The sequence below is a fragment of the Diplotaxodon limnothrissa genome, linkage group LG3 (assembly GCF_057381915.1).
Source record: "Diplotaxodon limnothrissa isolate DT_005_m linkage group LG3, D_limnothrissa_male_GT1.1, whole genome shotgun sequence".
NCBI lineage: Eukaryota > Metazoa > Chordata > Actinopteri > Cichliformes > Cichlidae > Diplotaxodon > Diplotaxodon limnothrissa.
Window position 1 is genome coordinate 47,888,507 of NC_140598.1, and position 72,089 is coordinate 47,960,595.

Sequence of the window (72,089 nt, forward strand, 5' to 3'; positions counted from 1 at the left end):
TCTCCCTTCTGTTTGCACTCCCTGCATCACCTACACCACATGCCAGGACTTCAAGTATGACAAATGTCTGTGATTATGATCCACAACCTTTCAGGTATAAGAAACGTATACAGTGCGCGTGTGTGTATGTGTGTGTGGGTGGGGGGATATATGTGTATTGAGAGTGTGGGGAGTGAGTTGGAGGGTGGGGTGGGCTGCTTTTAACTATGTAAAGCACTTTGTGCTACACTTTCTCTGTATGAAAAGTGCTTTATAAATAAAGATTGATTGATTGATTGATTGATTTGTGTGCAACATTTGAGGGTTCACACATGTGTGAGTCAATTGTAGATTCAAACCTAAATAAATAGTGATTATTAGGCTTACACACAAATTTTGAAGTTTAGCTTCACAAATCTGATCAGTTTCTTTTTCAAAAAGCCTCATTTGCATACAGATGTCTTAAAATAGACATAACATCCCTCTCACTCAATCCCCACGTGGGGATCTGACACAAATTTCATGTTAACAAATTTCATTTTTTGAACGGATCAAAATGTAAGATGGGTTCAAGTGCTCGTGGAAAGCTAAGATATTTGGGCTTCCTCTGTATTTCTGCATTTTTTGTTTGTTTGTTCTTGTTTATTTGTTTCTTTAAAATAAAGTGGAATAAAGTCTTCTTCCAAATAAACAGAACATATTATCAAACTTCTACTAGAATCAGATTTACCAGATGCTACGCAGTACCATGTGAAGGTTACTACATGGTTTAGACAAGCTGCAGCTACATGCTGGACGTTCCTCTGATAGTAAAAGCCAGTCAGTGCTCAGCTGCAGATGGTTGACACCGTAGTTGCACGTCCCCGTGGATCATCCTGAGCAGGTAATGTGTAATAATACATTGATGTCAATCTTATTATTCTCCAAAACAGCAGGCTTACATGTTGTATGTTGTAAATTTATATATATATATATAAGTATATCTCACAAATATAATCACTGAATTGTGTTGAGAGCTGGCAGACAGCAGGGGCCGCAGTTTAGTCATTTATTATTCAATTATTCAATTCAATTCTTTCAATTTTTCCCAGAGATGTGATGATAAAGGTCAAAGACTTTGACTTCAGAGTTTATTGTTTACATCATGGTGTGTTGCAGAAACTAAATAAATCTCTGTTATAAATGTAGCTCTAACTGTTTCTAAAGAACAAGTTCAGATACAAATCAAAGTGTGATGAGTGTATTAAGTGAAGGAGGAGGAAGTATTATTTTGGCGGAGTATAACTGAATCCTTACAGAATGGTTATGATTGTACTATGTGAGCACCAACATCACTGTGCAGAGTTTGTTTGTACCTCTTCACAGCAGTTTGATTCATCAAGAGAAATGATCAACCCCTCTGTGACATTAAAAGGTGGCCACGAGTATAAAATGATGGCTTGTGTATTAGAGGAGGTGAAACATGTTTTTAATGTCTGTGGGAAACTGAGGGCTCACAACTGAATGTAAATGTAGAAACAAGCTTGTGTGCAATGTTGCATTAATGTGGTGATATTTTTATTTTATGTATTTTATGTATTTATGAAGACACACACTTTGTGTCAGTTTTAACAGTAAAATATTTTGGTCGGTTAAAATTGCCCAAAATATTTGTTTTATTCTTTCATTATAGACTTGTTATACTGGTGTAATGCAAAGAACTGTTTGACTCTGGTCTGTCTGCTGGACTCTGCAGTATCACAGTAACCAGCTTCATCCAGGAGACAGGAGTCTGTCTGTGATGAAATCATTCAGTCAGATCAGTATCACTACCGTCCGTGACAACAAGTATTGTCTGTGGTGACAGGAATCATGTAATTTCTCACTTACTCTTTGTGCATAAAAAAACAGGTTTTACTGTCTCCTTCAGCACTGGTTTGCTTTAGCATTAACACGATCTGAGTCCAGGATGGGTAGAGCAGGTATTCTCCACCCCTTTGGGTGTTTCTCATCAACCTCATCAGACAAAGTATGAAAGCACCAGCTCCAGCACTCAGTCTGCCTCCAACATGTGGTAAACAGGCTCTCTTATAACACCGCTGTGAAACTTACCAGATATTGTGCTAACATCCTTTTCTCCTTGTTTCCAGTGTGTTCCTACTGGCTGAAGGAGTGGATCACTTACCTCCATGACCTACCTGTTTCCTTCTCTGGAACACTCTCCTCATTTCCTCACCCTCTGATGGCCTCCACCTCTCCAGGAACACAAACCAATGGACTCATGTGTTTCCAGGATTCATTCAATCTAATCCTGAGCAAAAACACTCATCACAACCATTCTCTGCGATAGTCAGAGTTACTGCTTTTGTCATTGTGGCAAAGAGTCATTGTTCAAAGGACCATGTTCTCCATCAGGTGAGCTTTAAAGATTTAAACCTTGTCAACACAAACATTAAGGTCTGTTGTTTTGGAGTTCGTTATATTTTTGTTTGTTTGCTGTTTGCTGTTTGCATTTTCACTTTTTCACTTTGTATCAATGAAATTATTGAAAAATATATTAATAATTATTATGTTTATTTCTTATTTGCCTCAGTTTAAACATCCAGTTGATCATTTCCTGTTTAGTGTCACAAGAAGTCTTGAAAAACCAGCAAAAGTGAGACGTGCATCACCCAGTGTTGTTAAGCAGTACTGCATTCATACTGTGAGAGTGTTGCGACACACATCTGTTTTTGACCATATAAAGCAAACTCCTGCAGGAGCTGACGTCACTGCAACAAGTGTAAAAACTGTTGTTTAGTACTCAGATCTGTTTACATCATTGTACTATTACATATGTGAAAGAAAATAAGATAACACAACCTTTCTAGGAGCATTTTACTCAGGCTCAGAATGTGTAAAAATTATTTCAGCTCTCATTCTAACAACTAGACAGTTCAGTTAAAAGTAGAAGGAAGAAGCTCAAAAGCAGACGGCCTCACACAGTTAATATTCAGTGATGTGTTGCTGTTCTGGGAACACTTGACCACACGCATACATGGAAAGCTTGGGGCAGGGAGTAGAAGCAACACAACGGACATCAGTGACAACAGCTGTGACTCTCACTGAGTCAAAAACAGCATATAAACATGGAGCAACAGAAGTTTTTATTTGTTTCCGCAGTTATTCAGTTCATTAAAGTGTTTGAAATAAACTCAATGATTGAATGGTTGCTGAATTTTTCAATGCATGTGTGTAAAAGACTGTTTTAGTCACAGCACTAAGGCCTCGTGGTTTCTGTCTGGTCCAGCACAAAAACAGGAAACGCAGCCTGTGGTTTCAGCATGAAGTTGTCCATTTAACTGTTGTCTATTTTATGTTATCAGCACATTAGCAGAGAGTTAATAAGAAATTACGATAAAGATCACAGTGGGAATTTGACTTTGTTCTCTGTGTGCATGATACATGTTTATATCACCAGCCCTCACTGGAATTTTAGCAATAATTATCATTGTGACAATTAAGTATGCACGACACTGTGTCAAAACAGATAAAATAAGAGTCACTGTGGTGATGATGCATGCTGGACTAAAAAAAAACTGTGAAGCTGTGAAAATCTTGTTTTTCACTCTGAAAAGCAACTGCCTTCAGTGTTTGCACTTTAAGACAGGTTTTCTTTAAATACTGTGTCTGTATTTCTGTGTAGTATAATTCTGCAGGCTTATCTGTATCATCTCTTTACTTTAAATAGAGGCCAAGGCAGTGCAGACAGCGGTTAACGAACTATCGGAGCTGCACAAAAGTATGATGAATAAAGGAATGCATTAGAAGTACAGCAATCTGCCCATACCTGAGGCTTTGGAATAGAAAGGAATACAAGAGGAGCAGAATAATAATAATGGATTGCATTTATATAGCGCTTTTCGAGAACCTCAAAGCACTTTACAATGCCACTATTCATTCACTCTCACATTCACACACTGGTGGAGGCAGCTACAGTTGTAGCCACAGCTGTCCTGGGGCAGACTGACAGAAGCGAGGCTGCCGTATCACGCTATCGGCCCCTCTGGCCAACACCAGTAGGCAGTGGGTGAAGTGTCTTGCCCAAGGACACAATGACCGAGACTGTCCGAGCTGGGGCTCGAACCGGCAACCTTCCGATTACAAGACGAACTGCCAACTCTTGAGCCATGATTACTCCCACTACCAAATACCACCTCCTGGTATATAAAGCAGTCGCCCGAGACTGCAAGACCAGGCTCACCAACCTGTGCACTGCTTGAATGAACTACAATAAAGCTTATGACTCAATCTCCCACACATCCTGGAATGCTTAGAACTATACATACAGGACTCTTAGAGCCTTCATCAGGATTTCAATGGGGATGTGGCGAACAAACATAGAACCAACTTCAAGTCAATTGCACAAATCACCATGAAGTGCAGGATCTATCCAGCACGTTTTCTGCATATGCCTGAACACCCTCGGCGAGATCATCAACAAGACCAGCTATGGACACCGACCATGGAATGGTGGAATCGCCAGCAACCTCCTCCACACGGATGACATTAAGCTGTATGCCAGGAGTTAACAAAACATCAACTCATGGATCCACACCACCAGGATCTATGGAATGCATTTGGAATGGAGAGGTGTAGTTAGATGGTAATGAAGAGAAAGAAAGTAGTCAGAACTGAGGGGATCAAAATACCAGAAGGCAACCCTGAAGACCTCAAGGACAGCTACAAGTACCTGCAAGTCCCACAGGAACCACGTGTGAACCACAAAGAGGCTAATAGGAAAGCTGCAACCACCAAATACCTGCAGAGAGATAGAAGCCACTGACATCAACACAATGAAGCTTGTGCACCATGCATGGAGGGTTTCCCCCCAAATTTGGCACCCTGAGACTCCCTTCTTAATTATGTCCTTCAGTCTTTTTTCTTACTACGTGAATTTCATCTTCCTCATCTTTTCCACAGCTGATGCTACCAGCAGCAGCCACTTGGTACTGTGAGGCCTGGATACTAGTTGTTGCTGGTACTAGTGTTCACAGCTATGTCTGTTAATTTGACACATTTTGCTATTTTTAGTTTTCTTTTTATTGTTTTGCTCAGCTTTCCAGCTCCACTTTTTTGATACTTCTTCCACACTATTTTTTTCTATAAGCTACATGAGCGCACAATGAAGGCAATGGACGGGGCAGTCGCATTAAGAGATTTGATAGAACAATCTAGTGTCAGTAGTGAAAATGAACAAATGAGCTGCTGTCACTGCTTGTACAGCTGGTGCACAGCAGCCCATTATACCTGCCCATCGGTCCAAAATTGCATCAAACCACTGGGGAATATGCCCACAGTGCTAGATTACTAGTGCAGCCCCAGTGTCCCGAACATGTGACTGCAGAACTCACAGTAGTTTTAGTTTAGTTTCAAGTTACGTCTGCACTCCATGAATCTGTCTGTCTGCATATTGACTCAGTGAAGAAAAGAATTTCCATAATAATGTGTTCTTTATTAATCCAATAGGAAATTAGTCCTCTGTAGAGATGATACCTTGCTCAGTGGTACCTCAGAGGATCCGTTTCAGGGCTCTAGACTAACTTTTTGCCATGGGCGTACCAGTACGCCTAACTTTAAAAAGTGAGGCGTACCGGCACAAAAGTTAGGCGCACACAAATTTTATAATAATTGATATAATATAATGTGTTTTTCTGGATACACTGCGCTTTTTCAGCATTCAAAGATTGATGACACCGTGTCAGAGCACTGGCTATGAATTTCAGAAGGATCAGGCCTTAACTTAACAGAAAGATTAGCAATAGTTCTTTTCCTATTACAGCTACATCCACTTCTGTCGTGCCTAGGCTGCTCACTAGGGCTGGGTATCATCACTGATTTCTATCATCCATTCGATTCCGGTTTTCAAAGTCCCGATTCGATTCAACTTAGCCTCAGACCGTCAGAAATATTATAATTCTGATCATTTATCAGTACTGACTTCATCAGAATTGTGAACATCACAGCAGATGCCTTTGTGTGAAAGTAACTGAGAATAAAACACAGAAAAACATGAAGGAGATTTTCCTGGTCTGGCTTTTTATAGCAGATAACCTTAAAAATATTCTACAATGTTCTGCATATAAAGTTTAAATTTCTTCAGTATTGAACAACAGAAAAAACAGGCTTTCTTGTCCGAGGTCATTTAGGTGAAAAAAAAGAAAAGAAAAAGACAGCAGCCGACAGCGCTGTAAACAACAGAGAGAGAGAGAGCTAGCTGTGCATGAAGTGTGATTTTAATAGTCGTGGAAGCAAAACAGCAAAATTCATGACGACATTGATCAAATGTGAAGCGCAGTTTGCTGCTTCTTTTGCTGCTGGCTCGGTGAATTTTGGTTGGAGAGAGACAAAACCTGCAGCTCAGAATCAGCGCAAAAAGACGTAATCACAGCGCGGACCGGACGCATCAGGATCGCTAAGCTCCGACAGCGTGTCCGTCTGCGGGCCGTCGGGTGAGAAAGCCGAGAAAGACAAAGTTGATTCTGAAGCATCGGTCCGTTCTGTGTTTACGTCTTTGTGTGGAGTCCGTGTACCTGCTCTCATTTGCTGTTTGGATGTTGTTGAAATGGTTTTGTGAGCTTTAATCTGAGAATCTGGCGTTTCTGGCAAAACACAGTTATATTTAAAAGTCGATTCAGGATTTAATGAATTGATATCGCTTTATTCAAGCTACTCACCTCCCACTTCCACCTGCACTTTCAACTGGACCACGGCCAATCAGAGAGGTCCCGCCCCTGACTATCTCTGATTGGTTTAGTCCACGATAGGGGCAAAATGTGTGTCTGTTGTTGACCACAGGGAAGGTTGCAGTTTTTTGTCTTTTTTTTGCTACCCGAACAGTTGGTCGCACAGGTGCAACCAAATATTTTTTTAGTCACATTTGCGACCAAATTGGTCGCACTCTAGAGCCCTGCGTTTGGTCGATTTGAACCCCCACCTTTCGGACCATGGGGCAAATACACTTCCTACTGAGCTATCTCTGCCCCTTATCTGTGACCAACTAAAAGTATATTGAAGTGTAGAAGTAGGAGTGTGACAAAGGAGGGTGAGATGACATCTGTATCATCATGAATATTAATGGATATTTCAAAACACTGCCTCAGAAGATGACTCTCAGTCTGCAGAAGAAGAAAACTTCAGCAGGATCCACAGGACACGACAACAAAGACAAAACTATGACCTGCAAAGTATATTTGTATATTAGAGAGAAAGAACATGTCCCATGACTGCTGTGGTCAAAGCTGTTTGAGGTTGGTGTATAAGGAAGGAAGCACAGAGAGGCGATAGAAGGAGGAGCTGAATATAAACTCTGGTCTTATCTACATTAAGTGCAGCTTCTCTTTGTTCTGCATTTATTACAAAGTCGAACACTTTGAGATTAGATGCAGATCAGCGTGCAGGGCTGGACGTGAGGATGGGGCACTCTTTGTTCTGTTTGCTGGGCTTATTCTGTGAGTACAATACACACCTTTACTGTTTGAATGGCAGTGATGAAGGAAAATGTTTCTCACTTAACCTGTTTACCTGACAGCTTCAACACTAGTGGTGGGCGGATAGATCCAAATATCGATTTTACGCTACCGTGGGATGTTTTCACAAAGTAGGACCTTCTTGTCAGAACACTGGGACGGGTGCAGGCACCTGCTGGGCCCCAGCCACTTTCGCTCGAGAAGTGGGGATGGGTGCGGCGGCAGGCTGCATACTGACTAGTTCCACCCTGGCGGGCAGCACGGGCGCCGCGCAGTCGAGGGTTGTGGGCAGGGGCAGCGATGTCGAGCGGGACCGGATCAGAGCCGCCAAATTCTTCATCCTCTGCGGGTGGCACTCAGTCTGATCCTGCAGCATGGCCACCAGCTTGGCCACCATTTGCGCCAGCTCCTCCCTCTGCTGGCCCAGTCCTCGGTCAGCCGCGTACTCCTTCCTGGGTTTCAGACCCACTGTAAACCACCATGGCTGACCCGATGACATTTTAATGTTTCGCAGCATCATTTATTCTTACAATAATCACACGGCTGCTGTACATTCAATGACTGCAGCTCTCCCGCTGCCAGCGGTACACATCACCACCACCACCAACAACAACACAAGCAGAGCACAGGTTTTAAGCCAGTGAGGCGTGATTGTAGATGTCGGGCAGGTGAGTTCATCTCACTTGCAGCGGCATCGCAGACCACGCCCCGCCGCAATAATAAAGCATTTTCTATTTAGTTATAAACGTTGTCCTAATTATGTCTTGGGTTTTAACTATTTAATAATAAAAAAGGAAACATCACAAAAAACACTTAAGGTCATGAAAATTTAGAGTGATTGAGACTGAGATGGGTATCAGCGATACTGGCCCGCATTTACTTGTTTTGGATCAATACCAAAATATGCAGTATCGCACACGACTATTCAACAAAGCATAACAGTGACTGTTTAAACTTAGATACACTGCTGCTGTTTGCATACATTACATTCACCGTTCACAATTTGTTAATATGTTTAGGTTTTTATGTTTTTTTAAAGTTCTTTTTCATGTCTCCAGTCTGTTTGACAGCTATTAGTACGACATACATTCGATGATAAGCAATAACTGTGCAATCTGAAGATTTACCTTTAAAAAACCTCAATTTATATATTTATTGTGATTTTGTCAGTTGTATAATGTCTGATGATGTTTCATTCACTATTTTAGTGCTCAGTACAGTCAGACATGGAAACACTGAAGGTGAGAAACTGTTTTTTCTTCCATTTATTTATATTTAGCATCTCCTGTGTTGCTCTAAATGACGTCCTCTGTGTTGTATTTTGTATCATAAACCAAACATTTCATTGAGATTATTGGTTGAAATGTTAATATAACCATGTTAAGTGTGTGAGCACTCACGCACACACCCACGATACGAACTGTATATTTACTGAAGAGCTGTGGCTTCATACATGTAGATTTTCTTTTCATGTTTATCTGATCTGAAAATATCAGCAGTGTGTGTAGTGCAGATTATCTCACTGAATTTTGCTGTTGGCATGTAATCTGGATTGTATAGTGGGATTTTTTTGGATAACATCTTGGAATTATAAAACACAAAAGGCAAAAGGCAGGAGATCAGTTAGGCTTGGGGCTTAAGAGGTTATCTCACTGAATTATGCTGTTGGCATGTATGCTGGATTATACATCAATCAGGCATAACATTATAAATATTCTCAGGTAAATTCAATAACACTGAATATTTCTTTATCATGGCACCTGTTAGTGAGTGGGATATATTGGGGAAAAGTGAACATTTTATTCTCAAAGTTAGGTTTGTGAAGTCCAAAACTGTGATGGCTAGATGACTGGGTCATAGCATCTCTAAAATTACAGCTCTTGTGGGGTGTTCTCAGTCTGCAGTGGTCAGTGTCGATCAAAATTGGTCTGCAGAAGGAACAGTGGTGAAGCAGTGACAGGGTCATGGACAGTCAAGGCTCACTGATGCAATTGGAGTGAAGGCTGGACTGGCTGGTCTAATCCAACAGACAAGTTTCTGTACCTCAAGTTATTGAAAAAGTTCATGCTGGTTCTGATAGAAATGTGTCAGAATACACAGAGCATCACAGTTTTTTGAGTATGGGACTGCATAGCTGCAGATTGGTCAGGGTTCCCATGCTGACCTCTGTTCACTACAGAAACCACCACCAACGCTCCTGTGAGCATCAGAACTGGACCACAGAGTAATGAATGAAAGTGGGCCAGTTTGATGAATCACATTTTCTTTTACATTATGTGGATAGCCAGGTGCTTGTGCGTTGATTACCTGGGAAACACCAGGAACCAGGATCCACTATGGACAGAAAGCAAGCCGGCAGAAGCAGTGTGATGCTTTGGGCAATTTTCTCCTGGGAGACCTTAGATTCTGCCATCCATGGATGTGAATGTTACTTTTACCACCTACTTAATCAAACCCTGATGGCTGTGGCCTCTTTCATCAGCACAAAATGATCTAGGAACAGTCTGAGGAGCACAACAATGAGTTTGAGGTGTTGACTTGGCCTCCAAATTCCTCAGATGTCATTCCAATCAAACATCCATGAGATGTGCTGGACAACAAGTCTGATCCATGTACACCCCACCTCACAACTTACTGGACCTGAACTGTGAAGTCTAGTACTCTGGTGACTTTCTATACCACAGCAGCAGGTGAATCAGACAGAGTATTCATGACCTCTAGTGGGGGCATTTGTAACTGCAGACGATGTACAAAAGGGACAAATTCACTCATAAAAGAAAATGATCGAGTCATCATTCAGGAAAGTGGCAGATTTTAACATTTAATCTGGATTAAAACAGCTCAGAATCTCAAAAGTTTGTAGAAAATTAATTTTGAAACAAAAGTGAATGATGTGACCTCATCTTTCCTCCATAACGAAGAATCATTTTTAAACATTTGCAGTGTTTGTGACCTTTGATTGTCTCTGAAAATTTTAGATTTTTCAGTGAAAATTTTACATTTAGAAACAAACACACAAAGCAGTCATACACTTATGATACAAGAGAAGTAAAACTCAATACAGACACAAGAAACAACTGACTACCAAAATAAAACAGGAAATGAGAATTAAAAACTAAACAGTTAAACAGCCACAACAATAAAGTTAACAAAGGGAAACTGACACATGAGCAGGAAACACTCAGGTAACAAAGAATACAAAACTACAACTAAAACTATATGCAATCCATCTGCAGGGAATCAAGTATTTTCAAAATAAAATGTTAAGTACTTGTGTCAAACAGTTGAGCTCTGTGCACTAAATAAATCCTGAAATAATATTTGAGGGGTTTTTTTTAAGATTGATGCAGAACAAAACAACATGCATTCACATATTTATCATAAATGTCACCCATAAATGTTTATCATTTTCTGTTTAGTTTTTGTTTTTTCTTTGTGTGTCCTAAATTGTTCTAAATTGTTTCCAACAGAATCGTGGTGAATCTTCTTACTACCTGGCCTCAGATATTCACTGGTGAGACAATCCTCTCTAAGATATGAGATACAGGGAGGTGAAGGCAAAGGGTTTGAAATACAAACAGGCACCACCCAACACAAACAACCTTCAAACATCTGGTGAATACAGGATCATCTGACTCCATCCATCTCCATCCCTATCATCCTCTTCTGTCCCACCACCCCTCTGTTTGTGCTTCTTCACTACATCCATGAATCTTCTCTGTGGTCCTTTTCTTCCTCCTGCCTAACAGCTCCATCTTCAACATCCTTTGTTTAGTATATCGACTATCCCTCCTCTGCACATGTCCAAACCATCTCAGCCTTGTCTCTCTGACTTTGTCTCCAAACAGCTCAACCTGAGCCGTCCCTTTGATGTACTCATTTCTAATCCTGCCCATTCTGCTCACTCCCAATGAAAATCTTACATTTTCAACTCCACCTCCTGTCTTTTTGTAAGTGCCATCATCTGCAAACCATACAGCTGTAGTGATCGTCACCTCTCTTCTCAACTTCACTTCAACAACCCATAGTTTCCCATAGTTATTCCCTGTCCTTTGTTTTTTATGTCACAGATATGTCATCTGGGTCTGCCTTTCCACTCTTCATCCTAAATGCTCCCTCAGTGTGGAAACTATTTACTGCTCTAATCAAATGAACAGTCTTAATGTTTCCGTGCTACACACAGCATGCTAACATCCAATCACACACACAAAGGTCTACCCTAATATCCTCTTCACATTTTGTATTTGAATCATAACATCATGAATGAACAGAAATAACCAGATCATCATTAATTAATTGAAGTGTAGTTTAGCTGCATTTGGCAGAGTTTTATTCTTTCTCTGAACCAGCAGATGATGCATCACTCGCTGGGCTTTGAAGGATTTCTTTTTCTATCTGTCACCTGCCATATTTGCTGCATGCATAGCTGCCTACACCAGAGAAACCAGGCACAGCAGATTTCCTGTTGAGGAATTCCACTTTTCTTCCATTCAAACCTCTGATGGATTAAAAATGATTCTGCTTCTGAGTTTTTGGATTGTCACAGGTAAGGTGAATATAATACATTTTTATTAGCATATCTAATTTCAATCTATTTATTATTTATGTGAATCAATTTTTTAAGATATGTATCAGAGATTTCATTAGGAAAATAACTGTCACTGTGATGAATAAAGCAAAGTTTAAAGTTTAATAAGTGAAATGAAATGTTGGGGGGGGTAGGGGGGTTGATGATGTAATAAAAATAATTATTCTCAACCTAATGTGGCAAAACAAAATATTACAAAGTGATTTCCTTTATTGTACACCTGCTTCAATATATGTATTGTGTGCATGTTGTGATTTTAAGGTGGAATAATGTGTTTTAATGTGTTTTTAAGGTCTCATGGCAGAGGACCCAACAGCGACATATTATCAGCTGAAAAACAGCTCAGTGTGTCTGAATGTCAGGAAACCGCCACCATATAAACGTGGTGAATGGAAATTTAACACAATAATTATTGTTGATGATACAGAAATCAATCCAAATTACACAGACAGAGTGACTTATAGTGCTGGGAACCTCTCCCTGTGTATTAATAACCTGGCTGATACAGACACTGGGATATATGAAGTCTCATACAGCCAAAACTTTATTTCAATGTCAGAGAAGCATCAAGTCATTGTTCAAGGTAAGATATAAGAAAAACTTTGTCTTTAAATGCAGGCCATTTTTACCATTTTAACTTGTGCATGAATCTATTTTACATATTATATTTTTCTGGATTTGGTAGCATTTACCTTACAGCCAGCTTTAACATTTCCTTGGCTGAAGGGTTGTTGTCTTTAACCACAACACCACATAGCCTACAATTTTATAATCACCTAGTTCATTGTCAGTTCTCTTTTTGCATTAAATCATTAATTTGTCTGTTTGGCTCCATGTCACAGATGTGGTTCCCAGACCTGTCATTATAATGTCAAAGCTTGGCTCCAACCAGTCTGCTGGACTCTGCAGTATCACAGTAAACTGCTCCATCCAGGATTATTGGCTTTGGTCTGTTTGTGATAAAGACGGCTGCAGAACATCTCAGAAATCATTCAGTGAGGTCAACATCACCATCTTCACTGAGAACAGAGCTGTGGTCTGCAGAGGCAACAACCATGTTAGCACAAATAAAGCTTCTGAAAGCTTAATGTGTGAGTATTAAGTATTAGATTTAAATAACAGGCTATTGATTTTATTTTTGACAAATAAACTGAATATTTTCTTCTATCTTTCCCTGTAATTTAAATAATTCAATTTTTGTTTGTTATCATAAAAGTCATTTTATTTTTATGTCTGAAAAGAAAAAAAAATACTAATTGAAACTATGTTTTCAAATCTGCAGGTTTCAAATCTACTAAAGATGAAGAGAAATCACAACAACTCATACTAAAAGGAATACTTATTCCTGTTTCTGTATTCATTATCCTCGGAGCATTTTCCTTCTTTTTAGTTAAAACAAAATACAAATCCTACCAGGTAAGATGTATTTGGTAACAGATATTTATCATATAACCTGCTCATTGCTAGAATTAGGAAGGTTACTTCTGGTACATGGTGTGATAATATGACTGAATACATATTTTTACTTCATTATTTCCATGCACAAGCATCTAATGTTCAGGTCATAAGAACACTGCCATTATCTCAGTCTAGAGTCTCGTCTTCCAATGATCCTGGCCCTGTTTATGAGAGCGTGGACGTCTTTCAGTCCATACAGACCAGCAGCTCAAGAGAGGAAATGATCTCCATGGAAAGCCACAAAGCAGATACCATCTACGCCTGTCCAGAAGTGACGGTCTGCTCTGGCAACAACACACAAAGTATTTCAGAGAGTGCCACCATGGAGAAGGCACAGACCTCCAAACAGATTGACTCAGTTTACAGCATGTTGCAGAATTAAATTAAATTAATTATTTAATGGTGTATTTAATTGATTCATTTTGGCACAGTTGACTCCTTCAGCTCTCACCATGAAATAATTTTATCTATCAAGCTCACCCATCAAACCCAGGGGACGGGGTTAACGCTGATCGAGTCAAAACCATTGCTTTGGCCTGGTGACCATTGTTTTTAGTTTCTGCACACCAACAACCGGCATGTGGAAACTAACAGAACTGTACTTTGAAAAACCCTGTTTGTGTGTCACCAGATACAGTTTTAATATTTTTTAGCCGAGAATGTGTTGGTTTAATCTTCTGATATCTGGTCGGTTTGTCAAGATAGAGCCTCTTTGCAAAAGTGCTTCGATGATTTTGGAGATGTCTGCCCAGCCCACTCTCACAGCAAAGCGTGGGATAGACCCGCTCGCATCACAAGCGCTCAAGCTGTTATTACCGCCGACAAAGTGCAGGTCCCGGTACACCTCTGCCATAACCCCTGCTGAACACTGACTTCATTTATTGAGGTTATATTTATATTGTATTGTATTTCATTAATTCATTATGTCACTCCTGGCTTTCCATACCAAAGCAGCTCACTTTCTGGTCAGTATTTACTTTAAAATGAACATTGCTTTTGTTTCTTGTTCTTTTTAAACATACTTTAATAACATTGTAGATACAAGTGTAAAAACAAGTGCAAAGTGCAGGATTTTCTCATTTGTCCTGTTGTTAACCATTTTAATGTACTTGATATAATTTTGACTGTAACTGTTTGCTTTATACGGATATAGTACATGTGTGTCATTCATTTCATTGTTTAGTGATGAATTTCAAGTGAAAGTTTGTTTATTTTATTTTTCAAACAATAACAGTTATTCAGAAACAATTATAACCTGTTATTGTAATGTACATAACAAAGCCATATTAAAATGACTCTGCGCCAACATGACCAAGGTGGACGTCAGCCCCATTTTAATGCTATCGTGTTTATAGAGAGAACACACACTATGAAAAAAACCATTTGATTCAATCATTTAATTTCCAGCACATTAATACTTAGCATAAAAGAGACAAAGAAATGCAGCAGGGTCCAAGATGCTAGCAGGCACGGGATAGAACACCATAGACAAAGTGGCGTATACAGAAACATCTGTGCTGAGTATGGCCTGAAAGTCCCGAGGTCAAACTGGGAGACACCAGACCGAGCCAAGATCCTGTGGGACCTCAGCTGATGTTTACATTCCTAAATATTATCACACAACTTTATGATATTCCCAGTTAAGAGTTAATTCCATATTCAGCTTTAACAGATTTCAGACATACATGTCTAAAGCACTGTAACATTGAATGTAGTATCAAAGAACTCCATAACCACCATAAATAAGGAGTAACTGATGCCCTGACAGAATAGTCTAACATGTGACCTTTATAGTTAAAAGTTTCTCCTAATTATTTCCTTAATTCTTTAGACTAGCTAATTTTCTAAACCTCAGGCTTAATCTTCTAGATAAAGTTTTTGACAAAGAATCTTAGTCCGTGGGAGAGATCATTTAAAACATTACAGTTCAGTGTTACAGTTGCAGAAGACTGTTTTGGTTCCCCTTGTTTAAAATTCTGGTTTGACCTGATGTCCATTCAGATTTGTTTTTTGTTTCTTTTTGTTGTTTTTTTGGGGGGGGAGAAGGGGGACAAACTGTAAAATGTATCAATCTGTATGAGGTACTGTGCTTTATCCAGGGTGGCAAACTGTGAAATCAAAGCCTGATGTGTGTTCATGTGTCCTTTGGTATCTTTAGTGTTGCCACTCTGGAAACAAAACGTAAGATATTAATTCAGTCACATTTTGACACCCCGTAAATAAAATGTTTCTTTTATTAGTCCACTGTGATGATGTGAAGTCAGACTAATTAAGAAAATTTTTTTACACATATACACATATATATACATATATATACACATATATATACATATATATACACATATATACACACATATATATACACATATATACACATATATATACACACATATATACACATATATACACATATATACATACCTCTAATATACACATATATACATATATATACACATATACACATATATACATATATATACACATATATATATACATATACACATATATACATATATATATACACACAAAAAAACACCCAGCACGCCCCTGCGGGCGGTTTATCCTTCAAGCTCGGGTCCTCTACCAGAGGCCTGGGAGCTTGAGGGTCCTGCGCAGTATCTTAGCTGTTCCCAGGACTGCGCTCTTCTGGACAGAGATCTCCGATGTTATTCCCGGGATCTGCTGGAGCCACTCGCCTAGCTTGGGAGTCACTGCACCTAGTGCTCCGATTACCACGGGGACCACCGTTACCTTCACCCTCCACATCCTCTCGAGCTCTTCTCTGAGCCCTTGGTATTTCTCCAGCTTCTCGTGTTCCTTCTTCCTGATATTGCTGTCATTCGGAACCGCTACATCCGCAGGGGCCTGTCCTTCCATGATGGTTCCTCGTCTACATATATATATATATATATATATATATGTGTATATATATATATATATGTGTGTGGAGCCACTCGCCTAGCTTGGGAGTCACCGCACCTAGTGCTCCGATTACATTTACTGCAACATTAATAAGGGTTTAATACAAAAGTAAATGGTATCATCAGTCTTCCATGAGTGGCGAGTCAACTATATTACTTTATAGTTACAGAAATGTTATCAAACATGGTTAAAGTTTAATTATTTATTTTATGTTCTTGTCCATGAACAGTCTTGTGCTATTTTACATTCATAGTATGAAAAAGCACATTTATTATGCGGCTTTTCCTGATTTTAGATGGATGTCTTTGTGAAATTTGAAAGTCCTGTTTGTTTGTTTGCTTTGTTTTTAATTTTGTGGCTAAGCTAAGCTAAAGCTAAAGACTGAATGTAACTAAATAAAATAAATTAAACTTATTCCAACAAAATTCTGTAATCGTTTTACTGTAAGAACAATATGATTTATTTCATTCATAAAGTAATTTGATTATTAGTGATCAGGGATGGTAGTAACGCGTCACATTACTGTAATCCGTTCACTTTTTTCAAGTAACAAGTAAAGTAAGGGATTACTATTGCAAAAAAAGTAATTACAAGGCATTACTAAACAGCAATTTTGTTTGTGAGAGTGTCTCATGACCATGACATACACGTGTGTGATGTCTGTGCCAGCAACAGACGTGTGTAGATACACAATGTGTAATATTTATCTTGATGCAATGTGCATGAAGTCAAAAGATTAAAACTAATAAAATTATTTTTAAAAAGAGATTTTTTCATTTGATTAAATTTCATATGATGGATTATGCAGAAAAAATAGAATTGGGCTGAAATGTCTATTGCTTTATTATGTATTCAGGTTGTGTATCGTGTTTTTAAAAAGCAACTAAGTAATAAAGTAGCTAATTACGTTTAAAAATAATTAATCAGTAAAGTAACTGGATTACTTTCTTGGAAAAGTAAACAGTAGTCAGTAACTAATTACTTGACCAACACTGTTAGTGATCCTGTGAAGTACCTGAGTCTGTTTCAAGATTCACTTCATCGTAGTCAGAGCTCCCATCTGGGTCATCATTTCTCCCTGTTCAGATAACAGTGTTAGTATATTTAATTTTTTTAAAAAGCTCCCTTTTATCATTATTTCGAGATTAGGAGTTACAATAACATATTAATAAAGTGTGATATCCTTGCATTTTTACACCTATGGGCAATTTAGTTTGATCAATTAACCTATCCCTACAAACTGCATGTTTTTGGACTGTGGGAGGAAGCGGAAGTACCCTTGGAGATCCCACACAAACACAGGGAGAACATCCACACAGAAAGACCCAAGCCTGATGGTGGAACTGAACTCAGGACCTTCTTGCTGTGAGATAACAGTGCTAACCACTGTGCCACCGTGCTGCCCAGTTGGTGGGGTACATTACTTGATCAAAATCTAAATTGCCCATTTGTGTGAATGCAGGAGTGAATGTGAGTGAAAATGGTTGTCTGTCACTGTGTGTTGGCCCTGCGACAGACTGGCGACCTGTCCAGGGTGTACCCTGCTCCAGCACCCCCACAACCCTGAAAAGCATAAGCGGAAATGAATGGATGGATGGATCCTTACATTTTCTGAACTCAGTCTTCTCATCAATAACTTTAAGCTCAAGAGTAGATGTGACATTTCTATGTTCATCTGCTGGTCCACCTTAAATAATAACATGACATCAGGTCTGATCAGTCAGTTTATAATCATTACATCTTTTATAGCTCTGTTATTATCAGAGGTTATACTGTACCACCTCCAGCATTTCCAGAGAATCTGACTGTTTCATAAATTGGAAAATCACCTGCAGGGCAGACAACAAAAGAGAAATTACTTTTGTATGATATTTGTTTATTCACAAACTTAGTGTTAAAAATATTGCAAGTCATAGTTTCTAGGACTGACCAGAAAGAATAGTGGTGTAAACGTCATTCTCATCATTGTTGGTGATGAGATGTGCTGGTGATGTGCTCTGAGACTGAGTGAGACTAAAATATGCAATAAATACAGTGTATCAGTGTATTTGCTGGGTATTTAATCAGTTTAATCAGGAATACCTATAATGTCATGTTATTTTTAAAATGAAAGAAAGCTTTTGCACCAACCTGTTACAACAACGATCTATAAAAAAAATTAAAAATTATTGTTACATTGGTTTGTAATCAGTTTACTTAAAATTGTCACATCAAATCATTGATGAGAAAAGCTCTCACCCTTTATCTTTCTGCAGCAACACAGCAGCAGCACGAGGATAATTCCACTAACAAGTCTGATGATGAATGGAACAATAAATGAACCGATTTCAGATCCGAAGCCTAAAGTTTCAGGTAAAATCAGACCAATAAGTCAAAACTCAAAGTCGAACCAGATCTGATAAAATCAAACCTCAAATCAACTGTACTTAATGTGTAAGTTTAGTAAGTTTAGGCCACATCAAGAAACAATAATGTCACAACTTTTAGGGACTCATGAAATAAATGTTCTAGAAAAAAGTAAAGAAACAAAACGATCAAAAAAGACACATTTTAACATTAACAAGTTTTATGTTTAGAAGTCCCTTTAAATGCAGCCATTGTCATGGTTATTTTGAGTTTGAGATGTTGGGGGGTTTGCTTTTCTTTTTTTAAATCTTTTTATTACAGTTCTGTTCTTTGGGTCTTCAGGTTTATTCTAGGCTGTGATGAGTTTTGTGTTTGAGCTCCATAGTCTTCTGTTTATTTTCTATATTCCCAGCCATATTATCTGTATTTCTGGTTCATGAAACATAGTGGGAGGTTTAGAGCACCTGCACCCTCAAGGCCTTCTTTGTGGCAGAGAGATGTGCTACTTGGCTTAGTATATGCATAGAAGACTTATCAGAGTTGGATGCTTGCAGGGATGGGAACTAAGGGTGAGAACTGGAAAGTATTGGATTTTCAGAGTATCTGCTGGTATTAGGAAGCCATGGATTGGGTGACCTGGGTACACCTGGGGACACTTCTCAATAAATTGGGAGGCCCTGAGGGCACCAGAGCTGCTGTCCCAGATCGGTCTCCAATTATGTTCAGTCTATGCTACATAGCTTATGCTTGGGGATACTTAAAAGTAGTTTTGTTAAAACTGTATTTCAATAAACATGTTTTTCTGCAATTTGAAGTCTCATCTCCAGTAGTCTTTTTTGTCTGTTTTAATTAAGTAGCAATTAAGTAGCTCCAGCTTTTGAGCCAGAAAGAAAAAATTAAATAAAGAAAGAAAGTACTTTAAACACACCTCGTACAGTGATGTTGACTGCATTGCTGAACTCTCCTGATCCAGACTCACACCAGTACACAGTAACACCCTCCTGTAAGCTGTGGATCTTATAAGAGGATCCACTCAGTTTCTGGCAGTCACAGCAGTGTGAAAAAAGCCTTTTTCACTAAACTTCCTCACTCTCCACTCAGTGAAGTTTCCCTCACAGGTCAGTGAGACAGAGTCAGAGGTGAAGTGTTGCACTCTGTCAGGACTCACTGTGAGACGCTGCTGAATGAACATCTGAAAAACAGGATGTAAGAAGGGTTAAATCAGGGTTATAATTCAGGCTCAATCTCCAATCACTGTGAGAAGCCTTCTCATTATGGTTCACATTTAGTCCAATGAGTTCTGAAGATTTTCAGAACTTTCCCTCTTCATTTTCTTACATCTCAAATTGCTTCCTCATTTCTTCTCCCTCTGCAGACTGCAGTCCTGTTTTCCCAGCAGAAGAATGTCCATCATATAGCAGCACCATATGAACCATATAATAGCCTTCATAGGTTACTGTATAGCATACATAAATGGGAAGTGGATCTTTACTAGTTGAGAGGTGATGAGCTATTCTGGGTATTTAGGAGAAAATCTATTTCAATTTGAAATAGCATAAAAACATAGATAAAGTCCTGATTGTTAGGTTTTGTATTGTTGATTGTCATTTATGCTTAGAAACATTTACCCACATATGCTTAGAAGTGTATAATCATTTGTAGATTGAAAGAATGTCTCATCCTAGGAGGTCTGTAACGGCTCTGAGTAGCATGAAGGGGGAGGGCGTTCACTCCCTCTACAGAGTGTTCTGGCATAAATCACACACCTCCTAGGAGAGGTCGTATCTTCTCTTGCTGATATATGGTATAGCAAACACACTTATATCTGTTTAAGTATAAGAGCCTTTTGTTCAGATGGACCCGCTCCTGGCACCAGCGTTTGGGGAGTCTTCACAGGGTCACACCTTGACCTCACACACACACACACACACACATACACAGTATTCTTTGTTCACATGTATACCTATGTAAGATGTCATATGTTAATGACCCTATGCATATTCATATAACCACAATAAAAGGAGTGCTATGGGGAGCCTGGCTGAGAGTCTGACGGAGGTCAAGTGGTGGAACGACACTCGGCTCCAGGCAGGACTCCCTCATGCATGAGTAACATGAAGAACTTTGTCTACTTGTGTCTTGCTTTGCAGTGTAATTATATTGTCTTCAACGTTCCAGCGGATGGGTTCAAGCTACAAACCTATCACCTCTCAGATCTTCTTATCTCAGTGCACTGTAACAAAAACGAAAACAGACGTAACCAACACAATACTACTAAAATAACACATACTAGGGCCCGTTGCAGACATGTCCAAGCATAAAACCATCTCTCTCTCTTAGAGAAAGAACACAACCCAAAGCTCACTGATAAAATCAAGCTAGCGCTAAGCAAAACCCAAAAGTCAACCAGAAATTCACAGGAAATCTTTTGCTTCTCCTGGGACAATATTGTGTGGGAATGAGAACCTCAGGTGCCGTAACACCTTTTGTTCCTCCTTGAATTAAATCTCAATCACAGAAAATGCCGTACTCCGACCTAAAACTTACTCTATTAGTTCATCATTTTCACTCTGTGCCACTGTACCTCACCAGGGCTGTGTGAAGCACAATAAACAATTCAATCAAGGCCTTGAGCCATAAACAGACACCACACACAGACATTGTTTTCATGACCAAACTGTTTTAGACCTTATTCCTTAAATCTACATAAATGCCCTCTGGGTGACATAAAACACATTCTAAGTAATCAATGGCTTCTTATAACAAATTCTGTATATTTGGATGTTTGTGTGCAGCATTTTGCATATCAGCATAAGCATTTGTTAGCAAAGCATTCTTCATTGCATCAGTGTGTGTGTGTGTGTGCGTGCATCACTCTTCATTGCACAAGCGTGTGCATGTGTATGTGTGTGCATCACTTCTCAGTGACTCAGCATTTCAATTTAGGTGTGTGTGTGTGTGTGTGTCATTTCTCACTCAATCAACGAGTGCACATGTGTTCATGTGTGTATTTCACTTCATTCTGAATCGGTGTGTGTGTAGACGTGTGTGTGTGTGTGTGTGTGTTCATCACTTCCCTGTTCTGGTGTCTTGGGTAAACCACGGCCTGAAGCATGCCCTGGGGTCCTGCCTTCCTCCTTTTCAGTGGGCTGTGAGGTCCAGAAGAACAGAATCAATCTTTTGGGATTTATTTACCCGGATGATTGAGCATGCATCTAGACAGGTGTTTTAGATCATCTCCCAAGCATTGTTGAGCCAGATGCTGAATCTAAAGTACCTCTTTACTCACTGGTGAGGCACTTGTTAGTATTCAGAAAATAGTCTTATTATTAGCTAGCTGCTGATGATCATTCTTCTACAGGGTATCTAGATATTACTAAGATTTACAACTGTATCATGCAGCACTTTTTCTGGCCAGGAATGAAAGTGGATGTACTGCGGTTCTGTAACACCTGTCACACTTGCGAGCTTGTGCCATGCCTACCGTTGCCCAGTGGAAAACATGAGGTGATGAAAAAAGAGGTGAATTGCCTAGAGGACAATGGTTTAGTCCAGCCCACTTACAGACCTTGGATCGCCACGTGTCTGCTCACCCCTAAGTCTGACGGTACGCCCTGTTTCTGCACAGATTTTTGTTATTGCTGTAACTGTCTGTCAATGGAAAATTGTATTTAGTAGTCAGTATAATCTTTTAGTGATATAAGTTTGCATATGATAGAATACTGCATGTAGTTATTTGTATTAGGAAATATTCAACCATGTATACTTAGAGGCATATAATCAATTGTGTGTGATCTCTAACAGGCTGCAGGCTTGGTGTGCACTCCAGGAATGCACCCCCACGTCCTGGGAGCATGAGAGTTCGTACCTTGTTTTATTGTTTTACGGTAGGATTAACGTAGCTATGTCTGTTTTAGTTTAAGTGCTTCTTTACATATAGATGAACTGCTGGACTTCCTCACCATGTTATTTAGGGTGAGGGGGAGACTGCCCTCTTTGTGACCAAGGATGTACCTTTTGTGCCTTCATGTTATATGACCCTTTGATCAGCAGGACACACACACACACACACACACACACACACACACACTGAAGTATAAAATAAAGACAGGAGCAGTGCTCAGCGCGAGTCTCTCTGTCTGGAGGCTGCCCTTGCTAGCAAGAAGTCCTGTGTGTTTCTCTTCTCTGAGTCTTTACTGAAGAAGTGTTTTATAACATTTTCCTTAACACTGTCTGTGACTCATTCCCACTCCCTCATACGGAGGACTGCATTGACAGCATCGGTCCTGCCAAATTTATCACTAAGTTGGATCCCTTAAAGGTTACTGGCAGGTTACCTTGACCCCCAGAGCCTGTGACGTTTCTGCATTTGTCACTCCTGAGAATTTTATGGAATTTTATGAATTTTATGTTTTTTAAGTACACTGTGATAGCATTTGGCATGAAAAACTCTCCTGCTATATTTTAGCATTTGATGCATCTGGTATGTGTATCTGATGATTTGGTGATATACACAGATGCTTGGGTGGATCGCATAGTCATCCTAGAACCAGTGTTTCAGTGGCTAAATCAAGCCTCCTTAACCCTTAATTATGCAAAATATGAGTATATTAAATTAAATATTGATAAAGCAATAGTTACATATATGGGTAAGCAGGTTGGTTTTGGACAGGTTCATCCAGTGGAGGCAAAAGTCCCTGTAATACTGAACTATTCGGTTCCATCCAGTTTGTCTTGTTTTTTTGACCGGATGTACAACCAGAACCAGCAACTAATGTGCTGGGTGTTGTTGCCACAGGATTAACACCTTGTGCTCAAACGTAAGAAAAGCCTCAGTGCCTCCAAACACATTCTCCTTTTTTCTTTTCCTTTCTCTTCTACTAACAGTACCACAGTTGTCACCTACACCCTGTTGGCCAACCGCACCAAAGGTGGTCGGTCCAGGAAATCTCATTCTTGACAATCTGCACGTTTGATTTCGCAAAGATTTTCCATTGAACGCCCTTCCTGACACAAAACTCCATATCTACCAGAGCTTGCCATATAAGGTTATTCCTGAAAAGGCTGAATGTTCAGAGCACTGTACCAATTCATGAAAAGTTGACTGGATGACAAAATTGTAAGACCAAAATGTGCACAAGCAACAGGGATGATTGATGCCCTGTTGCTTCTCTAACCAGCCTTGAGCCTTGGTTGGATAACTTGAGATATTAAAACCCTAGAGTATGGAGGATGACTTTTGGCAGGATGAGTGGAGACCCACAAAATCTGTGATGACTGAAATCCAGCAATGCTTTGGTAGACTATGGTACCATAGCTATGCTAATTTCCTTTTCCAGTTGTACTTAGCACCCGCCCACAGTGGCAGACTTACTACCAAATGGTTTGCTGATCATATTATTACTGTGTTTGGCCAGCCACCTCACCTGGCCTGAACCCTTTGATAGTTCTCCTTGCTAATATCCACTAGAGTAGGGGTCAGCAAACTGTGGCTCCAGAGCCGCATGTGGCTCTTTCATCCTTATACTGCGGCTCCCTGTGGCTTGGGAAAATAAATTAAAGTATTTAGGCGAAGTGTATTTTATTTGTGTTAGTTCTTTTTTTACTTGTAGTTCAAAACTGGAAAATTATTGTGATGTTGAAATATTAAAATTACATTATATTTTATTATTCTTCATCACTCAAAATAAGCGTCACACTCGCACAAGCCAGTATACCCACCAAAACGCTGTGCATCGAGACTTTCAGCCCCAGGTTGGCCAAGTATGGAGTAATGTAAGAAAAGAAAAATATCAGAAGAAAATAAAACATTCAATGATGCCTGGGCAGATTCATTTGCATTTACTTCTGACGCGAGTGACCGACCAATATGCCTAATTTGTGGATTGTTGATCTTCGGATCCACATAAGTATGTGAGCAGCTATTCTCCACAATGAACTATGTTAAAAAGAATAGCCAAACAAATCGATCACACCTCACAGATGACAGCTTACAGTCCTGCAAAAAGATGAAAGTGACTTCGTACTTTTCTCATTAAGCACTTCATGGATTTCATAAGCAATACATTCTAGTTGTTTATACAAAGCATAAAAGGTGAACAAAAAGCAATATATACAGTGTTATCTTCATTTTAGATGTCAAAAAGTATTTGCGGTTCCCACTGTTTTATTTTCCGAGGAAACCGGGTCCAAATGGCTCTTTGGGTGTTAAAGGTTGCTGACCCCTGCACTAGGGTAAATGCTAAATTTATCCACTTAAACAAGTTTAATCAAACATAAGCAAATATCCATCAACAGCTGCCCAATTAGCATGTGATTTAATGGGGCACAATTCATACATTTTCTGTACTTCTAAAGAAAAAACAAAATGATTTGGTGGATAGAAAAATTCATTGCTAATATAAATAAAATACTATTATAACAAATAAATATAAGTGAATAAGCTCCCAAACAAAGATCAGCATTTGGTCTTTCATCTCAGCATGTCAGCAAGCATCCAAATTATTCAGCAGAAATGTAACTTTTATATAGAAATAATCATAAGTCCTGTGATTACTTTTGTATTAGTTCTATGAATTGATCTTTTTTCTTTTCTATGCTGGATATATGTTCATTTTCTTGTAATGTTTTTGTTCTCTCGTTTTCTTTTGTTTCCCACTGTTCAAAAGTCCAGTTTGGCCTCTGGGTGGTGCTACACATTCAGATTTTTTGGTTTCTGCAACACGCTGTAAACTGTGTCGACCTGTGTGAGCCGTTGTTGTGCCTCCTCCACTGTGGCAGTCTCTGAAGTATTTTGGTTGTTGTTGCCAGCAGAAGAGGCTTTCACTCCTGGAACAGTGTAGATGGTATCTATTGTGTAGCTTGCCATGGAGTTAATTTGCTCTCCTGGGCTGTTGGTCTGGCTGTACTGAAGGATGTCTGCATTCTCATAAGCAGGGTCAGCATCACTTGACGAAGACACAGTAGAGGCTCTAGACTGAGATGATGGCAGAGTACTAATGGGCTGGCTTTGTATTGAGCGGATAGTATTTGTTGGAGCCTGTAAATAATAAAGTCAAATATTCAGTCACATTATGACACACCACTGCACAAGTTATATAATATAAAATATAAACAGATATAAATATCTGTTAGTGAATGCAGCTTACCTGGTAGGATTTCCATTTTGCTGAAAATAATCTTTTAACTAAAAAGAAAGAAACTGTTACGAAGACGCAGGCGAGTAAAACACAAACAATAATAAATGCAAGCGCTCTCGTTGGTGGAGGGTGTTGTGCATTCTCTTTATCATCAGGATTAGAGTTATTAAAACCTGCAGACACAGAAACGTAATTTTAATGAGCAATTTTTTTCAGACATAAAAAGTAAAATAATTGTATGACAAGAAACAACAATGTACATATTTAAATAACAGGGGAAATATAATTCATGTAAAATGAATCAACAGCATGTTATTTAAAATTAATATTTAATACTTACACCTTGTTAATGTTTCAGAAGAATTACTTGTGCTAACATGGTTGTTGCCTCTACAGACCACAGCTCTGTTCTCAGTGAAGATGGTGATGTTGACCTCACTGAATGATTTCTGAGATCTTCTGCAGCTGTCTTCATCACAAACAGACCAAAGCCAATAATCCTGAATGGAGCAGTTTACTGTGATACTGCAGAGTCCAGCAGACTGGTTGGAGCCCAGCTTTAACATTGTAATAACAGGTGTGGGAACCATGTCTGTAACATTGAGCCAAACAGATAAATTAATGATTTAATGCAAAAAAGAGAACTGACAATGACCCAGGTGATTCTAAAATTGTAGGATATATGATGTTGTGATTAAAGACAATGACAGATTCTGTTTTTCTTTCAGTCACAAAGAAATGTAAAAGCTTACTGTAAGACAAATTCTACTAAATCCAGAAATATTTGAATATTTAAAATAGGACAAGACAAAGTTCTGCTTATAACTTACCTTGAACAATGACTTGATGTTTCTCTGACACTGAAATAAAGTCACGGCTGAGTGAGAGTTCATATATGCCAGCGTCTGTATCAGCCAGGTTTTTAATACACAGGGAGAGGTTTCCAGCACTATAAACCACTCTGTCTTTGTATTTTGGATTGATTTTTCTATCATGAGCAATAATTGTCTTGTTAAATTTCCATTCGACACGTTCATATTCTGGCAATTTCTTAACATTCAGACACACTGAGCTGTTTTTTAGTCCATAATATGTCGTTGGTGGGTCCTCTGCCATGAGACCTAAGAGGAAAAGTGCAGCAAGAGTCTTAAAATACATTATTAAACCTTAAAACCACAACATGCACACAATAGATATATTCTAGTAAGTGTATGGTGTATGACAGAGGAAATCACTTTGACATCCTTTGTTTTGCAACATAATGTTGCAAAACAGTAATTCCTTTTTAATCAAACTTCCAAGGAAAAAATACATTTAATTTCACTCATTAAACTTTGCTTCATTCATCACAATTGCATTTTTTTCCCTAATGAAATCTCTGATACATATCTTTAAAAAATGATTTGATAATTAGGTCAAGTTTGGCATTAGTTATGTAAAGAACAAAAACATTTTCATTCAGCTTACCTGTAACAATCCAAAAACTCAGAAGCAGAATCATTTTTAATCTACACAAATTTATCTGAACGTAAGAAAAGTGGAATTCATAAACAGGAAATCTGCTGTGCATGGTTTCTCTGCTGTAGCCAGCTATGAATGCAGCAAATATGGCAGGTGTCAGAGAGAAAAAGAAACGCTTCAAAGCCCAGGAAGCGATGCATCATCTGCTGGATCAGAGAAAGAAAAAAAAAGTCTGCCAAATGCAGCTAAACTACACTTCAATTAATTAATGATGATCCAGATATTTCTGTTCATTCATAAATGTTATGATTAAAATACAAGAGGTGACGAAGACATTAGGGTAGTGTGTGTGTGTGTGTGTGTGTGTGTGTGTGTGTGTGTGTGTGTGTGTGTGTGGTGCTGTAAAGACTTTAGCCTGTTGCAAATAAATCCTAATATTTAAGGTTAAACAAGAAGAGATCAGGGTTAGCGTGTGGAAAATAAGAGAGAGCAATGGTATGAAGGAAACAGATGCATACGTATGTGTGGTTTTTGTATGAAGTCTGTGTGCAAATGTGTCTGTGGTTGTTAGCATACTAGCACAGAAACATTTTACATTATGGTTAGAGCCGGAAGCAGCAAGTTTTCACATTGAAGGAATTGATCTCTTATCAGATGCTGGTAACATTTATTTGGCATCTAAAATTTATGATTTTAAATATTTTGCATTGTGAATTAAATACACATTTTACAAACTAATTGTTCCTACTAAAGTGCACTATAAAGGTCACAGAGAAGAACCAGGCAAATATAAGATGAAGGACAAAAAATGCCTATACTACTGTAGTACCAATTTATTGTGGTATACACTGTCTATATACTATGGTAAGATATTATCAATCATATAAGATGAAGAGTGGAAAAGTAATTGGTCCAGAAGTATGAATGTTTATGATAGAAGGCAGGGGATTTTATAACCATATTTTTCAGCATAATCTTGGAGAGTGAGAGGTTGCCTGAAAATTGAACAGAAAGAGTACTAGGACATGATGATGTGCAGAGCTGCAGTAACTACAAATGGATAAAGTTGATAATCGATATCTTTGTGGAATGACATCAAGGCAATGAGCAGTGAGCATCAGTATGGCTTCACGCTGAGAACAAGCACTACAGGTTTCATGTTTGCTTTGAGAGTGTTGATGGAGATGAGGTCAGAAGGAGAGCCTTTGAGGAAATGAGAAAGCATATGTTAGGGTACAAAGAGTGTAACTGCGGTACTGCAAGAGGAAGTAATGAGTGGCCGTGAAATGTGAGGGTGGTGTAGGACATTGTATCTGTAGTGAGAGTAGAGTAGTAGCGGGTGGAAGAGAGCCTGGAGAGGTGGAGAGAAAAGGAATGAAAGTCATTAGAAGCGAGACAGAATACAACTCGGTCCATTACTTTGGATGGATCAAAGGATGGATAAGGGTGAGTTTCAAGGGTGATTTCTGACAGAAAGATAGCAGCAAGAGTGAGAGAGAAGGTTTACATGATGGTAGTGAGACCTGCAGTGGCTGGAGGTGGAGCTGGAGATGTCCGGATTTTAATTGTGAGTGACAAGAATGGACAAGATTAGAAATGAGTACATCTGAGGAACAGCTCAAGCTGAGCAGTTTGGACATGCTGAGATGGTCTGGACATGTGCAGCAGAGGGATAGTGGACATACTGGACAAAGGAGTTTAAGGATGTGGTGAAGGAGGACATGCAGATTGTTAACGTGAGGTGGAGGCAGATGATCTGCTGTCACAACCCTAAAAGGGAGCAGATGAAAGGAGAAGATGACCTTTCATCTTCTCCTGTCACGGTCAGCGGTTTGAGTTTTTGTGAGTTTGTAATTCTTTTGGGTTGGAAAAGCATTTTATGTTCACACTCTATGTCTCGCCCTTTCGTGTCTTGCCTCTGTGTTTTAATGTTTGTCTCTGGTCTTTTGTCTCTTGGACTTTATATGTAGTTTAACTTCCCTTGTCTCATTAAACCTGATTTGCTACAGCTCTTGTCCCACTTGTTTCCTTTCCCCTCTATACCTGGGCTGTATTTATTGTCTCTCTTTGTTGTGTCCTCCTTCAATGCTGTGTGTTTCCTAATTATTTTTCTCATGTATATGTTTTTGTTATGCTTTGATTGACAGATTGATATTGAAATGATTTTAATCACTCTCTTAAAAGAAGTCAAGAACCCAAACGAGGCCAGATACGGACCCAGGAGACAAAATTCAGCTTTTATCCGATTATTAAGTGATGACGTGATGAATCCTACTTCCGGGCCTAAAGTAGTCTGCGTTTAACATGGCTTTTGTGTTGTTAACATGTTTAATGCTTTGTATTTTCTTCTATTTAATCTCAAAAAGCTCCTAAAACAGTCAGTGATCACTGTTGACCTCCCTCGGCTTTTATTGCCACTAATCATTTATTTAAGCTCAGTTTTTAAAACCTTAGGATGTAACTACAGCCCAGCCCATGCAGCAGTATATGAATGACTAACCTCGTATTGTGACCACATGGGTGTTACAGTGGGTGGTTCTTGTATTCACTGAATAAAAGGCTGCAGGGAAGGCTGTTCTTTGAAGTTGGCTGGGAAACAGGTGAGGAGCATTCATCTCCAAGAGCCTGGTTCTGACCAGGCTTCCCTTGCAAGTTAAAATGGATCGCTGTTTGTCTTGCTTTGTTCACTGGTGATAAGTCTTGTGTTACATGTTGGGCCTGCGAGCGCAGACCCAACATGTAACACTAGTCTCATGTATCTGTGAGCCGGCCTGGGTCTCTACACTGTAGCTTACTTTTGATTTTCCCTTGTTGATGCTCATAATAAATATATTAATTGTATAATTAAACCTAAAGATGAGCATATCATTTGAAATGGTACAGTTTCACTTTAGTTAGTGAAGTAAAATCACTTGCGTTTAGTGGTAAATTAATATGTAGCACTGATAAAGTGGTGTTCCTTACTGTTCAATCACTAGGTTACTAATACTGAATGAAACAGGATAACTAAACACTCTGGTGAGTCCACACACACTCATTCCCAAACATTCTGAAAATACAACCCTTGCTGCAGCCCTGAGTCTTAGCTGGGGTGCATTGTGGCCTAAATTGAATGGTCACTTTACTCATAAACAAGCCATAAAATAAAAGGCACATGCAAATATCAGTACTCATGGCTCCTGATAGTTTAAAAGGTGAACATTTGCCTGTTTAAATCATAAGAACTGTCACTATACAGAAATGTGCTTCTGAATGTGGACGATGTGTCTTCTGACTTTGTAATGCAGTTGTGCTTCTGTTGAGTGATGTAAACAACCAATCGATCTACACTCTTCAAACATCAAAATTGATCATTTGATTTTGTTTATGACACAGCACAGGTGAGTTTTCCCACCTTCTCCTCTTTGTAACTTCACACGATCTTTCTGTTTTCATATTTTGGACATGATTTTGGAGTCCACCTTCGCTGTAGCAATTGACCGCAAAATAAAGCTACCGCAAATGTACAACTCTACATCCGGTCTTAAAACAGGAAGTCAGCATTTTCTCGTGCACAGGGTCTATTGGTTTTGAAAAAACCCTTTCAGACTCCTAATTACCTCTTGGTAGGTTAAAACAGCTCCACACGCCAGGTGACTGGTCAGCCATGAATATAACAGCTGGTCTTTCCTCAAACTCACACACACAGTGGACACCACACCTACCCACCAAATCCCACCCTTCTACCTGAAAGTCTCACCAGATTAGCAAGCGCCACCAGAGCTTTAGAACATGCCAAATAAAATAAATGAAATAATAAAATGTAAATAAGTAGGCTGAGTCTAAGCAACACACATTATACATATACATATTTATATTCCGAAACGCTTCCAAACTCTTCCACTTAAAGTGTAAAAAATACAACTAGATAATAAGATGGAAGTCAAAGTCTAGCAAAAGCTGATTGTTAGCAAACATAAAATTAATATTTGAATTGACTGATCAGCTAAATTTAGCAGTAATATTGTATTTGTGGTAAAGCAGTTTTTAGCATCATGATTATTATTAGTTTTGCACTTTTGGATAGTTTTGTGAAATATGAATTTGGTCCAAATTTATACCCCGTTTTGTGCACAGACACAGAAGTAATGGCCCTATTATTCATTAATGGAACATGAGCTATTGATGCTTTTAGCTAATTCAGATTTCAGAACTTTATTTGCGGTGTGATCAGGATGGTTGGAGGCTGAATATTCATCATAAGCTGTTATAAAAGCACCAAGTATGACTTAAGTCATCAGATTATTTTTTAAGTGTTTGTTTCATAATTCAGACGGTATCTGCAGATATTTCAAAGACAAATACTTTATCACACACACACACACAATCAGAGACTTGTGGATGTTGCAAATAAAACATTTATTATTTAAAGACACACTTGAAAGTGTATTAGCAGTTAGACCAATGAGCTTCCAGAATTACAAGCGAACCATATACATATACAGCTTATACAGGAAGCCTTTAATCAGAGACTCATACTTAAGTGCTTTTACTTATTCTGAATATTTTTCATGTTCTTCACCAGCGAAGGAATCCATATTAGTATTTTATCTCTGCTGGTCATTTAATGTGGGGGAGAAAATACAAAATAAAGGAATTTTTTTGCTATAACTATCTTTTTGCATGTATTCTTTATAAAACTGGGTTCCTTAAAAATAAATAAAATATTTGAACTTATTTTGTCAAAGTCAGCGAGTCCCCGTAAACTTTTATCATAACTCTGTTAATCTGCCACAATAACACAAAGCTTTACATAAGATGTCAAAGACATACAGAAACAAGAAATATAGATAAAATATTTATACATACTGTACGTAAGTGTACAGAAGCCAAGAAAGGCTGTGATGCTGTGAATTTTTTAATGCTGTTATTTTAGAATAACTTGAATAACTCACTTGTCTGTATCAGAAAGAATTGCCACAACATTTGTAAACCAATTGTAAAGCGCTTATAAAGAATAATTTCCGCTCGTAGGAATGAGTAATGATAAAAGAGTGGAAAACACAAGCCGCTGTTTGTCTGATGTTCCTGTTGCACCACAAAGCCGCAAAAATGATTCACCATAGGGGTGAAAATAACACCTCTGCTTATCTGAGTGCAAGGATAAACACACAATTTTACTTTCTGTTTTGATGAGACGGAAAACTAGGGTTGACAGAATAAACCCATTCATGTGTCTTAATTCAATTTATTTTATGATTAGTCGCCTTTATGGATTAATGATACATGAAAAGTGGCGTCATGATTCCTGATAGAAAACCAAGAGGAAAATAGATCTTTACAGAAATAATAACGCATTATCAACAATTTACACTCCTCTGTATTTTAATAAGCATATTCAAAACAGCCAAAATAAATGTCCTCCTGTAGTTTGCTTGAAGCTCATGTTGTCTAATATACAAAGAGTAAACAACCTTTTTTTTCTTGGCATAAAAAATAGTCATTACCACAAGAAAACGACCTTTGTTATCTCAGGCTAACTTGTTATCATGACATAACAGCATTAAAAGATTATTTTAAAAGCACGGCGATTCAAGACTTCTGTGGGACTACGCAAAGCATACTGTAAAGAATATTTAAAACAGTTCACATTTAACATCCGCATTCAACATCCACACACAGAAAGTATTATCACACTCACTCGATAACAGTTTGAAGGTGTAAAAAAACTCGCTCGCACTCAAAACTCCACATGGTTTAAATCATATTAATACAGTGCATTAAGTATTAGAGTTAGTTCAGTTACTCTGTCTGTATAAAATGCCACCTTTTGTTTATGTTAAAATGCTTTTAGTAACATTACTAAACATATATGTACTCCAACGAACACAATGAGACGTCTGGATAAAAGAGCTCATTTTTCACGTAGTGATGTTGGTACTGCCCTTTAAAATCCCTCATTAAAAATACTACAGTTCCAGTTCTCGTTACCTGTTGCAGGTATTTATTTATTTTTACAAAAAAGCAAAACCAGTACTGTGAATCAACACATCCAACCTTCAGCTTCACTGCAAAACTACTCTCAAGCCAGAATTGCCTCAGCATTTTTCTTCTTAGATAAAATGTTTTTAAAAATCCTAAATAATCCTTAACTTTGATGATTTTTGTTACAGATTGATTTTTTATCTGCTGCCCTGAGGACTGTGCTACAAAGTAAGATTTCATCTTATCCAGGTTAATCTTGGGTTTTCTGTACGATGTAGGTGGTTCATTTCTTACATGAAAATCCAGTGTTTTTAGTTTTTTCAATAACGCAGTAATTTAATGCATTACTGTAATCCAATAATTGCATTACAGTTAACATTTGTTGTATGTATATTTATGTTGTTGCTTTCATTGCAAAAGTAAGGGAGGTGGATCCAAAGAAAAAACATGGAACAAAAGTTTTGTCTTCTTCTTACACACATGTGCTATAATCAGCTGATTTCAGTTTGTGTGCTGGAGGAAGAAGAAAAAAGTGATGGTAAAGTGCAAACAGCTTCTGGGAAAGAAACGGCTGCATTATGTTACTAACACAACTTCATCTGCACAGGCAGCATGCTAACACTAAGCTAGCCAAGAGCCAGAGTGATGATAAAGCAGAGTGAAGCTGACCCCAGCCCAGCAGCCAGACCCTGAACTTTAACAGATAACAAACTGCTGAGAAGTAAGACTGAAGCCTCTGTTTCTACCTGTTCATGTTTCTAAAGTAGAATCACTGTGGCGACGACTTTGAAGTCTCTGGTTTTCATCTTTCATCTGCTTTGTTTTCATAAGTAAAAACGAAATAAATGATCGTGTGTGTGTCTCCTCATTGGGATATTGATTTGTGTTGATGTGTGGGACTGTAGACTCAGATTTATATTCTTAAATGGTAATTATGGGACACTGCTTTTCAGGTCATTTCATGGAGTAACAATAAGTAATCTCAGCAGTATAATGAATAACTTTCAACCTGATATCACACCAAAGCTTTGCCAGCAAATTTATTATCTCCCTCTGCTAGTAATGCAACCTTTGCATGCATGTCCATTTACTGCTTCGGAAAAGGAAAAGCATGAAATTGACACTTTGACCAACGTGTCTATTGCATGCTTTACTGTGATATTCTGTTTGGCAATTAAGTAATGTGCTGAATTACTTTTAAGAAAAGTAATGAGTAATGCATGACTTCTTTTTAGTGTCCGGTGCTGCAAACCTAATTCGCTGACCAATCAGTTCTCCAGAAAATAGCGTCACCATTCCTGGAAGATTCCGCAGACAGTAGAAAGATTCTGCTCAGACAGTAGGAGGGTCTAAAGGGTTTTTTTATACTGTATAAAATCTCTTTTTTCCCTGATGAGCATCATTCTCCTGTGTCTTAATGACAGAGCTTTGATATTGATAAGTCTTTTAATTCACACAGTTGGCCTTTTCTGCTGGCTTTCTTTCCTGGATTCAAATAGGCTAAACTTTATTAATATATCATCTCTTCTTTTCCAGTCTTACTGACCAAAGCACTCACATGCATTCATACATACATACATGCATTTTAATATTAAACCACTGTTCAGGACCCTCCCACCCCAACACACGCACACACACACACACACACACACACACACACTGACACTGCTGATTTCTCTGCAGCAGCTGTGTTACATTCAGCCTGTATTATTGTTGCCTTTCAAATGGACATGTAGGAGAAACCCTGGGTTAATTTAGCAAATTGATAACCAGCTTCATGTGACCACTTGACTGCCATTATTAGGGTAAGTGAATGTAGACAATGGAAAGATGCTCAGGGTATATTGAACTTGCTTTAAAGTTCATGGCTCATCTCGTTCAATTTTCTCTAAAAAATACGGTGTAGACACTAATTTGTTGACATCATTGAAAATACTTTTCAAAATCTTTTAGCATGCTGTCGATTTGTATAAGTCAGGTTTGTAACTTGATATTCGAACTCTGAAAGGCTGTAAACATCTTCTTTGTTTGTTCTGGTATACAGCCTTGTGGTTAAAGAGTGTGTCTGGTTTTCATGCGCAGTCTTAACACCCAGGTGTTCAGTTTCCTGCCACGTACTTTAGAATAACTCATGCATTGGCAGTTTAGGCTTCTTCATGAGAATGTGGTCGCTTCTTCTTTGTTCCTATCTTTGCCTGATCTCGGTTTCACATCAACTTTCAGAACTTCTTCTTTCACTCCCTTTCACACATTACTAATTCGAACACTCAGTGGGCTGCTGTCCCGAATACGCCCTCTCTGGCGGCCCTTCTCCTCCCCCCTGTAGCTCTCCTCCAGTCTCATCTTTTCCAAGTCCGTTCCGTCTTCCTTGCCCTTACGTTGACGGGACCCCTGCGACTGCACGTCTGGTGGCAGGCCCTGCTTGAAAAGGGGTGGAGTTTTGGTTTTTGCCACTTTGTCAAAAAAGGCAAAATCAGCCACGTATTTTCCTGACGTGGACAGGGAGACGACAGGGGGGAACTCGTAGCCCCAGAGGATCTCGTCGGGAAGGTAGGATGTTCGAACCTGGCATGTGGCGGAGGTTGGCTCGACCGTGGCACTCATGATCACCAACAGCTCAAAGTCAGCCAGTTCTGGGTCTGTCCAGCCACCACCTAGAACCAGAAGAGTATCGAGGTGACTGGTTTCTGATGCTTTAGCCCATTAATAAAAAAACATACAATTTGATACAGAAACACATAATTCTTCTGTTAATGCATAAAAGTTTTTATATGATGCAGCATTGATTACAAGTCACATATGTATGAAAGGAAGAGGCAGGAGAGAAAACAGTTGTTGAGATATAAATGTGAAAAGTGGTCTAGACCAGTTTCTCTCACATGTCAAAGTGGGTAAAAAGGTTTGCTTGAATAATTTGCATTCATATGTAGGTTGGTTATTGTTGCTGTTGCATATTGACTTATGTGTTTGTCTATGAAAACAGGTAAAAAAAAACCTTTTCATTTCCAGAGTTATTGTTATCTTCATGTAGCCACACAAAGCGTAGTGCAAACCCGCCTTATATATAAAAAAAAAAAAATATTCTGGCTTTTCTTACAAATCTGCCTCCATCATGAGGCAACAGGCCTTCCTCCATATGAGGAAATGTAAACTACAATAAAAACCACTGTAGAATCTTGTGAGTTGGTGTGAAAAGCAGAAACACTAAACACTAACTCAGAGCACAGTTTATTTAAACTCATGTCCACAGACATGCAGTCTTGGGAAGTGGAAAAAAACTCCACTCATCTACGCCCAGCAAAGTACAATACATTTGTAACCTAAGCACAAACACTGCAGATTGTGTCTTATATACTTGAACTTGCTAACACACAATACAAACGCCTTCTGTTGAGAGTGCTTGAAGAAATTAACACTCATTCAGAAGTGCCTTTAGCACTACTTAGAACAAAGGGCAAAGCTGCAGCCTCTTGCGGTGGAAAATGAGTGTTACAAACACACACACACACACCCACACACACACACACACACACACACACACAAACATGCACAGAACTGCTTCACAGACTTAAATATACAGAACTTAAGGAAAAATTATCAGCAAAAACTTTTAGCACATTTTCACAAACAGTGACTGTTCACTGAAAACTCACCACTTATGACTTTCCATTGTCAAAAGCACTCAACACAGTCTCTTACACACACAAATAATGAAATAACTCATTTCTGAAATGTCAGTAAGCCTGCAGAGTAAGCACTGCTGCATAGTCACAGACAGGTGGAACGTACTTTAGAAGCACACACAAAATATACTTTATACTCATCATCGGTGCACGACCTCAGCACCCAAACAAGCAAACACCTGCATCAACAGGCCTCACTCAGAATACACTCACTCATCTGTGTAAACATGTCTTCCCCTCACCCAGACCCACAATCACTCCCACCACGGCAACAACACCACATTTCGCAACCACTGATACACACGGGATTCTCTCTGTTGGCCTTTTTACAGGCGGAGCAAAGGCCTCATCTGCATGTAGTGATCTTTCAAGCACGCCTCTAGATATCTGCACTGTTTGCATTTCAGCTGAGAGGCCTGCTCACCACAAGATATGCATTTTTTTTCTGAGTACAGTTCCCTCTCAGTAATTTGATGTATTATTGTGAGGTAAGATATTTAAGAAAGTGTAAGAATTGTTGAGATCCTTGTTCATCATTTCCAAGTCCTTCTGACTTTTAGATGCATGGTTAAATTATCAATGCTGCAGTTGTGTCAGTGAGGTGGACGGGGAACACAGTCGAGAGGATGGCAGTCACATTGTGCAAGTATTTCATTATTTACCTGGGAACTCAACACTATGAAGCACCTGCACCTCTGCATAGCACTGATGACGAGAGCTGTGGAGGAGGAGAACGATGTAGTGCTACATTTCTGAAGCCCTCACTGTTAGCTTTTAGCTAACGTCTCACTGTGAGCAAAACCAAGAAACTTCTTCCAATTAAAGGATGGCTACCAAGGCGGGGCTACCAATATCAACTCGACTCAAATGTATTCTTTTGAAAATACAGTTTATAGTATAAAACTTTATGCCCCCATGACAATTTCTAAATCTGTCACTCTAAGGAGTTACTTCTCTCATTATGTAATGCTGTAATATAACAGATTACTTTTTTTTAGTAGCTGTAATTTTGTGGTGTAACCAGTTTCTTATAAAAGTATGTCTTTCGCAGCTGACGAGCACTTTAAAGTTTCACAATCCCCAAGATTATTGTAAGCAAAGACTTTCACTACACAATTCAGTGCAAGCCTTTTTTTAGTTTCTGTGCATGGAGTTTTCAGTGATGACGTGGTTAAGGTGTGCTTCTCTGTCTCAGCAGTTGGAGAGCCAGAGCATTCTGCCCTGCTGCTCCAACTGTGGAGAAACAGTTTTTTTTTTTTGCACTTGAAGCCAAATTCCCATAGATCCCATAAGGAGGCATTCACTGCTGAACTTCCATAAGTGTTCTGTGTCCATGAAGTATGCATGAGAGGTATTCATGCATGCATTCACAATCGTTAGAAGCAGTTGTATACTTTCTGTACGTCAGTGTGTAAAGGGTTAACAACTGAAAAACAGATCAGTGACGTGAAATATGACAGTTTTTCCATTACTAAGAAAAACTCAAAACAAGTTAAATATTGAACTGAAAGATAAAATGTTTTCGTGGTGTTTTATTACTCATGCAGGAGGTTACATCAGTGTGTAGATGATATGACACACAATGATACAGATCTGGAGTCTTTAAGATGGATTTAGTGCTTGTACTGCTGTAGGCTTCGTGGTCATGAAAGCTTGCTTCAATAAGTTTTTCTTGCAAATGCAAATTATTTTTTAGTTTAGAGGAAGTGAAAATGAAACATAATTACAGTAGAAATATTTTAGAAACTTGTCAAAAGCTTGTTTAAAATTAAACCTTATGGAGCATATACAAATAACAAACTGAGTCCGCATTTTCAATACCCACATTTGAGCCGGCACACTTATGAGAAGTCAGGAAATTAGTCGAGCACAATATTCAACAACTAGAACCAATTTTTCTGTTCAGGAATGGAAGTAAATAACTTTAACTAGGTTTCTTAATCCAAAATAGTGATGTGCTTTACTATTCTTTCTGCTTTTTTGTAGAACAGTCCATTTGAAAATTCATACATAACAGTAATAATTTTAGCATTAAAAATATGATTTTAATTAAAGAGATTTCACCAACAGGTGGATTAACCATTATAGAAACAAAAACAATTAATAATATTAATATTTGTTTACATATACATGTATATATGTATATATAGAGTCATTTTTAGTACGATTCCATCAGGCCTGAGTTCCTGTAAATGGATCTGTGCAGGCTTCGTGTCAGCACTCCAGACTGTACAGTATTGTGCTCTAATGAGGGGTGTCTCTGGCAGTCTCTCTCACACACATTCCAGCCAGAGAAATCTTCTCTCATAGAGCCAAACAAGCCAAACACTGGACACCGAGAGGCAGCCAAGCACGCAGCACATGATCGTAAATACCAACACACCTACATGCACATTGAGTATGTATGTGCATACAGTAAAACTTCTGTCAATGATATACATTTCATACAAAGCAAATGTAAATAAACAACCCATTTCATACAATATGATATCTTTATTTTTTGTCATTAAGTGGTTGCTGAGAATAAGACTGAGAAATGAGAAATAACACAACGGTTGTCACATTCTAAGACTTGTCAACACTTAATGTTAATATTGAGAGAATCCTTTTAGACAACAGGATTAACAGATGTGTGTTTTGAATTGAAAATATTCCGATGCGTATTTCAGTTTCCTTTCTCCATGAACTGAAAGAAACAAATTGCTTAATGCAGAAGACTCAGATGCTTCTGTCTGCTAATGCCCCTATAAAATATATTTTCTTGAAATTAAAAGTTTGTTTCATGCATTTAGACATACATTTTGGCAAGAAAAGGCCATCTGCAAAAAAAAATTACAAAAGAAATAAAAATCTGTGTTTACCCAGTACGAACACCTTTCTCTGTGTTCTGCAGCACATCCACATCTTTTGCATGGTACTCGTATTTTTTTCTGTTTACATGTAACATGTTACAGTTCATCAGAATCGCACTGCACTATTCAACATGCTATAAATTTCATACAGTACAGCATCAAGCAGATAAGCTTTTATTAGACCCTAATAAAAGACGTGTCCACCATATAAAAAGCCTCAGGATCTGAAAAATGGTGCCAGTTGGAAAAAGCCCTAAACCTGCATTCTTACAAAAGTCCAGCTGCATAGAAGTCTTTGGAAAATAAAGCAACTGCTGACTTTACTTATTTATTTATTGCTGTGTTCATTGTTCTGCTGAATTTATTTATTTGTTGTCAATCTAGTTTAAAATCATCTGAATACAACAATGATGTCAATTTTGTAAATTATGATCCCATGTAGAGTGAAACTATTAGCTGAAACAGAGTATTTCTTAAGCGATGACTCTCTGTGATTTACCCAGGAGTTTCCCAGTAGTTGATCGGATCAGCTCCATGCTTGGTTAATTTTCAGTTTTAACAAAAGATACATGGAAGAGCGGGGTTTTTCAACTTAATCGTTTAAATAAGTAATAAGTTTTTGTTACAGTTTTTTTTTCACTAACCAAGAAAAGTACCTTCGGCTTATTGTCACACTGAATAATAAAAGTGTCTTTCTAAGTAAGCCATGGCTTTGTGAGCTACGGTGATGACTAAGAGCCAAACTGAGGCTTTAAAACAGTCAACCATAAACTAATTGATGAGGTCACGGTGCCCACTTTCATTAGTATTTACAGTACATGGATCCCTATTTAATGTACAGTGGTCATATGATGTGTAAAGGAATCATAGCTGTAAACTGACAAACAACAATTATCTGTTGAATTATTCATCACATCCTTCCACATCATTCTGACTCGAGCTGGGATTTACCTTTTGCTGCCCAGGCTCTGAGGGGGCTGTTGTCATCAATGATGTGGTAGAAAGTGAGAGGGATGATGAGGAAGGGGCTTTCGCTGGACGTGTCCACCTGGAAAGGCACATTTCTCTGGTCCAGCCGCACCGTCTCCCCCTCCTTTGTCAGGGACGTCTGAAGCAACTTCCCCGTCACCTGGGAGCCAAGATGCAGTGAGTAAATGTAGCCATGAGGTTGGAGAAGGCATCCTGTAACCAGAAGGCCCCAGGTTTAATACCTGCACTGGCCATCATCTCCATGTCCTTAAGCAAGGCACTGATGCGTATCATTCGCTTTATTTGTCACCAGCAAGCTTTTCCTCAGCAAAGCAAATATTCAGATAACAGGAAAACGTTTTATAGACATGAAGCGACTCATAATGAAAAACACACTTTCCAGGAGCTAAACATAAATAGTAACTCCAAACAGTTACAGGAAGAAGGCTTTCATATATTACAAAAGGATATTTTAAGCAGCAATAATCAGTTTGTAGGTGCTGCTGCATTACCTGGCAACCTAACAGCAGGCTTTTACGCATGTTGGCCACTCGAATCATGAGGCACGGCCGTCCCTCGTGATTCGACACGACAGCGTGTTGGCTGAACTTCACCGTCTCTCCTCTCTTTTTGGGACGAGCAACCTGGAAGGCGAGAAAAGCAAAGTCGAAGCTGTTGTCGATATTCGGAAACCATTTATCAGGCTTCTTATTTCAGTTTTTGAAACAAAATAACCCGAACATGTTGAAAAAGAAGACATTGAAGGAGGAAATTACAAGATCATGTTGACAAGACAGACTGTTGAATTTTTAGACCACACGCAGGAGGAAGCAGCCGCGAGAAACCTCATTATGATAGATATGAGTGCTGATATACTGTAATACCAACACGCAGCGTGACATTTCTTGATAAGGATACTGATTGCTGTAATGATACTGTGAAGAAAACATATGAGGGCAAAAGATAGAGGTACGTGTAGCAACCCCCTCAGCTGACGGGAAAATGTGTCAAAAGATACTTAAAAGGAACAGTGATAACAATGTAACCCACATGTTTTAAAAATACATGTTTAAGATGCTGAACAAAGAATCCAACATTGAAGGCAGACAGCAAGAAGAAATGGTTTAAGTAAGCTACTTTGTATTTACAGTGGTTCCTCGCTATAACACAGTTCACCTTTTGCGGCCTCACTGTTTCGGGGATTTTTTTTTTTGGTGCAATTTTGCATGCTTTTTTATTTATTTATTTTTTTAAATAAAACAAAATTGCGTCCTGATTGGCTGTAGACCAGCCAATCATGACTGGTCTCATGCCGTGTCTCCTGTACAGTCCAGAATGCGTTCAGCATTCTGAAGTGCTGCACTGTACATTTGTAAGTTTTCTCCCCAACAAACACAATAATGTCGACCAAACGTTTTGCACCGTCAAAGGTAACCATGGGTGCCTTTGGTTTCATTCTATAATACTGGGTTTATTTTTCTACGAAGGTTTGAACTTTGAGAGTGTTTAAACAAGAGAGAAAAGCGTGAAAATGTTCATGCCTGTCTGAAAAAAAGTGTATAAAGTGTGTAGTGAGGGGTTTTACAGCCTGAAAACATCTATAATAATTGTAAGAAATAAAGTTGGCTACTTTGCGGATTTCACCTATCGGGGTTATTTTTAGAACGTAACTCCTGTGATAAACGAGGGACCACTGTATGTACATACATAATGCTATGAACACAAAAGGACAAGATGCAGTTATTTTGACTTAATTTGTTCTCTTTCACAACTTTTCTGATGATCAAATTTGGCATTTCTAAAATTTCTTCTAAACTTAAAACTACCTTTGCGAGGAAGGTGCCGGTGATGAAGATCTCCATCACCATCGTGACGACCAGCTGGAAGATGAGAAGGACAATCGCTACAGGACACTCCTCTGTGATGCACCTGAAGCCGAAGCCAATCGTGGTTTGGGATTCCAGAGAGAAGAGGAAGGCCCCTGTCAGGGTCTTCACCTCCATTACACACGGCGTGTGGTTGGAGGGGGGGTCAAACTCTGTGAGAATGTAGGCAGAAAGAAAGATCTGCAAATCACTTACAGGATAACTACATTGTTCCTTTTCTCAGCCTTCACTGTCCTGCCTTTGTCATGCTTTCTTCATTGTTTACTCATTTACAGAAAGGTGTGACCGTACTGCAAAGGCAGTAATGTAAAGGATTATAACATTTTAAAAACTATAAAATGTAACAATTCACAAAATATAGAATATCTGAAGTGATTTGTCCAATAGCAAAACGATGTTCTGCTGAGTGCTGTACTTTGGAATGTACTACTTATCTAAATACTGATGCAGTTTCTGTTGTTGTTGTTGTTTTTGTGATTCAAGAGATTCAAGATTCTTTATTTGTCACATGCATGGTTATACAGGTATAACACGCAGTGAAATGTGACCTGATACACTCCTCGACTGTGCAACGAAAAAGAGAGAGACAGAACTTTATATACAGTGAATGAGTATATACAAAGAGGACATGTGTGGTTCTCGTTACAACACAAAATAAACAGAAAATGGCTTGAAACACATGAGAAAGAGACCAAATGTTGGCTTGGTCTTCAAACTTGTTTCAAGCTGTTGGGTTCTTACCATAACAAGCGACGGGTAAAGGATACAGTGACATCCCTGCAAACCTGCACCAGAAACTGAAGAGAACCCTCAAACAAAATATGTGGGAATGCCCTAATAAGATCTTCTTGATTAACACTCTTAATTTCTTTTTTCAGCTCATGTCAGTTAAACACTTCATTATAGTATAATATTGACCATGTGTGAAATCTTAGTTTAGGTTTTACTGCTATGTGGTCAAAAGCCTGAGAATTAAACTGCAAATTGCAATGTTGGCTACAGATGCAAAGTCTGTGTTTTCCCTCATTTCATTACAATCCACCTGATAGTCACTGATCTATTACACTTAAAATTAAAAATGTCAACATCATGGTGGCACGGGAGAAAAATGAAAGGGATTACCAGATGTTTATTTCATGGAAATCTATCGAATAGTAACTAACTAAGCCCTCGGGGCTAGAGACCTCTTAGCAATGATCTGACAACCACTCACGAGGGAAAAATGTGTCTTGTCAATCAGTTGCAAGTGGTTGCTAGAGGTTGCTGGCTAACGCTGAGTGAGCAAAGCTCATTCTTTCCTTGTCATTCCTTCGGTCAGTGGCAGATTGACACAGTAACTCACAGTTTGCATGAAAGGTCCGCACATGTCTGCAGACACTAATCAGTCTACTCTCTGTGCAGCATTGAAATGTAAAAACTGTGAGACACAAACTAGAAAGGGTGAACACTTATCTTCAGAGTAAAAGATGTGCTTTACTGCTGCAGTCATCACATTTCAAATAGCACAGCTTTAACTCTGCGGGTGAACCGTTTCCGTTTCTGGTTTGTGTTGCACTTTTCACAGTTTCACTACCAGTGTTATCAGCAACTTGCACAAGTTTGCAGTCATGTCAGCGTCTGTCACGCAGGTTCTGAGTGCAGCACTGTCAGCAACCTCTAAAATTAACTCATCAAAATACGCACTTTAGTGACTGGGGGTTGCTAGGTTGATTGGTTTCTGATTGGTTTCTATGATCAGTTTCTATGCTTGCGTGAATGTGGCTTTAGCAACTGATTGGACAGCTACCAGCCTCTAAAAACCACTGTTCGGTTAATGCAAATTTTTCCCTTGGAACTGGTGGCATCAACATAGTTGGTAACCAGTCTCTAGTTCTGTGTGACTAAGACTTTAATGAAATTGCCAACTACTACTACTGCAACACTACTGCTGATGAAATGTTGTATGCAGTGGTTAAATAATTATTTGATCACCCACTGAATTTGTAAATTTGTTCACTTTCAAAGAAATGAAAAGTCTCTAATTTTATGGTGGATGCATTTTATAGGAGAGAGACAGAAATTACCTAAAAGTTAAGAATTGATTTGCATGCAACTGAATGAAATAAGTAGTGGATCCCAATTGAAACGTGACTTGGTAAACGTACTTGGTGGGGAATCCCTTGTTGGCAAGTAGAGCACTAAGACATTTCTTGTAGTTGGTTACAAGGTTTGCGCAAATCTCAGGGGTTTTTTGCCCATTTCTATTCAGAGAAACTCTCTAAATCCTTTAGCGTATCTCAGCTGCCGCTTGAAGGAAAGCATCTGTGTGTGTCCAAGTAAACTTTTTCTCACAGGTTGACGTTCTTACACAGGAACCAGCAGAGCGTTTTCAAATGCACTGCTGACCTCGGAGGAAAAGCAGCGTTGTGGAATTGACACACTCTTCACTAGTCGGGACAGTTACAAAGCTTTCCTCGTTATGAATGAGCGATGCTTTTTTATTAAACATTTGAACATGATTCAACACAAACTCTCGTAGAGGAGATAAAGTCAGAGAGATACATGTTTTGAAACGACAAGGATCAGGTGCATCTAGTACACCTAGAGTGGCCGCTAAAAAACGATATACAAGCAGAGCTCAGCAGTCAGCGCAACAAATTCTGGATCCATGCCGTGTCCGATGTGAAACCACCTTCATGCTGCATAGTGTGACTCATTGCAGTGGTCCCGGTTCAACACTGATTTTGTGTTAAAGTAATACTAAAGTAATAATGGTATTTCTGACCACTGGTATACCACAACTGTATCCTTTCAACAGCTACCAAAAGTTAAAGGACCTAGCTTGTATGAGCCTTATGGAATATTTATATAAAGATCCTCCAGCTTCAAACTGTATTACCCTTCAAGGACCTGCAGCTCAGTAAAGTATCGCTCCGATTGGATAGTTCAATTTGTGATTGACATGACATTGACCTATCAGCTGAAAGGAAGAAAAATGGGGTCAAAATTCGTACTTATAACTTGAAACTTGAGTGCAGAGTTTCACAGGGATTTTTTTTTTTTTGCTGTGTGCACACACAAATCTTTTTTTTTACACACACATTAATTCTTTTTACACATACAAATCCTGATTTACAAGTACAAAATATTTATGACCACATTTCGAGCCCATAGATTGAGGTCTGGAGACTGTCTAGGCCACTCCACGACTTTAATGTGCGTCTTCTTTAGCCAGTCTCTTATTGTGTTGGCAGTCTGCTTGTCATTGTTGTGCTAGAAGACCTGTCAACAACTCATCTTCAGTGTTCTGACTGAGGAAAGGAAGTGAAGTAGGTCCTCTAGGAAAAGCTTGACATCGGTGGTGCTGTTTTCGCTTCCTCAATACACAGCATGTCACAGTAACTCAAGTTGCTATGAAACTGATGCCAAAGAGCTCAATTTTGGTTTCATCTGACCACAGAACTTTCTCCCAAGCCTGAATCCTTTAGATTTTTCCTTGAACCTTCTTGAACAGAGGAACGTCACTACAAGATTGCTATCCATTACAGCATCGTGTGTTACCAATCGTGTCCTTAATGACTAGACATGCCAGCCTGTTTGGCATTCCAGACCAAGGGCAATTGATGGTCGTTTCTTCCATTTCTAAGTAATGAAACCAACAACTGTCACCTTCTCACCAAGTTTCTTGCTGATGGTCTTGTAGCCCATTCCAGCCTCACACAAGTCTACAGTCTTATTCCCAATGTGCTTTGACTGGTTAGTGCTCCCCATGGTGATGGAGAGACAGGAATCAGAGACATTTGTGTCAAGGCTCGGCTGTGTGGCAGGCAGGAGGAGGACCCAAACGCAAAACTCACAGACACGGGGATGAACTCAAAATCACAGCTTTAATGCTGGAATGGCAGAACATAGGAAATACAAAACTAAACTGGGAAAAGTAAACTAACACTCGGAGAGAGAGAGACACAGGGAAATCCACGCAGCATGAGGGACGACGTCACACTGAACAGAGGGAGACGCAGACAGAAATACACAGAGGGTTAACGAGGGAAGTGGGAACACACGGGGAACACAGGTGACACTGATAATCATAACGAGACAGGGCGGGGTGAACTGAACACTGACGGGAGAGGTGAAACAGGAAGTACAGGAGGAGAGAGAGCACGAGTAGAACACCAACGTAACAGGCAGGGGAGACATGGAATAAACACGAAAGGGGACGAGGGCTCATAAATACATAGAGGGCACACAGGGGGAAGAGAGAGCACGGGGAGAACTTAGACATAATGGGCAGGGGAAGCATGGAATAAAATACAAACATACAAGGAAACTAAGAACACTGGGCCAACATGGCCCAGGACCATGACAGTACCCCCCCCTCAAGGGCTGGCTCCAGACAGCCCAAACACCGAAAAACAAAACCAAACAGAAAACAACCCAGGGCGGGCGGCGGGGGCCCAGGACGGAGGGCCCGGAACAGAAAACAAAAGAGCACAGCAAACACCGGAGCCCAAGAAAATAACCCAAACACAGAGCAGTTCAGGGGGCCGACCATGCGGAAGGCAACGGCGGAGACGTGGAAACAGTTCAGGAGGCCGGCCGTGCGCGAGGCAACGGCGGCGACGTGGAAACAGTTCAGGAGGCCGGCCGTGCGCGAGGCAACGGCGGCGACGTGGAAACAGTTCAGGAGGCCGGCCGTGCGCGAGGCAACGGCGGCGGTGAAGGAGACGACGGAGCAGTTCAGGAGGCCGACCGCGCGGGAGGCGGCGGCGACGATGACAGCGCTGGTCCGGGGGCCGACCGTGCGGAAGGCGACGGCGGCCACCCAGGAGAAGAGGGTCCGGGGGCCGGCCGTGCGGAAGGCGACGGCGGCCACTCAGGCGATGACGGTGCAGTTCAGGGGCCCGGCCGCGCGGAAGGCAGCGGCGGCGGCTCTCCAGTGTCAGGCGTACTGGCCGAGGCCCGGTGGGCACAGGACCAGTCGAGACGGGACCAGGCGAAGCACAGGCTGAGGCTGCAGCGGACGAAGGCTCTGAGGAGGCTGCAGCGGACGAAGACTCGGAGGCAGGACCAGACGAGGACGAAGACTCGGAGGCAGGACCAGACGAGGACGAAGACTCGGAGGCAGGACCAGACGAGGACGAAGACTCGGAGGCAGGACCAGACGAGGACGAAGACTCGGAGGCAGGACCAGACGAGGACGAAGACTCGGAGGCAGGGCCAGACGAGGACGAAGACTCTGAGGCTGCAGAGGATGAAGGCTCTGAGGCTGCAGCGGACGAAGCACAGGCCGGAGCTGCAGCGGACGAAGCACAGGCCGGAGCTGGACCGGGAGGAGTAGAAGCCAAAGCTGGACCAGGCGTAGCAGAAGCAGAGGCTGGCCCAGGCGACGCTGAAGCAGAGGCTGGCCCAGGCGATGACGAAGACTCGGATGCAGCTGGACCAGGCGACGACGAGGCGGACTCGGATGCAGCTGGACCAGGCGACGACGAGGCGGTCGCAGATGGCGGCTGGACAGGCTCCTCGGGCCCTCCAGCTGATGCGGCGTGAGGCTGAACGGGCCCCTCGGACCCTCCAGCGGAGACAGGAGGCTGAACGGGCCCCTCGGACCCTCCAGCGGAGACAGGAGGCTGAACGGGCCCCTCGGACCCTCCAGCGGAGACAGGAGGCTGAACGGGCCCCTCGGACCCTCCAGCGGAGACAGGAGGCTGAACGGGCCCCTCGGACCCTCCAGCGGAGACGAGGAGGTGCTGGCCGGGCTCACTGGAACCCCCAGCGGACGAGGTAGATGGCGGCGTGGGAGCCGCGGAGTCCTGGATGAGCTCATCCGAGCTTCCAGCAGGAGCTGATGTAGAGCCAGAGAGGTTTGGGACCCCTGGCTGAATGTTAAGCCGAACAGAAGACCGTATTGCTGTCGGGGACTGGGCCAATGGTTCAGGTGCGAGCTGAGCTGCTGGACACACGGGGACCTGAGCTGCTGGACACACGGGGACCTGAGCTGCTGGACACACGGGGACCTGAGCTGCTGGACACACGGGGACCTGAGCTGCTGACGGTGGAGAAGTAAACGACTGCACAGGGGACTGAACTGATGTCTGTAGTAACGGTGGTGGTGAGAGTGGAGTAGGAGTAGATGACTTCACAGGAGAATGAACCAGAGGTGAGTGCACAGGAGACTGAGCTAGAGGTGGTAGTGGTAGTTGAGGGGAAAGTGGAGCTGGTGATTGAGTGGATGACTGTACTAAAGGAGGCTGCACTGGGGACACTGGAGACTGCACTGGGGACACTGGAGACTGCACTGGGGACACTGGAGACTGCACTGGGGAAAGCAGAGCTGCAGGTGACTGCGCTAGAGACTGCAGTGATGGTTGTAGTGGAGGTGTGACGGGTGGAGGAGTGGCTGAAGTGGCTGTGAGTCGGGCGGCTAGTGGCTCAGCTACAGGGTATAGTAACGGCAGGGCTATGGGTTGAATGACTGACTGAGTAGCAGCCTGAGTGGCTGGGTGTAGTGACGGTTGTGGTAGAAGAGAAACAGGTGGTAGTGTGGATGATGGAGCTAAGGGCGACTGAGTGGCAGACCGAACTGATGACTGAAGCGATGGTAGAGGTGAAAATGGAGCTTGTGGTGGAGTTAATGGCTGAGCTAGCGGGGACACAGGAGACTGAACTGAGGGTGGCTGCGAGGGAGCTAACGGAGCTGTGAAGGGCTGCGAGGGAGCTAACGGAGCTGTGAAGGGCTGCGAGGGAGCTAACGGAGCTGGGAAGGGCTGCGAGGGAGCTAACGGAGCTGGGAAGGGCTGCGAGGGAGCTAACGGAGCTGGGAAGGGCTGCGAGGGAGCTAACGGAGCTGGGAAGGGCTGCGAGGGAGCTAACGGAGCTGGGAAGGGCTGCGAGGGAGCTGACTGAGCTGGGAAGGGCTGCGAGGGAGCTGACTGAGCTGGGAAGGGCTGCGAGGGAGCTGACCGAGCTGGAAGTAGCTGCGAGGGAGCCGACTGAGCTTCTGGTAGCACAGCAGGTGAATTAGAAGGCCGAATGTCCGGCTGAGGGGTGGCGCGTCGGCGGCGTGAATGCCGTTTTTTCCCCGCAGATGGCTCCAAAGGGCCGGGAAAAACCACATCCGGCCGGTGAAACTGACGCGGCTGCTCCAGGGTGGCTGTTGTCTGTTGCTGCTGGGCCAAGTCTGATATTTCCCGAGTTCGCGCCGCCTCCCGGGCTTCATTCAAATTGGCCAATAAGTCCAAACATCCTCTGACCTGGCGGAGATGAGAATTTCCTTTGAGGATTGCTTCGATAGCATTTATCCCCACAATCTTTGCCCTTGTATTGGAAGTGTGGGTTATCCACTCGACTAGGCGTTGGACACGTATCAGATCGCTCTCCCCGGGTAAGTCTGCTGGGTCCATGTTGTGGTGACGTCGTACTGTCAAGGCTCGGCTGTGTGGCAGGCAGGAGGAGGACCCAAACGCAAAACTCACAGACACGGGGATGAACTCAAAATCACAGCTTTAATGCTGGAATGGCAGAACATAGGAAATACAAAACTAAACTGGGAAAAGTAAACTAACACTCGGAGAGAGAGAGACACAGGGAAATCCACGCAGCATGAGGGACGACGTCACACTGAACAGAGGGAGACGCAGACAGAAATACACAGAGGGTTAACGAGGGAAGTGGGAACACACGGGGAACACAGGTGACACTGATAATCATAACGAGACAGGGCGGGGTGAACTGAACACTGACGGGAGAGGTGAAACAGGAAGTACAGGAGGAGAGAGAGCACGAGTAGAACACCAACGTAACAGGCAGGGGAGACATGGAATAAACACGAAAGGGGACGAGGGCTCATAAATACATAGAGGGCACACAGGGGGAAGAGAGAGCACGGGGAGAACTTAGACATAATGGGCAGGGGAAGCATGGAATAAAATACAAACATACAAGGAAACTAAGAACACTGGGCCAACATGGCCCAGGACCATGACAATTTGTTTTGTGGACAGATGTGCTTTATATACATAAGGAGTTGGATCAGGAATATCTTTGATTGGTTGATTCATTGATTGAAACCTGTGTGCCACATCAGCACACTGGCAATCTTTGTGAGGCAGAATTTTACGTGGCTTGTAGTGAATCAAATACTTATTTCACACATCGATATGTAATCAGTTTCTAACTTTTATGTACTGTGATCTTCTGTCTCTGTCCATTAAAATGAAACTTATGATTTCCCCCATTGAGGCACTTTCCCTTTACGACATGAGTTATTCAGTATGACAGTTTGCTTCTTTTGAATTAATGATTTCGATTTTTGTGTCATTTAAAGGCCAATTAAAATCTTTTCTGCTTTTACTTTGTAGTTTTCTTTCCCCTCTCATTTTGACTCTCCACTGTCGACCCTTCTTCATGCTTACCTAGTAGGTCTCCATGCACCATGGCCACCAGATACCAAAGTACTCCAAACACGAACCAGGTCCCCGCAAAGGTAGCCGAGAAGAGGAACAACTTGTAGCGCCATTGCATGTCCAGGAAAGTCGTCCAGAGGTCACGGAGGTACAGCGCCCCTCTTCCACTTACATGCTCAATGCGTACATTGCTCCGCCCATCTTTAGAAAGGACACGCCGCCGCCTTCGCAGAGCACTTGGACCTCCAGATGCAGCTCCTCCCACTCCTGCATGACCGCCAGTTCCATCTGTGGGGGTCAGCAGGGGCTTGGTGATGTCAGTCTGTGTCTGAGAATGGCAAACTTTCTGAGGGGAGGTGCCTTCAGAGGAAGGCGGTGTGGCTGAGGTCATGACCAAAGCTACATGGTATAGGAGAAAGAAAGAGGACACAGCAAGAGGTAAGGACACAAGGAAAGGTGTGCAAAAGAAGTATGAAGGAAAAGAAAGGAAAGGATAGTAAGGAAAAAAGGGGAATTGGTTGGATGGGCAGTAAAATAAAATGAACAGCGGGTGTTTTAAAATGAAAGAGTGAAGGACGTAAGAAAAAGAGAATTCGATAAGCACGTGAAAAAGAAAGATGACAGAGTGGAACATTTAGGAGGAGAGGAGAAGAAGAAGAGAGGCATTAAAGGCACATTTTCAGCTGGACAGTTGCTAGCTATCCACGGCGGTCCATTTAAGACCCCTTTATTCTTTCACTGAAGGCACAGCTGCCCTTTCACATTAAAAGCATGAAAGCACAGGCTCTTTCACATGTTGGTTGCACAAGACAGCTGCTGAATGCACCAGTGACCTTTTTTTATATAAAAGAAAAAGAGGTCTTTAAACTTGAGCCACGGATGTGAACACCCTGTTCAGTTTTTCTAAAAGCAGTTGTCACTCCTTCTTAATGTGTTTTTACTTTAAGACTGACATTAGTTGTGAAGCATTTGCAGCACATGACAAACTACCCTCTTGCACATGTACTTTGTAAATAACACTAGGGTTTGAAGAGTAAAGCCAACACAGAAGGCCCAAAAGCTGTAGTGTTTTGAATATTTTTAGTGAAATATTAGTAGCAAAACTGTTAATGCTGTGGTCACCAGCTAGGATTTACCTACACTGCTCTGAATAACTACCCCCCCTCCCCCCAACCCCCTTTGTAGTGTTGGTGCTTTTTAGAGTAATTTTCAATCCAAAACTCTGATGAGTAATATGGGTTGCTGTGTGGTTGATTTTACTTTCCGACTTTCCAAGAAGTTCAATCTACAGTTTTACTAAATGAAAGTCTAGTATGCTATTGGTGAAGATCACTGTAAAGATAAAGCCGAGGTTTCAAAACTGGAGTTTCTGTTGGTTGGTGTTACAGTGGCTAAATCTAGCTTTTTTAAATAGCCTGCTGTTATCAGTGCTACTAGCATTAGTGGCTAATTTAGGTGACAGGGATCTAGCGAGGGATGTGCAGAGCGCAGTGGCGGTTTTTGATATGGGCGACATGAGCAGTTGCCCAGGGCGGCATTGTGGTGAGGGCGGCATCACGAGCATCAGCAAAAAAAGTTACTCCTACTCATGCTGCCCCGACATCAGGCCAGCGCATTTTGGGGATGGCATAGGCACACATCGGTTTTCTATCTGCTTCCAAATAGAGCACATTTCCTTCATAATGTTGTAAATCCAAGCCCATTATGTATTCATGATTTGAATCCTGGGTTGTGCGAAATCGCAGAAATAGAGCCTAGACAAAGTGAATCTGTGAACTAAGGTTTAGGTCTATTAGGTTATGTTGTGGTGATCCTCGGGTTGGGGGATGGGTGTTCATACTGGAGTGCAAAATTAAGACCAATGGAAGATGGACAAGAAAAGTTCAAAGCCATCAGGTGCTCAGTTTAGGAAAAAGAGAAAAGAAGAGGAGGAGAAACGAGCAAATGATACAGGTAGGCAGATGTGTCATTGGATAATGGCAGGTCATCCTGAAACAATCAGAATCAGAACACTTTATTAATCCCTAAGGAAATTATGTGGGTTACAGTTGCTTCAAGAAGAATTGGTAACAGTAACAGTAACAAACTAAACTCCAAACAATACATTATGTTACAGATTTTACACATTTAAGAAATAGCACTATTATATACAGATCACTCAATTATAAATATCAAGGATTAACAGAGGTGATTATAAATAAATATCAAGAAAAAGTGCTAGAGGGAGTGTTCGCCCAGGGCGCCAAACAGGCTAGGACCGCCACTGGCAGAGTGTGTAGTAGAAGCTAGGGAAGTGTAGCTGCTCTGGTATTAGCGAAAGGTAGAGGTTTGCATGTAAGTTAATGCTGCTTTAGCAGGTGATGAGCTGACTTGCTAGTCAGAGATGTTTAAATGTCTACCATAGAAAAATAAAAAGTAAACATAAGAAATAACTACAGTATATCAGTGGACAAAGTTACATGTATGCATTTTGTTGATATTTTTGTTCCTGTTTCAACACAATAATGATCTAATGCACAAATCCAGTTCCGAAAAAATGATTTTCAGAGTTTGGAAGACTCTGATGGGCTTATAAGTAAATCCAACACCTTCTGGCGATGAACTGGAAAGCCAGCTGGAGGTCAGGTCTTTCTGATACTGCTGTGGAGGACTGACAACAAATCCCTGCAGCCAGGCTCCAAAATGTGATGAAAAGACTCACTCATCATAGCAGCGTATTAACGCCTATGGCTTAATATCCAAAGCTACAACTTCATCATTGAACTAGAGAGTTTGTCACATGCATGTGCGTGACTGGCAATACCCTGTTACGGTACAATAAGTGATGGTTTAAGTGGTTCTCATAGTGTCAATGGTATATTAACTAAAAGGCCTGCCACCCCACCTCTGGCTGCCATGGACACTTATTGTCACTTTATTGATTCCCTCCTGTGCTCTCAACAACCTCACTCTCATCTGGGCTGCACTCTTTCTTTCTACACATCCTTCTTTTTCCTTTCTTCCCTCTTCTTGCGCTCGCTGTTTACTAAACAGCCCTTTTGTCTCAAACTGCCTCTGCTTTCCGGAGCAAATATAACAAAACCATAAACAAAAACAACACAAACAAAGGCCTAAGGATCGAGGCAATCTGATACACACTGTCCTTTCCTGTCCTTCCTGACCCCTGTCTCCCCTCTCTCCATGCTCAGCTCACACTGAGTGAATGAATAGAGATCTGTGTTGAAGTCTGCACTGCTATGAATACTAAGATGTGGACGGGAGCAAGAGGGGAGGAAGGCATGGTCTGGGGCGGGCACATGTGATTGGCCTTGTCCATCTCCAGCTGAACTCTGAACCCTACAGAAAGCCTGCCTACACATACAGTAAATGCACACTTGTGCTTTGGATATATATTGAGCAGTTAGCGTTAGTAACACAACCCCAGCTGTTGTTCAAAGGAATGTGTGGTTTGCAAAAACAACACAGTCCAAAAAAAACATGCATCACCTAAAACTAATTTAAAGGATAAGGCCTTCTTTATTCCGTATATTCAATTTTACTGTCCTGAAATATCACAAAAATACTAGAATTTAGCAAGAAACTAGTCCCTGTCTTAGCAAGCCTGCTCGTTTCAACTGAGGACACTGTTTTAGCTGTTAAGTAAAAGGTTATTTTATTAACTTGGGGAAAAGACAAAGTGGCAACACAATATTGGCATATAGTAACCTTAAGCAGACACAGAACAGCATTATTGTTTCTTTTTTATCATGTTTAAGTTCACGTGGTAACTATAAGTCCAACATTCTGTCTTATTTTAGCTCATTTTACACTCCAACAGCTCAAAAGAGAAATATTTCTACTGTGCTCTCCAGTTATATTTGTCTGCCATTTATAATAAACAAATAAAGCAAAGAACACGTGAAATATGGGTAATTTAATTATAATAAAGAATCAGGATCTGTTTTTTAGGCTATTTTAAAACAGCCACGGGGCGATTGTGGCTCAAGAGTTGGGAGTTCATCTTGTAATCGGAAAGTTGCCGGTTCGAGCCCCTTTTCCAACAGTCTCAGTCATTGTGTCCTTGGGCAAGACACTTTACCCACTGCCTACTGGTGGTGGTCAGAGGGCCCGGAAAACACATCCATTTTAAAAATTACTACTTTAAGGGAAAAAAAGAAGGATATTTTGAGTATTATGGCAGCAACAAGTCTTAAAAACGTTAGGATAGAGGAAGGGACGTGTTTAACTGTGTCACATCCATTCTTCTTTCAACTGACACTTCTACTATGAAGACACACTGTTGTGCAGTTTGATTTGGTTTACAATGTTTTTGCTATCATTTACAAGGCTTTTGTTCAAATAGATCTCATCTGGATAGAAGCATGTGTCACTTTAAAACCTGCTACACCTTTCAGTATGATGGTGCCTATACAGATGTGCAAGTTGCAAATAGATACTAGTACACTGCCATACCAAACAATGCAGCACACAGAGTGCTGGTGATATGCTGGATCATCACTCTTCTCTTTAGTATGGAGAATGTTGTCAATGATTTCCAAAAAGAAATTTTAAATTTCAGTTTATCTGACAACAGAAGAGTTTTCTACTTTGCCTCAGTCCATTTTTAAGATGGCACAGTGAACCGTGTTCACAGTCAGTGGTTTCTGGAAGTGTTTCTGAGTCCATGCAGGGATTTCCATCACAGAATCATTTGTTTTTAATGCAACATCCTGTATTAATTTCTGGCATCTGGCATTAAATTGAATCTTTTGACAATAATATGTACTGTAGTTGATTTGGTATTCATAAAATTGTAGTCTAGGGAACATTATCCTGAATTTGTTCTACAATGTGTAGATGCAGCTTTTGCAGATTGGTGAACCTCTGCCCATTTTTCACTTCTGAGAAACTCTGACTCTCCAAGATGCTCTTTTCACACCCACTCGTTTTGCAGACCTGTTGCCAGCCCAGTGTTCTACTGTGAATAAACTAGGGCATTATGAGATCTGCAAATCATTTAATTCTGTTCTTAGTTGCATTTTACACAGCATCCGAATCTTTTTACAATCACGTTTGTAAAATATTATTTCAAAGTTGTGCACTGTAGAAAAACCTATGGTAGTGCATTTGTTTGGGCACTATTTTCTTCTGTGGATGAATTCTTAATGTCAAGCATTGCTTTTACTTTGACTTTATAATTGCTGGACAACAGTTGAGATTTATTACAAAGATCTCCTCATGAGCGTTATTGATAAGAAAAACTTTAAATTTCAACAACACTTCCTCTGTCAGTATAGTCTTAGACATAAAGAAATTTATTGTTTGCTATTTTTAAGCATCCATAGATGGGCACTTCTCTATAAACAAATAATAAATAAAGACATACTAAAGCAAACTGTAATAAAAGCCAAAATGTCTGTTTACAATTTCATTTTTATCAAATGTCTCTTTAGAGGGTAAGAATACCAATGTTAGCTGAGCTAAAGCAAATATCCCTCCTGCTGACAGTAAGACTGATGGATTCCCACACTTTCAACATGACTTATTGGATGACCACTCAAGGTTAGGATCTCTTCCTCTGTGTCCTGCCCTTCAGCCCTCTCCTCCCCTCTGTCCTGTGTGCACAAGAATCCTTTGTTTTTGCGGAGATGAAAGGGACAAAAGCCACCATTGAAAAATACGACTGAGTGAGTGAACGAGAGAGCAAGTTAGACGGGGGGAAAGGAGAGGAGAACTGAGCACTGAAGTGTGTGTGTGTTGTGTGTCTTTGCGAATGTGTTTGATGGTGTGCGAGTATGCAGTGTTTGACACTGTGAGGGGGCCGAGATGGGGCGGGGTAAGAGAGAGAATAATTAGTTTTGAGGGGAGGATGGAGAGAAAGTTGGACATCTGATGACAAAAAGAGTGAAAGAGGAAGAGAGAGAGAGAGATATGGATGGTGGGGGGAAAAGAGGAAGGAATAAGATGGAGGGAAGGTGGAGGAAGCAGATCGCTGACAAAAGAGCGTCATTAGTATTCCAGAGGCGAGAGTAATCCCTTCTACTCAGGGCCTCCATCCAGGGTCCACAATCATAAAGAACCCACAGCAGCCAGTACGCTGCACTGAAAAGAGTCTATACAGCACAGCTTGAATGGCTGCGACCACTGGCCACACCACAGCGGCCTGTGCACTGGACTGAAAGGACAATCTAAGCATCAACAATGTGCCAAGAGGGCATCTGCTCAGGCCAAACAAGACAAACTTTCTGGACCTCACACTACCATGCAAATGAGCTGCTGTTGTCTCATGGCTGAAGTTCAGACACTAAAACTTTTGCAGACTCAAGCTGTTCTTTGTATGTGAAAACTTTATTTAAACTATTGCAAAAGGCATATTTATAAAAGATGAATCTATTTAGAGGGTTTGGGAATAATTAGTGGGAACCTTGACTAAGTAGCACACATTAGTAAAGTTACAGTGTGTAACATATTTCACTGCTACATGTCAGTAGATTGCAGTCAACTGAAGTCTCCCAATTCAAGTGCATAATTCTAGCTATGGTTGCAGCTATGGGACGAACATGTTTTATTCAGCCAAGAGAGACAAAACTAGCATTAAATTGGGGCATGATTGAAATACCGCTTGCACTGTACTCCACCCCAGAGTTTTTCCCTAACTGTGGAAGGCTGTTGGGCCGCTGTTGACCTCAGCTGTCAATGCCAGGTGGGAAGCATCTGCCATTATTTACTTGTGAAGGGATGAGTTGATTAGTCAGTGAAACTCACTTCTGACCAATTACAAATGCTCTCATAGCTGGACTGGCCATCGGGCATACCGATTTGCCCGGTGGACCGATGGTGATTTTTCATTTTTATGGGTTTTGGGTTTTTTTAGTTTTTTCCCCGTAACGGTATAAACAATGAAAGGTGGTGGATTGGCCAGGTGCTGGGAGATGTGTAAAAATAACTCAATTGTTTGGTGGTGGCTATTGCGGAGCTTCCACAGATTCAGTAACATTAGCAAGTGGTGGAGGCCAGCAGATGCAACACGCTGGCAGGTGGATGACGGAAAGGCAGGAGGAGCAGAGACCCGAGGCGGTGAACTGAACTTCAGGTAAGAAGTTATGACCTGCAGTCTATCAGGGTCAGATATAAATCAGGTTTAGGTGGAGTTTATTTTCGTAATGCTGACTTTTACAGTCAGTTACAACAACTCGTACCGCGTACTAGCTAGCATGACGGAGTTTATATACTGCTGGGCGGGTGCTATGACGTTAATGATGTTGAACTTGTTTTATCTTATTTTATTTATAAAGTTAGTTATTAGAGTTTCCAACCATCCCGTAAAAAACGGAATCGTCTCGTATTCAGAGAAAATATTATGCGTTTGGTATTGAGGTGAAAAGGAGCACAGTTTGTCCCGGACTTCAGCTACAATGAAAAAGACACAAAGCTGGAGTTATTCTGTGTCTTTGCTGCACAGCTGCCTCTTCTCCTTTCATTCTCTCCCCCTCCCTCCCCTGTTTCTACTTCAATCATGAAACTGATCAATGATCAGCTGATCGGCTTTTCTCTCTTGTTTGATTATCGCCCACTTTGCGCCAGAAAGAAGAAACCGGCGGATGTCGTGCTAAACAACAGCAGCATCATGTCTCACCTCTAGTCTTCTCTGTCTTAATTTCAGGTTTTCACCATGTGTTCTAGATGGTTCAGGAGGTTAACTCGACCAAGCAGTCTACTTTCGGGTACTGTTTAGAATACCAGAATAGAGAGGATGGTGTAGGTTTAAGTTTATTAGACTGATGCATATATACCAACAAGACAGTGTACATCACTGTGACAACAGCGTTTGTTTTCATTCAAAGGCTTTATGATTTTTCCTATAATACCTGGTGGGCCGGTCTCTAGTCAAAATGCCCAGGCCGATTGTTTGTCCCAGTCCAGCCCTGGATGCTAAGATGAGTTGCTGAGTATGTGCTGAACTGTCGGTAATTTTTCCTGTTTTGTTTCCGCTGTTAGCTGCTGTTAGCCTTTATTAGCTCCGTTTGCCGGCGTTAGCTATCTTTGAAGTGAATGTACATTGTTGGACACGGATGCTTAGCAAATAAATTCTCGTATGATTTGATAATGTAATCAAACACTTTATCAGAGGCAAAGTATGATTTTAAGGACACTTGAGCCTAGCATTCACTAACATAGCATTAGCTTGTAACCTGCTGTTGATGTTTAGCTGGCTTATTGGCAGCTGTCTGGAGACAGGAGGGTTGAATGTCTGATAATTATTATTTGTGACAATAAATAATTATTTGTGTCTTAGAGCCCTGACAGGTCAGGAGATCATGCTTGTGGTGAGGTGGAAGAGGGTAACATTTTATCAAGATGCTGATGGTGTTGTCGCTTTCCTTCACATTTTATTTCTTTGGGGAAGGGGATTCTTTCTCTGATGATAATCCATAGATATGATCCATAATGTCATAAGTCTGAAGGTGCAGACATGAATTGATGTCCCTTCATGGCTCATAAACACCTTCAACTCATCTTCTCCTCTGCCTTTGGAGTTCTACATATCCTTTCTCCTATTAACTAACCTATAAAATTACAGACTATACCTTTAAATGTATAATTTGCAACCAATTGCTTAATGTTTAATATGTGACATGCAGTTTGTTTACAAGTAAATAATATTATTATTCAGAATGTACTAAAGCTTGTGCATCTGAAGCTGCTGGAGTTCATTCAGTGCATGCACCTCCGGCAGTACATTTCCCCATTAAATGCAACTCCATATGAGTGTCATAATAAACTATAGACATCATTTTCTGCTATTTTAACTTGAACTTACATAATGTTCAGATTGTTTGTATTTCTACACCTATAAAATGTGATTTACATTTATTCACATTTTACAAACAGGAAGTAAACAGTGTCTACAGTGACCAGATGTATTTCTCAAAATAGCATCAGACTGTACCAGACTACATCTAAATCCACCATGAAACAATTCACTTTCACTTCCGTCTCCAAGAGTCAGTGACTGGAGAGTTACGACGCTGGCCCATATTAAACAATGGCGAGCGGCTGTTGGCCACAGGGGAATTACTCAGGAGTGACTTTTACCATCTTCTTCTAAGTCAGCAGTAGCCAAAGCTACTATAAATCTGATATAAATCTGATATAAATCTGAATGGCTGCTTCTGGGGATTTCTCAATGAGAAGAAGTGATTCATTTGACCAGATATTTCCAGCCAAGATTTTCTGTAGAGTAGTGAAACAGAACCACACCTGTTGTTTCCTCTGTGGTTTGTAGAGCTCTTTGTTAGTAATGTATGTCTGTGGTACAGTGCCAACAATCTTCGACTTCCGATACATCCAGCTCCAAAATTAAGTATTCGATGACTAAGTCAGGCTTGTTTTTTGGAAACTTTTGTAACTTCACAGCTACATGAACTCTGTGTCACAGTGCACAGATTTAGAAGTGGAAACTCGTCCATTGCTACACACCACTCATACCCCTCTGCACTGTAAACACAACACAGCCGCTGCAACAAAACTCAGCACCAGTTTCCCTCAAGCCTATAGAAAAAAGTTCAAAGACTAAACTGCAGGATTTCTCATGTTTATAATATAGCAAGAAAAAGTGACTATTCCAAGATTTAACATATGTCAGCTACATTAACCACAAATATCAAAACAATACAAAACTTAACCTTATAATCATGTCTTGGTGAGTGGAAACAGCTACAGAATATACATTTTAGAATAGTTTTTCAGATTGTTTATGCGCTTCCTTTAAGAATATTTGCATTTCTTACCTTTCCCTTGACTTTTCACTTTGCCCACAGCTTGGAAATTTTAAAAATGTACTTAATTTCACTTTCCACCAAACATGTGGGAAGAGGTGAAAGTTATCTGCCTTCCAAAACAGGTGTGAAATTTCAGGGTGCTGAACAAATAGCACTTGTTGACACGTTTCGCATGTTTCACCTCATCTCGTTGTTTTCCTAGTTTTCTTTCACAGTCCTCCTATGTTGCTGACATCCTATATTTCTAAAAAATAAATAAATACATTAAAAAAAGATTAAAAGAAAGAGAAAGAAAGAAAAACTCACTGAGAAAAACATGAAAGCCGTCAGAGGAGAGGAGAGGCCTGGATGAGGAGTCCCAGCGGTCAGTCAGTGTACCGCAGCAGCACGCTGGCACTGGCAGTACTGGTTCCGGCTCACTGTTGCTGGATCATTATGTAATCGGATGAGCACAGTCTGCCTCTCCTTGCATGTGAAGCCTTCTGTGTCCCCACAGGGACAAGTTAAAGAAGCTTGCGCTGTCCACTCCTCCAGGGTCCACCCAGCATGCCTCTCTATATAAACCCAAAACTATTCAGACGGACGCTGCTTCGCAACATTTTTAATTCATTAATTCAACTCTCCTCCCAGCTTCTCCTCCTACCCTCCCTCTCACTGTCTCTCCCTGACTGTACGCTATAAATGGGACTCTTTGTTGCAAGGCCTCCTCCGCTGTTTCAGCCTTTGTCAACTTTCTCATGTAAATGTTCGATGGTCATAAGATACAAGCCTGGAAGTTGTCGCACTGAAACAGAGGTATTTACAAATCAAAGGCAAGAAAAGAAAAAAACGAAAAACTTGGCTTCTTGCAGTTTTGCGTTGGCCAGTGTGCGGTGAATGGATATTGTCGGTGCATCTCTGTGAGGCTGTGCCATGCCCGCCTGCAAAGAGGAGGACTTTGGTAGTGTAACGGCGAGTACGCACGGTCCTACTGTGAATGGATGGCACGAGATGGCCAGGAAGTAACTGCTATTACAGTCAAACTCTGGCCCTGTGGTAGATGGATGTCTAATGCTTCTCTTTGATGTAAGGGGAAATGTGCAGGAGTGTAAATTAGTATTACCGGTATGTAGGTCTACACTTTTTCTCACAGACCTTTCACTTGGGAAGATTGAACTCTGTGCTCCATTACATGTCTTTTGTCAACTTGTCTTCTTTTGAAGAATGAAAATTGACTGAAAAAAGTATATATTCTTATTATTATGAAGGAGATCTTATAAAGAAAGATAGAGGGTGCATCTGCAGGGCAGATCTGAATACTACTCTGTAGTATTTACCCGGCTGGTGTCACACGGACATCAATCTACAGGGTCCCTTCAACTTGCCAGCCAGTGTTGTAGCTGGCAAGGGGGGGCTGCATCTATAGGGGACCAGCTTGTATTGGAATGTTTACCTTTTAGGGGGATTTGATGAAGATTTAGGCCAAGTTCATTCTTGGCTTCTTGGGTGAGGAGCTACATCTGAAGTGAGAGATGCTGGAGAAGTTTTCATGTTTGGATCAAACATTTCTATCATTTAGAAATTGGGCTGTAGTTGCATCGTAAGGTTTTAAAAACTGAGCTTTAAAATGAATAGTGGTAATAAAAACCGGTAGAGGGCAAGAGTGATCACTGACTGTTTTTAGGGGCTTTTTGAGAATATATAGAACAAGATACAAAGCATTAAAACATGTTAAAAACACAAAAGCCTTATTAAACACAGGGTAGTTTGGGCCCAGAAGCAGGATTCATCACGTCATCACTTAAAGACCAGATACCCGTTATGTGCCTGTGAGCACGAGGAGGGAGAAAAAGGAGAGTCGAAAAGTATCAGTTGTCACTGAACAGAAACAGGAGCTGGAAGCATGTAAATATAATAACAACCACTGCAGCCAAGAAGAGTGCCTGACGAGCCCAGCTGTAAGTAAGCTATTAAGACTCGACTGTACACTGTGTTCGTGTTTTTCTCCGAAACACTAAGTTCTGTTGGAGCAGCCTTTCAACGCCTCTCTCTGTCTCTCGCTAGCAAAGTTGACCCAGACAACAAAGTAAAGCTAGTTTTTGGCTACGGATCCTGACATATTAGCCAGAGGTCCCTTTATTACAGTTTCGGAGCCGCAGACCTGTTTTATATACGCGCAGAATAGTTTTCTACATGAGATCACTGCAAAAAGTGCAGCCTTACCTAATGTCCACCCCACTTATTCATTTTATATTAAATGTAGTTGGTAGTGGTATGGCGAGTAACCTTCAGTAACAGTAATAAATCACACAGCAATAGTACATTGCTGTGATATTTATTAAGTAATCCAAAGTATTCAGATTACGTTACTCTCAGTAACATAATGGAATACATTTCAAAATACATTTTGGGGCATGTATTCTGTAATCTGTAGTGGAATACATTTTAAAAGTAACCTTCCCGACACTGATTACATGCTAAAGATTCTGAGCTGCTGTGCATCTTATTTAACTCTCACTTACTTATATGAAAGAATGTGACCTTGCTATGCTGACAAGACCAAGACATGTATGTTTTCATACCAAAACTTAGGAAAACTGGGCGACTGAGATTACTGAGCGTGAGTTTCAAGAGGCCGGCAGAAGAAGAAAAGAGGGGAAGAAGGGGGAAAAAGTACATATGAGTCACAATGTATGAAGAAAAAGAGAGAAAGAGGAAGGAAGAGGAGAAGCAAACAGATGGGGCGTTAAAGACAGAGAAGCAACAAGAGACCGGAGAGACAAAAAAAGAGGAGGTTTGAAGGAAGGAAGAAAAAACAACATTAACATGATGCTGTTTTGTTGTGGACCGCTCGGAAGGTTCTCTGCTTCATGCAACTCCTCTTTTCCTTTTTGTCCACCCTTCTCTTTGTTGATCCATTTCTTTGACCCGGAATAAGGTTTGTGTTTCCATCACATGTTGCACATGTCTTCCCCCGCCCTTTGTTTCCACTTTGAGGGTGAAGAAACCCCACTGCATGCAAAGTAGACCAAGATCAGACAGCGTGAAAGCGTGCAAGAACAGGTGCCCTGACACCATGAGCGATAAAGGGCACATATACCCACAGAAAGAGAAACAGAAATAGAGGGCCAACTGAGAAGAACTTCAAGAGGTTCCCAAAGTTTTAATGAATATTGCAAAACAAAATAATAATTTCAATTGAAAGAATGCAGTTTTTTTAATGTAGCATTTCACACACATACATACTTGCACACAAATGTTTTCTATTTAGATCCTGACTTTTGGTCATTTATTCTGTTACTGTAGACCACAGCTGATTAAAGAGGGAAGCTTCAGCAAAAGAAGAGAATAATACTGTTGAGTGTAATATTATTAGCAGAGACAACTATCGCTTTAAAAACAAGGTGTCCAAATCTCTACGGGACATCCATCCATACGACAGCTGTGTATCGCTGTCAGATAAACATTTTGGATAGAGAATTTTATTCTTTTCATCAAAAACATCCCAAAATAACAAATTCAACGACTAACAAGTTAACAACTTAACAGCGTTATAGCAGATTACAGTGAGAGGCCTTCACGGCGCTTACTGTATGTTTCACACTAACCTCTCACTCCATCTAGTGGTTACACAATTTCACAATTGAAGGAAAATCTGGTTTTAAACTTTTAAGTTTAAAAAATTTAAAAACACCTGCCTCTCACTGAAGGAACACTCTTTGCCTTTTTCTCGCTGTTTTGGCTGCTCCCTTCAGGGGTCACAATATTACCCTATCCCTATTATCCTCTTCTATAACAACCATCTCTCTGCATGCCTTCCCTTCGCTACAGCCATGAATTTTGTCTGTAGTCTTCCTCTTTTCCTGCTACCTGCCGGCTTCATCTTCAGCATCCTTTGTCCAATATATCCACTATCCGTCCACTGCACATGTGCAAACCATCTCAGTCTCTCTGGCTTTATCTTCAAACCACTCAACCTGAGCTGTAACAATAATCATGTCTCTCCTGGTCACTAATAAAAACGTTAACATCTTTTACTCTGCTTCTTGTCTTTTTGTCAGTGCCACTGTCTCCACGCTATATATCACAGCAGGTCTAATTCTACTTTAAACACTAAAAACTCAAGGAAATCTTATTTTTTATTATCAAACATAATCAAGATGAAGTTAGTAGATGAGTGATGATGAAGAGTGAAGTATTAAAAATAATAATCATCAGCTTGACATAAACGTGAGGTTTGTTGTTGTAATTTGCAGTGGTGTCCTCCAGAGGTCGCCACTGCTCTTGATTATGGCAGGTATCTGAGCAGAGGTGTTGGTTTTAAAACGTGCCTTCTATTTGGCCAAATATTTAAACCTACTCTTGTGAGTAAGCCAAGATCACCGAGAGATGAAATGATGAACAGTCTTAGGCCATATCTGGACCAAATTCTTTAAGTTACAAAGTAAAGCATCTACTTTTGGGGAAACTGTAAACCAGATCATGTGCGTGTGCATAAAGGAAACTGAAGGCTGCATCTCGTGACTAGAAACTCACTTTCCACTTGTGTAAGGCCAATAAGTAAAAAAGTAAAGGAGCAGCTCAAGAAAGGTAATGGAATTTGATGCCTGTAAGTGCACGAGGGCAAGCCAAATGGTTTAACGAAAATTTAATCTCCAGTCACTTAAACACCAAATTACACGTGAACTGTGATCATTCTTTCAGTGTCAAGGAGCAGTTTCTCTGTAAACTCATGAACACTGCTAAAACACTGAATGATGTTGGTGTTCGTGTTAGAGCCGCAGCCTCAACGACTGCAGTGGTTGGCCTGTCCGCCGCTTTGATCCAGACCTGAAGATCTCAACAGGTAATCAGAAGAGGGTAACTGTGACAGGTGTTCATTTGATGAGCCATCGAAGTGTTGATGGTGTCTTTGCTGATTTCAGTCTGCTAAAATCTGGGGGATAGACCTAACCACAACCCTGGAGAGCATAAATGGCAAAGAAGACGGATGGGTTTGCTCAGAATTTTGGTTTATGACCATTCTTGATGATTCACATATTTAACTTGGCAAATATTATACCCCATGTGCCTTTCCTAATGACGATTGGGAATGATCTGCTGGGTAACCTGAGTGGGGCTTTGGTCCTTTGCAAAAAAAAATAAACAGGATTTTACTTTAAGTCTGTGTTACAGTTTTTCCACCCTGGATCTTGACCTCTATAGCAGGGAAATGCCTTTGAGAGCAGTCAGAGTGTCTGATAGCTGAGGGGAGTGCAGAACAGTTTGACTGTTAGGCTGGTTGCATTAATTAGCAGTAGGATGAGTGGGAGGCTACTCTTCATTAACTGTTTAAGTTCTCAGTTTGGAAGAGCATATGACAAGCATCAGCAACAGAAGAGAAACATTTACAAACCTCACCCTCAAACATTAGCTTCAACAGTGTTTTTTTTTTATCTCATAATCAGTCTGGTTCACATGATCCTGTTCACCTGTTACCAGGTCTGGAACAGTAGGTACGTACTCCTCTTCTGCCTCATCTTCATCAGCTATTATCTTTACAGTGGGTACATTATGTCTTTGTTTAGTATAGGATGAAAGCTCTCTGGTTATCTCGCAGGTATGCTCTAAAGGCCCACTGCTCGATATCTCAACATTTGGCTCTTCTTAGCTCTCCATCATCTCACGAAGCCAAATGTGATACGAATGCTTCTTTGTCTCTGATGGCTTCTGAGGTGAGTCTTAGTATTGTGTCAGTGTCTAACAGGAGGAGGCTGTGGCATAGTGCTTTCACTTTAATCCTCTTACTTCTGGAGCTACTTTATACACATCAATCCTTTTCCTTCACAACATGGTTTTTTCCCAGAAGGATCTCAGGATTACCCAGGGCCATCTTGCAGCATGACACTGACCTAGTTAAAAAAAAAGAAACTTCTCAAATGACAGCTGTCGAATTTCTTTCCACAGGAACTTGACTGTTGACTATTCCTAAATGCGTTAGTTTCCTTCATCTATGTATCTCACTTCCCTGAATGACCCTTGAGAGAGCTGACAGTAACCAGACCAAATACATCCACAGGTAAATTAAACAAAGACCAACATCCAGCTGCTTCATGTCTAGTAGAGTTATGGGCATGAATCACATGTGGTTGCATCTCCCTCCCCCTTTTTTTTTCCTTTTCTCTCAGAGCTCTTAACATTTGCAGCAAAGTTTAGTTGAATCTCTCTGTTGGAAATGGTTTGACATACAGGGAGTGCAGAATTATTAGGCAAGTTGTATTTTTGAGGAATAATTTTATTATTGAACAACAACCATGTTCTCAATGAACCCAAAAAACTCATTAATATCAAAGCTGAATGTTTTTGGAAGTAGTTTTTAGTTTGTTTTTAGTTTGAGCTATTTTAGGGGGATATCTGTGTGTGCAGGTGACTATTACTGTGCATAATTATTAGGCAACTTAACAAAAAACAAATATATACCCATTTCAATTATTTATTTTTACCAGTGAAACCAATATAACATCTCCACATTCACAAATATACATTTCTGACATTCAAAAACAAAACAAAAACAAATCAGCGACCAATATAGCCACCTTTCTTTGCAAGGACACTCAAAAGCCTGCCATCCATGGATTCTGTCAGTGTTTTGATCTGTTCACCATCAACATTGCGTGCAGCAGCAACCACAGCCTCCCAGACACTGTTCAGAGAGGTGTACTGTTTTCCCTCCTTGTAAATCTCACATTTGATGATGGACCACAGGTTCTCAATGGGGTTCAGATCAGGTGAACAAGGTGGCCATGTCATTAGTTTTTCTTCTTTTATACCCTTTCTTGCCAGCCACGCTGTGGAGTACTTGGACGCGTGTGATGGAGCATTGTCCTGCATGAAAATCATGTTTTTCTTGAAGGATGCAGACTTCTTCCTGTACCACTGCTTGAAGAAGGTGTCTTCCAGAAACTGGCAGTAGGACTGGGAGTTGAGCTTGACTCCATCCTCAACCTGAAAAGGCCCCACAAGCTCATCTTTGATGATACCAGCCCAAACCAGTACTCCACCTCCACCTTGCTGGTGTCTGAGTCGGACTGGAGCTCTCTGCCTTTACCAATCCAGCCACGGGCCCATCCATCTGGCCCATCAAGACTCACTCTCATTTCATCAGTCCATAAAACCTTAGATAAACCAGTCTTGAGATATTTCTTGGCCCAGTCTTGACGTTTCAGCTTGTGTGTCTTCTTCAGTGGTGGTCGTCTTTCAGCCTTTCTTACCTTGGCCATGTCTCTGAGTATTGCACACCTTGTGCTTTTGGGCACTCCAGTGATGTTGCAGCTCTGAAATATGGCCAAACTGGTGGCAAGTGGCATCTTGGCAGCTGCACGCTTGACTTTTCTCAGTTCATGGGCAGTTATTTTGCGCCTTGGTTTTTCCACACGCTTCGTGCGACCCTGTTGACTATTTTGAATGAAACGCTTGATTGTTCGATGATCACGCTTCAGAAGCTTTGCAATTTTGAGACTGCTGCATCCCTCTGCAAGATATCTCACTATTTTTGACTTTTCTGAGCCTGTCAAGTCCTTCTTTTGACCCATTTTGCCAAAGGAAAGGACGTTGCCTAATAATTATGCACACCTGATATAGGGTGTTGATGTCATTAGACCACACCCCTTCTCATTACAGAGATGCACATCACCTAATATGCTTAATTGGTAGTAGGCTTTCGAGCCTATACAGCTTGGAGTAAGACAACATGCATGAAGAGGATGATGTGGACAAAATACTCATTTGCCTAATAATTCTGCACTCCCTGTAGTGTGTGAATGTCCAGGGTCTTGAGTTTGTTTTCCCAAGTCTCTCCTATTTCAAGATTATAAATGTTCCCACCCTGCTGCATTTATTTTATAGTGCGTGGCTTCAGAACTCCTTGGATTATTCCTTCCCTGCTGTTGCTGTCTCTGAGCACTCTATTAATCTTTTTGCTGATACTGTAGCATATATCAGAGGCACCATGACCAATCTGTCCGCCCTGTGTCTCTTTCCTTTGTGGGAGGGCAATATCTTTGAGAACAATAGACTCTCTGAAGGGTGAGGGAGTGCTGGACAGCGTGCACCTGTGGGGAATGAAGAACAGTGAGTACTGGCTCCAGATGGAATGAGAGGGAGGCACCAATCTTTGACACAAAGTTTCAGATTTAGAGATCAGCTTGCTTAGCTGTGATTCCAGGGTCTCAACTTGGGATATTAAATCAGCTGTTTTTACAGAAGCAGGTCTACATGTTCACGAATCACTGCGCACTGGCACTTTTTTTCATTACTTTTGGGAATGTAAATTAATCAAAATATTTTGGAGCTCCATATCTCAAGAATTAAGTAATATTATTTACTATATATATAATATATTTACTATATTTTCTTCTTGGCCTACCCTAAAAAGAAGTAACATTAAATCACTCGCAGCGCAAATTATGTGGCAAACTATTGCTGGTAGCTAGGAAATGTATTCTCATTAGCTGGGTTAAGGATAAACCTCCCTGTGTGACTTTGTGGTACAGAGAATTATTTAAAGTTTTTCCTCACGAAAGAACTGCTGCTGTTTTAGGAGGAAATGAGGGTCTCTTTCTCAATGTTTGGTCCCCTTTGCTTTCTTATTTGCCAAATGATTTGACCCAACTGTTGAGGGGGGGAGGTTGCGCTTAAGATGTTCTCAGGTAAATAGGAAGTAAGCGTAAAGGACAACAATTCACTCTTGGAGTTTATCTTTTTCTAAATCTGTGGATAAATGAACAAAAATATTTTTCTTTTTTTTTCTCTTTTTTTTCTCCTCTTTACCCCATATGTGTATTTGCACAGGTATATAATGACTTTAATATATTCCCTTTGTTTGTTTTTTCTTTCTTTCTTGTTAGTCTGCTTTGTTATGTTTTTTATGCTTTTCTTGATAATAAATAAAAAAAACTGTTTAATTACAACAAATCACTGTGCTGATGAGTCTCTGTACAGGTAAAGTCACCAATCCTGGATGAGCTAATACAACATTGTTACTGCTTCAACCTACTGTAGTTAATCTTTAGAGATATTTAAGGCTCTTGAGAGATAGCTTGCTTTTACAATCTCTTTTAGGGAAGGAAGAGTCAATGACCTTTTGTGCTGCATTTATTACCCTCTGAATTACCTTTTTATTAGCAGCATAGCATCCAGGGAACCTCAGTGTTACCCAGTACAGGGAGTGCAGAATTATTAGGCAAATGAGTATTTTGTCCACATCATCCTCTTCATGCATGTTGTCTTACTCCAAGCTGTATAGGCTCGAAAGCCAACTACCAATTAAGCATATTAGGTGATGTGCATCTCTGTAATGAGAAGGGGTGTGGTCTAATGACATCAACACCCTATATCAGGTGTGCATAATTATTAGGCAACGTCCTTTCCTTTGGCAAAATGAGTCAAAAGAAGGACTTGACAGGCTCAGAAAAGTCAAAAATAGTGAGATATCTTGCAGAGGGATGCAGCAGTCTCAAAATTGCAAAGATTCTGAAGCGTGATCATCGAACAATCAAGCGTTTCATTCAAAATAGTCAACAGGGTCGTAAGAAGCGTGTGGAAAAACCAAGGTGCAAAATAACTGCCCATGAACTGAGAAAAGTCAAGCGTGCAGCTGCCAAGATGCCACTTGCCACCAGTTTGGCCATATTTCAGAGCTGCAACATCACTGGAGTGCCCAAAAGCACAAGGTGTGCAATACTCAGAGACATGGCCAAGGTAAGAAAGGCTGAAAGACGACCACCACTGAACAAGACACACAAGCTGAAACGTCAAGACTGGGCCAAGAAATATCTCAAGACTGATTTTTCTAAGGTTTTATGGACTGATGAAATGAGAGTGAGTCTTGATGGGCCAGATGGATGGGCCCGTGGCTGGATTGGTAAAGGGCAGAGAGCTCCAGTCCGACTCAGACGCCAGCAAGGTGGAGGTGGAGTACTGGTTTGGGCTGGTATCATCAAAGATGAGCTTGTGGGGCCTTTTTGGGTTGAGGATGGAGTCAAGCTCAACTCCCAGTCCTACTGCCAGTTTCTGGAAGACACCTTCTTCAAGCAGTGGTACAGGAAGAAGTCTGCATCCTTCAAGAAAAACATGATTTTCATGCAGGACAATGCTCCATCACACGCGTCCAAGTACTCCACAGCGTGGCTGGCAAGAAAGGGTATAAAAGAAGAAAAACTAATGACATGGCCACCTTGTTCACCTGATCTGAACCCCATTGAGAACCTGTGGTCCATCATCAAATGTGAGATTTACAAGGAGGGAAAACAGTACACCTCTCTGAACAGTGTCTGGGAGGCTGTGGTTGCTGCTGCACGCAATGTTGATGGTGAACAGATCAAAACACTGACAGAATCCATGGATGGCAGGCTTTTGAGTGTCCTTGCAAAGAAAGGTGGCTATATTGGTCGCTGATTTGTTTTTGTTTTGTTTTTGAATGTCAGAAATGTATATTTGTGAATGTGGAGATGTTATATTGGTTTCACTGGTAAAAATAAATAATTGAAATGGGTATATATTTGTTTTTTGTTAAGTTGCCTAATAATTATGCACAGTAATAGTCACCTGCACACACAGATATCCCCCTAAAATAGCTCAAACTAAAAACAAACTAAAAACTACTTCCAAAAACATTCAGCTTTGATATTAATGAGTTTTTTGGGTTCATTGAGAACATGGTTGTTGTTCAATAATAAAATTATTCCTCAAAAATACAACTTGCCTAATAATTTTGCACTCCCTGTATACACAGTATAAAGTCAGATAAAAAGTCTGAGAAATCGGCTGGAAACTCTGAATGAGGGTCAGCTGGACAATAACAACATAGAAAACTGTATTTTATTTTGGTTTGTTTGATAACCCAAATAAAAAGTGAATAAAAACTTTGTAGCTCATGGTGGCGTGAAAGACATCTGCCACTCTTCCCCCTCAGCCTCAGTGTACTCAAAGCAAAGGACCGTAACCGTAAATCTGGCTATTGATTAACTGCTGTTCACGTTACACTTTCTCCTCTTTAGTTTGAACCTTTTAACTCAACAGATCTCCTGTTTTTCTCTTTACTTACAGATTATTTATTTACAGGTAAACGTCAGACTAAATTATTTATTTATGCATGAGCTGACTATTTCTCTTGTTTTTTTTTATTTTATTTAAGTTTGATTATGTATATTTATGTATTATTACATGTCACAAACATTTCTTATATAAAAATT

General features: G+C 40.6%; 3 protein-coding genes across 3 annotated transcripts; 1 reads left to right on the forward strand and 2 right to left on the reverse strand.

Annotated features, from left to right (window-relative positions):
• Positions 1-11,978: 11,978 nt before the first annotated feature.
• On the forward strand, positions 11,979-13,894 carry LOC146636239 (uncharacterized). Its single transcript, XM_085350312.1, has 5 exons — positions 11,979-12,012; positions 12,347-12,637; positions 12,897-13,145; positions 13,445-13,470; positions 13,643-13,894. Exons 1-5 carry the CDS (start codon positions 11,979-11,981, stop codon positions 13,892-13,894), a joined length of 852 nt encoding a protein of 283 aa, XP_085206438.1.
• An 11,528-nt stretch (positions 13,895-25,422) lies between these two features.
• Positions 25,423-27,489, reverse strand: LOC146636240 (uncharacterized). The gene is made up of 5 exons (XM_085350740.1): positions 27,387-27,489; positions 26,750-27,040; positions 26,260-26,511; positions 25,929-26,092; positions 25,423-25,819 (listed from the first exon to the last, which is right to left on the reverse strand). Exons 1-5 carry the CDS (start codon positions 27,487-27,489, stop codon positions 25,472-25,474), a joined length of 1,158 nt encoding a protein of 385 aa, XP_085206866.1. The 3' UTR covers positions 25,423-25,471.
• Positions 27,490-35,588: 8,099 nt separating this feature from the next.
• kcnj10a (potassium inwardly rectifying channel subfamily J member 10a) lies at positions 35,589-51,509 on the reverse strand. The gene is made up of 5 exons (XM_085350742.1): positions 51,128-51,509; positions 42,675-42,886; positions 41,361-41,492; positions 40,831-41,008; positions 35,589-35,998 (listed from the first exon to the last, which is right to left on the reverse strand). Exons 1-5 carry the CDS (start codon positions 51,507-51,509, stop codon positions 35,589-35,591), a joined length of 1,314 nt encoding a protein of 437 aa, XP_085206868.1.
• Between the last annotated feature and the right edge of the window lie 20,580 nt (positions 51,510-72,089).

Excerpts from the sequence above, each read along its gene's own strand:
- LOC146636239 (XM_085350312.1), top strand. The coding sequence starts at position 11,979 with ATGATTCTGCTTCTGAGTTTTTGGATTGTCACAG. Across the intron at positions 12,013-12,346 it reads GAGTTTTTGGATTGTCACAG|GTCTCATGGCAGAGGACCCA; the intron begins GTAAGGTGAATA and ends TGTGTTTTTAAG. Across the intron at positions 12,638-12,896 it reads GCATCAAGTCATTGTTCAAG|ATGTGGTTCCCAGACCTGTC; the intron begins GTAAGATATAAG and ends TCCATGTCACAG.
- LOC146636240 (XM_085350740.1), bottom strand. The coding sequence starts at position 27,489 with ATGCACAGCAGATTTCCTGTTTATGAATTCCACTTTTCTTACGTTCAG. Across the intron at positions 26,093-26,259 it reads TTCTGAAACATTAACAAGGT|GTTTTAATAACTCTAATCCT; the intron begins GTAAGTATTAAA and ends CTGTGTCTGCAG. Across the intron at positions 25,820-25,928 it reads CAAAATGGAAATCCTACCAG|GCTCCAACAAATACTATCCG; the intron begins GTAAGCTGCATT and ends TATTATTTACAG.
- kcnj10a (XM_085350742.1), bottom strand. The coding sequence starts at position 51,509 with ATGACCTCAGCCACACCGCCTTCCTCTGAAGGCACCTCCCCTCAGAAA. Across the intron at positions 41,009-41,360 it reads GCCTGCTGTTAGGTTGCCAG|GTGACGGGGAAGTTGCTTCA; the intron begins GTAATGCAGCAG and ends CTTGGCTCCCAG. Across the intron at positions 35,999-40,830 it reads CAGAGCCTGGGCAGCAAAAG|GTGGTGGCTGGACAGACCCA; the intron begins GTAAATCCCAGC and ends TTCTGGTTCTAG.